A 72,089-nucleotide genomic window follows, 5' to 3' on the forward strand; every position below is an offset into this window, starting at 1 on the left:
TCTCACGAACTGAGGTTCAATCCCTGTCACAAACTGAGGTTCAATCCTTGTCACTGATTGAGATTCAATTCCTTTCAGTGACTGAGGGTCAATCCCTGTCACTGAATGAATCTCAATCCCTGTCACTAACTGAGATTCAAACCCAGTCACTGACTGAGATTCAGTCCCTGTCAGTGAATGAGAATCAAACCCTGTAACTGACTGAGGCTCAATCCCTGTTATTGATTATGCTCAAACCCTGTCACTGACTGAGATTCAAACCTGTCACTGACTGAGTTACAATCCCTGTCACAGGCTGAGATTCAATCCCTCTCACTAACTGAGTTTCAATCCCTGTCACAAACTGAGGTTCAATCTTGTCACTGACTGCGGCTCACTCCCTGTCACTGACTGAAATTCAATTCCTGTCACTGACTGAGATTCAATTCCTGTCACTGACTGAGGCTCAATCCCTGTCACTAACTGAGGTTCAATGCCTGTCACAAACTGAGGTTCAATCCTTGTCACTGACTGAGATTCAATTCCTGTCACTGACTGTTATTCAATTCCTGTCACAGACTGAGGTTCAATCCCTGTCACTGACTGAGTTTGAATCCCTATCACTGAATGAGATTCAACCCCTGTTACTGATTGAGGGTCAATCCCTGTCACTGACTTAGATTCTATTCCTGTCACTGACTGCGGTTCAATCTCTGTCACTGACTGAGGTTCAATCCCTGTCACAGACTGAGGTTCAATCCTTGTCACTGACTGAGGCTCACTCCCTGTCACTGACTGAGATTCAATTCCTGTCACTGACTGAGATTCAATTCCAGTCACTGACTGAGATTCACTCCCTGTCACTGAATGAGATTCAATCCCTGTCACTGACTGAGATACAATATTTGTCACTGACTGAGGTTCAATCTCTGTCACGGACTAATTTTCAATTCCTGTCACTGATTGAGATTCAATCCCTGTCACTGACTGAGATTCAATCACTGTACTGGTTGTGTCTCAATCCCTGTCACTGATTGAGGCTCAATCCCTGTCACTGACTGAGGTTCAATCCCTGTCACAGACTGAGATTCAATCCCTGTCACTGACTGAGGCTCAATCCCTGTCACTGACTGAGGTTCATTCTCTATCACTGACTATGATTCAGTCACTGTCGCTGACTGAGATTCAATCCCTGTCACTGACTGAGGCTCAATTCCTGTCACTGACTGCGGTTCAATCCCTGTCACTGACTGAGGGTCAATCCTTGTCACAGACTGTGGGTCAATCCCTGTCAATAACTGAGATTCAAACGTAGTCAGTGACTGAGGTTCAGTCCCTGTCACTGACAGAGATTCAAACCTGTCACTGATGGAGATTCAATTCCTGTCACTGACTGAGGGTCAATCCCTGTCACTGACTGAGATTCAATCCCTGTCACTGACTGAATCTCAATCCCTGTCACTGACTGAGATTCAATTCCTTCACTGACTGAGGGTCAATCCCTGTCACTGAATAAATCTCAATCCATGTCACTGACTGAGATTCAATCCCTGTCACTGATTGAGATTCAATCCCTGTCTCTGACTGAGATTCAATCCCTGTCAATAACTGAGATTCAAACCCAGTCACTGACTGAGATTCAGTCCCTGTCACTGACTGAGATTCAAACACAGTCACTGACTGAGATTCAAACCCTGTCACTGACTGAGGCTCAATCCCTGTTATTGATTAGGCTCAAACCCTGTCACTGACTGAGATTCAAACCTGTCACTGAATGAGGTTCAGTCCCAGTCACAGACTGAGATTCAATCCCTCTCACGAACTGAGGTTCAATCCCTGTCACAAACTGAGGTTCAATCCTTGTCACTGATTGAGATTCAATTCCTTTCAGTGACTGAGATTCAATCCCTGTCAATGAATAAATCTCATTCCATGTCACTGACTGAGATTCAATCCCTGTCACTGATTGAGATTCAATCCCTGTCTCTGACTGAGATTCAATCCCTGTCAATAACTGAGATTCAAACCCAGTCACTGACTGAGATTCAGTCCCTGTCACTGACTGAGATTCAAACACAGTCACTGACTGAGATTCAAACCCTGTCACTGACTGAGGCTCAATCCCTGTTATTGATTAGGCTCAAACCATGTCACTGACTGAGATTCAAACCTGTCACTGAATGAGGTTCAATCCCAGTCACAGACTGAGATTCAATCCCTCTCACGAACTGAGGTTCAATCCCTGTCACAAACTGAGGTTCAATCCTTGTCACTGATTGAGATTCAATTCCTTTCAGTGACTGAGGGTCAATCCCTGTCACTGAATGAATCTCAATCCCTGTCACTAACTGAGATTCAAACCCAGTCACTGACTGAGATTCAGTCCCTGTCACTGAATGAGAATCAAACCCTGTCACTGACTGAGATTGAATCCCTGTCACTGACTGAATCTCTATCCCTGTCACTGACTAAGATTCAATTTCCGTCACTGATTGAGATTCAATGGCTGTCACTGATTGAGATTCAATCCCTGTCACTGACTGAGATTCAATTCCTGTCAATAACTGAGATTCAAACGTAGTCAGTGACTGAGGTTCAGTCCCTGTCACTGACAGAGATTCAAACCTGTCACTGATTGAGATTCAATTCCTGTCACTGACTGAGGGTCAATCCCTGTCACTGACTGAGATTCAATCCCTGTCACTGACTGAATCTCAATCCCTGTCACTGACTGAGATTCAATTCCTTCACTGACTGAGGGTCAATCCCTGTCACTGAATGAATCTCAATCCCTGTCACTGACTGAGATTCAATCCCTGTCACTGATTGAGATTCAATCCCTGTCTCTGACTGAGATTCAATCCCTGTCAATAACTGAGATTCAGTCCCTGTCACTGACTGAGATTCAAACACAGTCACTGACTGAGATTCAAACCCTGTCACTGACTGAGGCTCAATCACTGTTATTGATTAGGCTCAAACCCTGTCACTGACTGAGATTCAAACCTGTCACTGAATGAGTTTCAATCCCAGTCACAGACTGAGATTCAATCCCTCTCACGAACTGAGGTTCAATCCCTGTCACAAACTGAGGTTCAATGCTTGTCACTGATTGAGAATCAATTCCTTTCAGTGACTGAGGGTCAATCCCTGTCACTGAATGAATCTCAATCCCTGTCACTAACTGAGATTCAAACCCAGTCACTGACTGAGATTCAGTCCCTGTCAGTGAATGAGAATCAAACCCTGTCACTGACTGAGGCTCAATCCCTGTTATTGATTATGCTCAAACCCTGTCACTGACTGAGATTCAAACCTGTCACTGACTGAGTTACAATCCCTGTCACAGGCTGAGATTCAATCCCTCTCACTAACTGAGTTTCAATCCCTGTCACAAACTGAGGTTCAATCTTGTCACTGACTGCGGCTCACTCCCTGTCACTGACTGAAATTCAATTCCTGTCACTGACTGAGATTCAATTCCTGTCACTGACTGAGGCTCAATCCCTGTCACTGATTGAGATTCAATCCCTGTCTCTGACTGAGATTCAATCCCTGTCAATAACTGAGATTCAAACCCAGTCACTGACTGAGATTCAGTCCCTGTCACTGACTGAGATTCAAACACAGTCACTGACTGAGATTCAAACCCTGTCACTGACTGAGGCTCAATCCCTGTTATTGATTAGGCTCAAACCATGTCACTGACTGAGATTCAAACCTGTCACTGAATGAGGTTCAATCCCAGTCACAGACTGAGATTCAATCCCTCTCACGAACTGAGGTTCAATCCCTGTCACAAACTGAGGTTCAATCCTTGTCACTGATTGAGATTCAATTCCTTTCAGTGACTGAGGGTCAATCCCTGTCACTGAATGAATCTCAATCCCTGTCACTAACTGAGATTCAAACCCAGTCACTGACTGAGATTCAGTCCCTGTCACTGAATGAGAATCAAACCCTGTCACTGACTGAGATTGAATCCCTGTCACTGACTGAATCTCTATCCCTGTCACTGACTAAGATTCAATTTCCGTCACTGATTGAGATTCAATGGCTGTCACTGATTGAGATTCAATCCCTGTCACTGACTGAGATTCAATTCCTGTCAATAACTGAGATTCAAACGTAGTCAGTGACTGAGGTTCAGTCCCTGTCACTGACAGAGATTCAAACCTGTCACTGATTGAGATTCAATTCCTGTCACTGACTGAGGGTCAATCCCTGTCACTGACTGAGATTCAATCCCTGTCACTGACTGAATCTCAATCCCTGTCACTGACTGAGATTCAATTCCTTCACTGACTGAGGGTCAATCCCTGTCACTGAATGAATCTCAATCCCTGTCACTGACTGAGATTCAATCCCTGTCACTGATTGAGATTCAATCCCTGTCTCTGACTGAGATTCAATCCCTGTCAATAACTGAGATTCAGTCCCTGTCACTGACTGAGATTCAAACACAGTCACTGACTGAGATTCAAACCCTGTCACTGACTGAGGCTCAATCACTGTTATTGATTAGGCTCAAACCCTGTCACTGACTGAGATTCAAACCTGTCACTGAATGAGTTTCAATCCCAGTCACAGACTGAGATTCAATCCCTCTCACGAACTGAGGTTCAATCCCTGTCACAAACTGAGGTTCAATGCTTGTCACTGATTGAGAATCAATTCCTTTCAGTGACTGAGGGTCAATCCCTGTCACTGAATGAATCTCAATCCCTGTCACTAACTGAGATTCAAACCCAGTCACTGACTGAGATTCAGTCCCTGTCAGTGAATGAGAATCAAACCCTGTCACTGACTGAGGCTCAATCCCTGTTATTGATTATGCTCAAACCCTGTCACTGACTGAGATTCAAACCTGTCACTGACTGAGTTACAATCCCTGTCACAGGCTGAGATTCAATCCCTCTCACTAACTGAGTTTCAATCCCTGTCACAAACTGAGGTTCAATCTTGTCACTGACTGCGGCTCACTCCCTGTCACTGACTGAAATTCAATTCCTGTCACTGACTGAGATTCAATTCCTGTCACTGACTGAGGCTCAATCCCTGTCACTAACTGAGGTTCAATGCCTGTCACAAACTGAGGTTCAATCCTTGTCACTGACTGAGATTCAATTCCTGTCACTGACTGTTATTCAATTCCTGTCACAAACTGAGGTTCAATCCTTGTCACTGACTGAGATTCAATTCCTGTCACTGACTGTTATTCAATCCCTGTCACTGACTGAGGTTCAATCCCTGTCACTGATTGAGATTCAATCCCTGTCTCTGACTGAGATTCAATTCCAGTCAATAACTGAGATTCAAACGTAGTCACTGACTGAGATTCAGTCCCTGTCAATGACAGAGATTCAAACCCTGTCACTGACTGAGATTCAAACCTGTCACTGATTTAGATTCAATCCCTGTCACTGACTGAGGCTCAAAACCTGTCACTGACTGAGATTCAATCCCTGTCACTGACTGGGGTTCAATCCCTGTCACTAACTGAGGTTCAATCCCTGTCACAATCTGAGGTTCAATCCTTGTCACTGACTGCGGATCACTCCCTGTCACTGTCTGCGATTCAATTCCTCTCACTGACTGAGATTCAATCGCTGTCACGGGTGAGATTCAATTCCAGTCACTGACTGAGATTGAATCCCTGTCACTGACTGAATCTCTATCCCTGTCACTGACTAAGATTCAATTTCTGTCACTGATTGAGATTCAATGGCTGTCACTGATTGAGATTCAATCCCTGTCACTGACTGAGATTCAATCCCTGTCACTGACGGAGGTTCAATCCCTGTCACTTACTGAGGCTCGATACCTGTGACTGACTGAGATTCAATCCCTGTCACTGACGGAGGTTCAATCCCTGTCACTTACTGAGGCTCAATACCTGTCACAGACTCAGATTCAATTCCTGTCACTGACGGAGGTTCAATCCCTGTCACTTACTGAGGTTCAATCCCTGTCACTGACTGAATTTCAATCCCTGTTACTGATGGAGGTTCAATCCCTGTCACTTACTGAGGCTCAATACCTGTCACTGACTGAGATTCAATCCCTGTCACTGACGGACGTTCAATCCCTGTCACTGATGGAGGTTCAATCCCTGTCACTTACTGAGGCTCAATACCTGTCACTGACTGAGATTCAATCCCTGTCACTGACGGAGGTTCAATCCCTGTCACTGACTGAGGCTCAATACCTGTCACTAACTGAGATTCAATCCCTGTCACTGACTAAGTTTCAATTCCTGTCACAGACTGAGGTTCAATCACTGTCACTGACTGAGGTTCAATGCCTGTCACTGGCTGAGATTCACTTCCTGTAACTGACTCAGGTTCAGTCCCTGTCACTGACGGAGGATCAATAACTGTCACTGACAGAGCATCAATCCCTGTCACTGACTGATGTTCAATTCCTGTCACTGACTGAGACTCAATCCCTGTCACTGACTGAGGTTCAATCCCTGTCACTGACTGAGATTCAATCCCTGCCACAGACTGAGATTCAATCCCTGTCACTGTCTGAGATCCAATCCCTGTCACAGACTGAGATTCACTCCCTGTCACTGATTGAGGTTCAAAGCCTGTCCTTGGCTGAGATACACTTCCTGTCACTGACTGAGGTTCAATCCCTGTCACTGACTGAGACTCAATCCCTGTCACTGACTGAGATTCAATCCCTGTCACTAACTGAGATTCAATTCCTGTCACTTACTGAGGTTCAATCCCTGTCACTGACTGAGGCTCAATCCCTGTCACTGTCTGAGGGTCAATGTCAGTCACTGACTGAGATTGAATCCCTGTCACTGACTGAGATTCAATCCCTGTCACCAACTGAGATTCAATCCCTGTCACTGACTGAGATTCAATACCTGACACTGTCTGAGGGTCAATCCCCAGTCACTGACTGAGATTCAATTGCTGTCACTAACTGAAAATCAATCCCTGTCACCGAGTGATTCTCAATCCCTGTCACTGACTGAGATTCAATCCCTGTCACTGACTGAGGGTCAATCCCTGTCACAGACTGAGATTCAATCCCTGTCACTGTCTGAGATTCAATCCCTGTCACAGACTGAGATTCACTCCCTGTCACTGATTGAGGTTTAATGCCTGTCACTGGCTGAGATTCACTTCCTGTAACTGACTGAGGTTCAATCCCTGTCACTGACGGAGGATCAATACCTGTCACTGACTGAGGGACAATCCCTGTCACTGACTGAGGCTCAATCACTGTCACTGACAGAGATTCAATCTCTGTCAGTGACTGAGGTTCAATTCCTGTCACTGACTGAGATCAATGCCTGTCACTGACTGAGTTTCAATCCCCAGTCACTGACTGAGATTCAATCCCTGTCACTGTCTGTGGGTCAATGTCAGTCACTGACTGAGATTGAATCACTGTCACGAACTGAGATTCAATCCCTGTCACTAACTGAGATTCAGTCACTTTCACTAACTGAGATTCAATCCCTGTCACTGTCTGAGGGTCAATCCCAGTCACTGACTGAGATTCATTTGCTGACACTCACTGAAAATCAATCCCTGTCACCGACTGAGGCAAATTCCCTGTCACTCACAGAGGATCAATCCCTGTCACTGACTGAGGGTCAATCCCTGTCACTGACTGAGGCTAAAACCCTGTCACAGACTGAGATTCAATCCCTGTCACTGACTGAGGGTGAATACCGGTCACTGACAGAGGTTCAATCCTTGCCACTGATGGAGGTCAATCCCTGTCACTGACTGAGATTCAATCCCTGTCACAAACTGAGATTCAATCCCTGTCACTAACTGAGATTCAATCCCTGTCACTGACTGAGGCTCAATCCCTGTCACTGACTGAGAATCAATCCCTGTCACTGACTGCGATTCAATCCCTGTCACAGACTGAGATACAATCTCTGTTACTTATTGAGGTTCAATCCCTGTCACTGGCTGAGAGTCACTTCCTGTCACTGACTGAGGTTCAATCCGTGTCACTGACTGAGGTTCAATCCCTGTCACTTACTGAGGCACAATCCCTGCACTGACTGAGGCTCAATCCCCGTCAGTGACTGAGATTCAATCCCTGTCACTGTCTGAGGGTCAATGCAAGTCACCGACTGAGATTCAATCCCTGTCACTGACTGAGGTTCAATCCCTGTCACAGACTGAGATTCAATTCCTGTCACTGACTGAGGGTCAATAGCGGTCACTGACTGAGGTTCAATCCTTGCCACTGATGGAGATCAATCCCTGTCTCTGACTGAGATTCAATCCCTGTCACTAACTGAGATTCAATCCCTGTCACTAACTGAGATTCAATCCCTGTCACTGACTGAGGCTCAATCCCTGTCACTGACTGAGATTCAATCCCTGTCACTGACTGAGGGTCAATTCCTGTCACTGATTGAGTTGCAGTCCCTGTCACTGACTGAGATTCAATACCTGTCTCTGACTGAGGCTCAATCCCTGTCACTGACTGAGATTCAATCACTGTCACTGACGGAGGGTCAATTCCTGTCACTGATTGAGTTGCAGTCCCTGTCACTGACTGAGATTCAATACCTGTTACTGACTGAGGCTCAATCCCTGTTACTGATTGAGGCTCAATTCCTGTCACTGACTGAGATTGAATGCCTGTCACTGATGGAGACTCAATCCCAGTCACTGACTGAGGATCGATCCCGGTCACTGACTGAGTCTCAATCCCTGTCACTGACTGAGGTTCAATCCCTGTCACTGACTGAGGGTCAATCCCTGTCACTAACTGAGATTCAATCCCTGTCACTGACTGAGGCTCAATCCCTGTCACTGACTGAGATTCAATCCCTGTCACTGACTGCGATTCAATCCCTGTCACTGACTGAGGCTCAATCCCTGTCACTGACTGAGGGTCAAAGTCAGTCACTGACTGAGATTGAATCCCTGTCACTGACTGAGATTCAATCCCTGTCACTGTCTGAGATTCAATACCTGACACTGTCTGAGGGTCAATTCCCAGTCACTGACTGAGATTCAATCCCAGTCACTGACTGAGATTTTGTGCCTGTCAATGACTGAGGTTCAATCCCTGTCACTGACTGAGCTTCAATCCCTGTCACTGACTGAGATTCAATCACTGTCACTGAATGAGGTTCAATCCCTTCACTGGCTGAGATTCAATCCCTGTCACTGACTAAGGTTCAATCCCTGTCACTGACTGAGCGTCAATCCCTGTCACTGACTGAGGTTCAATCCCTGTTACTTACTGAGGCTCAATCCCTGTCACTGACTGAGGCTCAATCCCTGTCACTGTCTGAGGGTCAATGTCAGTCACTGACTGAGATTGAATCCCTGTCACTGACTGAGATTCAATCCCTGTCACTGTCTGAGATTCAATACCTGACAATGTCTGAGGGTCAATTCCCAGTCACTGACTGAGATTCAATCCCAGTCACTGACTGAGATTTTGTGCCTGTCAATGACTGAGGTTCAATCCCTGTCACTGACTGAGCTTCAATCCCAGTCCCTGACTGAGATTCAATCACTGTCACTGAATGAGGTTCAATCCCTGTCACTGGCTGAGATTCAATCCCTGTCACTGACTGAGATTTTGTGCCTGTCAATGACTGAGGTTCAATCCCTGTCACTGACTGAGCCTCAATCCCTGTCACTGACTGAGATTTAATCACTGTCACAGACTGAAATTCAAACCCTGTCACTGTCTGAGATTCAATCCCTGTCACTGACTAAGGTTCAATCCCTGTCACTGATTGAGATTCAATTCCTGTCACTATCTGAGTTTCAATCCCTGTCACTGTCAGAGATTCAATCCCTGTCACTGACGGAGGTTCAATCCCTGTCACTGACGGTGATTCAATTCCTGTCACTGACGGAGGTTCAATCCCTGTCACTTACTGAGGCTCAATACCTGTCACTGACTGAGATTCAATCCCTGTCACTGACGGAGGTTCAATCCCTGTCACTTACTGAGGCACAATACCTGTCACAGCCTCAGATTCAATCCCTGTCACTGACGGAGGTTCAATCCCTGTCACTGACTGAGATTCAATCCCTGTCACTGACGGAGGTTCAATCCCTGTCACTTACTGAGGCTCAATACCTGTGACTGACTGAGATTCAATCCCTGTCACTGACGAAGGTTCAATCCCTGTCACTTACTGAGGCGCAATAACTGTCACAGACTCAGATTCAATCCCTGTCACTGACGGAGGTTCAATCCCTGTCACTTACTGAGGTTCAATCCCTGTCACTGACTGAGGTTCAAACCCTGTTACTGATGGAGGTTCAATCCCTGTCACTTACTGAGGCTCAATACCTGTCACTGACTGAGATTCAATCCCTGTCACTGACGGAGGTTCAATCCCTGTCACTGATGGAGGTTCAATCCCTGTCACTTACTGAGGTACAATACCTGTCACTGACTGAGATTCAATCCCTGTCACTGACGGAGGTTCAATCCCTGTCACTGACTGAGGCTCAATACCTGTCACTAACTGAGATTCAATCCCTGTCACTGACTAAGTTTCAATTCCTGTCACAGACTGAGGTTCAATCACTGTCACTGACTGAGGTTCAATGACTGTCACTGGCTGAGATTCACTTCCTGTAACTGACTCAGGTTCAATCCCTGTCACTGACGGAGGATCAATAACTGTCACTGACAGAGCATCAATCCCTGTCACTGACTGATGTTCAATTCCTGTCACTGACTGAGACTCAATCCCTGTCACTGACTGAGGTTCAATCCCTGTCACTGACTGAGATTCAATCCCTGTCACAGACTGAGATTCAATCCCTGTCACTGTCTGAGATTCAATCCCTGTCACAGACTGAGATTCACTCCCTGTCACTGATTGAGGTTCAATGCCTGTCATTGGCTGAGATACACTTCCTGTCACTGACTGAGGTTCAATCCCTGTCACTGACTGAGTCTCAATCCCTGTCACTGACTGAGGTTCAATCACTGTCACTGACTGAGATTCAATCCCTGTCACTAACTGAGATTCAATCCCTGTCACTGACTGCGATTCAATCCCTGTCACAGACTGAGATACAATCTCTGTCACTGTCTGAGTGTCAATGCCAGTCACTGACTGAGATTGAATCCCTGTCACTAACTGAGATTCAATCCCTCTCACTAACGGAGATTTAAACCCTGTCACTGTCTGAGATTCAATCCCTGTCACAGACTTAGATTCAATCCCTGTTACTTATTGAGGTTCAATCCCTGTCACTGGCTGAGATTCACTTCCTGTCACTGACTGAGGTTCAATCAGTGTCACTGACTGAGGTTCAATCCCTATCACTTACTGAGGCACAATCCCTGTCACTGAGTGAGGCACAATCCCTGTCACTGACTGAGGCTCAATCCCTGTCAGTGACTGAGATTCAATCCCTGTCACTGTCTGAGGGTCAATGCCAGTCACTGACTGAGATTCAATCCCTGTCACTGACTGAGGTTCAATCCCTGTCACTGGCAGAGATTCAATTCCTGTCACTTTCTGAGGCTCAATACATCTCTCTGACTGAGGCTCAATCCCTGTCACTGACTGAGATTCAATCACTGTCACTGACTGAGGGTCAATTCCTATCGCTGATTGAGTTGCAGTCCCTGTCACTGACTGAGATTCAATACCTGTTACTGACTGAGGCTCAATCCCTGTTTCTGATTGAGTCTCAATCCCTGTCACTGACTGAGATTGAATCCCTGTCACTGATGGAGACTCAATCCCAGTCACTGACTGAGGATCGATCCCGGTCACTGACTGAGTCTCAATCCCTGTCATTGACTGAGGTTCAATCCCTGTCACTGACTGAGGGTCAATCCCTGTCACTAACTGAGATTCAATCCCTGTCACTGACTGAGGCTCAATCCCTGTCACTGACTGAGATTCAATCCCTGTCACTGACTGCGATTCAATCCATGTCACAGACTGAAATTCAATCCCTGTCACTGTCTGAGGGTCAATGCCAGTCACTGACTGAGATTGAATCCCTGTCACTAACTGAGATTCAATCCCTGTCACAGACTAAGATTGAATCCCTGTCACAGACTGAGGTTCAATCCCTGTCTCTGACTGAGATTCAATCCCTGTCACTGACTGAGATTTTGTGCCTGTCAATGACTGAGCTTCAATCCCTGTCACTGACTGAGATTCAATCACTGTCACTGACTGAGATTGAATCCCACTCACTGACTGACATTCAATCCCTGTCACCAACTGAGATTCAATCCCTGTCACTGACTGAGATTCAATACCTGACACTGTCTGAGGCTCAATCCCTGTCACTGACTGAGAATCAATCCCTGTCACTGACTGCGATTCAATCCCTGTCACAGACTGAGATACAATCTCTGTTACTTATTGAGGTTCAATCCCTGTCACTGGCTGAGATTCACTTCCTGTCACTGACTGAGGTTCAATCCGTGTCACTGACTGAGCGTCAATCCCTGTCACTGACTGAGGTTCAAACCCTGTTACTTACTGAGGCTCAATCCCTGTCACTGACTGAGGCGCAATCCCTGTCACTGTCTGAGGGTCAATGTCAGTCACTGACTGAGATTGAATCCCTCTCACTGACTGAGATTCAATCCCTGTCACCAACTGAGATTCAATCCCTGTCACTGACTGAGATTCAATACCTGACACTGTCTGAGGGTCAATCCCCAGTCACTGACTGAGATTCAATCCCTGTCACTGACTGAGATTTTGTGCCTGTCAATGACTGAGGTTCAATCCCTGTCACTGACTGAGATTCAATCACTGTCACTGAATGAGGTTCAATCCCTGTCACTGGCTGAGATTCAACCCCTGTCACTGACTGAGATTTTGTGCCTGTCAATGACTGAGGTTCAATCCCTGTCACTGACTGAGCTTCAATCCCTGTCACTGACTGAGATTTAATCACTGTCACAGACTGAAATTCAAACCCTGTCACTGTCTGAAATTCAAACCCTGTCACTGACTTCGGTTCTATCCCTGTCACTGACGGAGGTTCAATCCCTGTCACTGATTGAGATTCAATTCCTGTCACTATCTGAGTTTCAATCCCTGTCACTGTCAGAGATTCAATCCCTGTCACTGACGGAGGTTCAATCCCTGTCACTGAAGGTGATTCAATTCCTGTCACTGACGGAGGTTCAATCCCTGTCACTTACTGAGGCTCAATACCTGTCACTGACTGAGATTCAATCCCTGTCACTGACGGAGATTCAATCCCTGTCACTTACTGAGGCACAATACCTGTCACAGACTCAGATTCAATCCCTGTCACTGACGGAGGTTCAATCCCTGTCACTGACTGAGATTCAATCCCTGTCACTGACGGAGGTTCAATCCCTGTCACTGACTGAGATTCAATCCCTGTCACTGACGGAGGATCAATCCCTGTCACTTACTGAGGCTCAATACCTGTCACAGACTCAGATTCAATCCCTGTCACTGACGGAGGTTCAATCCCTGTCACTTACTGAGGTTCAATCCCTGTCACTGACTGAGGTTCAATCCCTGTTACTGATGGAGGTTCAATCCCTGTCACTTACTGAGGCTCAATACCTGTCACTGACTGAGATTCAATCCCTGTCACTGACGGAGGTTCAATCCCTGTCACTGATGGAGGTTCAATCCCTGTCACTTCCTGAGGCTCAATACCTGTCACTGACTGAGATTCAATCCCTGTCACTGACGGAGGTTCAATCCCTGTCACTGACTGAGGCTCAATACCTGCCATTAACTGAGATTCAATCCCTGTCACTGACTAAGTTTCAGTTCCTGTCACAGACTGAGTCTCAATCACTATCACTGACTGAGGTTCAATGCCTGTCACTGGCTGAGATTCACTTCCTGTAACTGACTCAGGTTCAATCCCTGTCACTGACGGAGGATCAATAAATGTCACTGACAGAGCATCAATCCCTGTCACTGACTGATGTTCAATTCCTGTCACTGACTGAGACTCAATCCCTGTCACTGACTGAGGTTCAATCCCTGTCACTGACTGAGATTCAATCCCTGTCACAGACTTAGATTCAATCCCTGTCACAGACTGAGATTCACTCCCTGTCACTGATTGAGGTTCAATGCCTGTCATTGGCTGAGATACACTTCCTGTCACTGACTGAGGTTCAATCCCTGTCACTGACTGAGTCTCAATCCCTGTCACTGACTGAGTCTCAATCCCTGTCACTGACTGAGGTTCAATCCCTGTCACTGACTGAGATTCAATCCCTGTCACTCTCTGTTGTTCCGTCCCTGTCACTGACAGAGATTCAATCCCTGTCACTGACTGCGATTCAATCCCTGTCACTGACTGCGATTCAATCCCTGTCACAGACTGAGATACAATCTCTGTCACTGTCTGAGTGTCAATGCCAGTCACTGACTGAGATTGAATCCCTTTCACTAACTGTGATTCAATCCCACTCACTAACGGAGATTTAAACCCTGTCACTGTCTGAGATTCAATCCCTGTCACAGACTTAGATTCAATCCCTGTTAATTATTGAGGTTCAATCCCTGTCACTGGCTGAGATTCACTTCCTGTCACTGACTGAGGTTCAATCCGTGTCACTGACTGAGGTTCAATCCCTGTCACTTACTGAGGCACAATCCCTGTCACTGACTGAGGCTCAATCCCTGTCAGTGACTGAGGTTCAATCCGTGTCACTGACTGAGGTTCAATCCCTGTCACTTACTGAGGCACAATCCCTGCACTGACTGAGGCTCAATCCCTGTCAGTGACTGAGATTCAATCCCTGTCACTGTCTGAGGGTCAATGCCAGTCACCGACTGAGATTCAATCCCTGTCACTGACTGAGGTTCAATCCCTGTCACAGACTGAGATTCAATTCCTGTCACTGACTGAGGGTCAATACCGGTCACTGACTGAGGTTCAATCCTTGCCACTGATGGAGGTCAATCCCTGTCACTGACTGAGATTCAATCCCTGTCACTAACTGAGATTCAATCCCTGTCACTAACTGAGATTCAATCCCTGTCACTGACTGAGGCTCAATCCCTGTCACTGACTGAGATTCAATCCCTGTCACTGACTGAGGGTCAATTCCTGTCACTGATTGAGTTGCAGTCCCTGTCACTGACTGAGATTCAATACCTGTCTCTGACTGAGGCTCAATCCCTGTCACTGACTGAGATTCAATCACTGTCACTGACTGAGGGTCAATTCCTGTCACTGATTGAGTTGCAGTCCCTGTCACTGACTGAGATTCAATACCTGTTACTGACTGAGGCTGAATCCCTGTTACTGATTGAGGCTCAATTCCTGTCACTGACTGAGATTGAATCCCTGTCACTGATGGAGACTCAATCCCAGTCACTGACTGAGGATCGATCCCGGTCACTGACTGAGTCTCAATCCCTGTCACTGACTGAGGTTCAATCCCTGTCACTGACTGAGGGTCAATCCCTGTCACTAACTGAGATTCAATCCCTGTCACTGACTGAGGCTCAATCCCTGTCACTGACTGAGATTCAATCCCTGTCACTGACTGCGATTCAATCCATGTCACAGACTGAGATACAATCCCTGTCACTGTCTGAGGGTCAATTCCAGTCACTGACTGAGGCTCAATCCCTGTCACCGACTGTGAATCATTCCCTGTCACTGACTGAAGTTCGGTCCATGTCACAGACTGAGATTCAATCCCTGTCACTGACTGAGGGTCAATCTCTGTCACTGACTGAGGTTCAATCCCTGTCAATGACTGAGGTTCAATCCCTGTCACTGACTGAGATTCAATCCCTGTCAATTTCTAAGGGTCAATCCCTGTCACTGACTGAGATTCAATCCCTGGCACTGACTGAGATTCAATTCCTGTCACTGCCTGAGATTCAATCACTGTCACTGACTGAGGTTCAATCCCTGTCACAGACTGAGATTCAATCACTGTCACTGACTGAGGTTCAATCCCTGTCACTGGCTGAGATTCAATCCCTGTCACTGACTGAGGTTCAATCCCTGTCACTGACTGAGGTTCAATCCCTGTCACTGACGGAGGATCAATCCCTGTCACTGACTGAGGGTCAATCCTTGTCACTGACTTAGGTTCAATCCCTGTTTCTTACTGAGGCTCAATCCCAGTCACTGTCTGAGGGTCAATTCCTGTCACTGATGGAGGTTAAATCCCTGTCACAGACTGAGATTCAATCCCTGTCACTGTCTGAGGTTCAATCCCTGTCACTGACTAAGGTTCAATCCCTGTCACTTTCTGAGATTCAATTCCTGTCACTCTCTGAGGTTCAATCCCTGTCACTGACGGAGATTCAATCCCATTTAAATAACTGAAATTCAATCCCTGTCACTGAGTGAGATTCAATCCCTGTCACTGTCTGCGGGTCAATCCCAGTCACTGCTGAGATTAAATCCATGTCACTAACTGAGATTCAATCCCTGTCACTGACTGAAGCTCAATCCCAGTCACTGACTGAGGCTCAATCCCTGTCACCGACTGTGAATCATTCCCTGTCACTGACTGAAGTTCAGTCCATGTCACAGACTGAGATTCAATCCCTGTCACTGACTGAGGGTCAATCTCTGTCACTGACTGAGGTTCAATTCCTGTCACTGACTGAGGCTCAATCCCTGTCAATGACTGAGGTTCAATCCCTGTCACTGACTGAGATTCAATCCCTGTGAATGTCTTAGGGTCTATCCCTGTCACTGACTGAGATTCAATCCCTGTCACTGATGGAGGTTAAATCCCTGTCACAGACTGAGATTCAATCCCTGTCACTGTCTGTGGTTCAATCCCTGTCACTGACGGAGGTTAAATCCCTGTCACAGACTGAGATTCAATCACTGTCACTGACTGAGATTCAATCACTGTCACTGACTGAGGTTCAATCCCTGTCACTGACTGAGATTCAATCCCTGTCACTGACTGAGGTTCAATCCCTGTCACTGACTGAGTTTGAATCCCTGTCACTGACAGAGGCTCAATCCCTGTCACTGACTGAAATTCAATCCCTGTCACTGATGGAGGTTAAATCCCTGTCACAGACTGAGATTCAATCCCTGTCACTGTCTGTGGTTCAATCCCTGTCACTGACGGAGGTTAAATCCCTGTCACAGACTGAGATTCAATCACTGTCACTGACTGAGATTCAATCACTGTCACTGACTGAGGTTCAATCCCTGTCACTGACTGAGATTCAATCCCTGTCACTAACTGATGTTCAACCCCTGTCACTGACTGAGATTGAATTCCAGTCACTTACTGAGATTCATTCCTTGTCACTGTCTGAGATTCAATCCCTGTCACTGAGTGAGGTTCAATTGCTGTCAAAGACTCATGTTCAATGTCTGTCACTGACTGATGCTTAATCCCTGTCACTGACTGAATTTCAATCCCTCTCATTGACTGAGATTCAATGCCTGTCACTGACTGCAATTCTATGCCTGTCAATGACTGAGATTCCATTCCTATCACTGTCTGAGTGTCAATCCCTGTAACTGATTGAGATTCAATCCCTGTCTGTGACTGAGGTTCAATCCCTGTCATTGACTGAAATTCAATCCCTGTCACTGACTGAGGTTCAATCCCTGTCACTGACTGAGTTTCAATCCCTGTCACTGACAGAGGCTCAATCCCTGTCACTGACTGAGATACAATCCCTGTCACTGTCTGAGATTCAATCCCTGCCACTTACTGAGATTCAATCCCTGCCACTGACGGAGGTTCCATCCCTGTCACTGACGGAGGATCAATCCCTGTCACTGTATGAGGGTCAATCCCTATCACTGATTGAGATTCAATCGCGGTCACTGACTGAGATTCAATCCCTGTCATTGACTGAGATTGAATCCCTGTCACTGACTGAGATTCAATCCCTGTCACTGACTGAGGATCGATCCCGGTCACTGATTGAGGCTCAATCACTGTCACTGACTGCGTTTCAATCCCTGTCACAGACTGTGATTGAATCCCTGTCACAGACTGAGGTTCAATCCCTGTCACTGAGTGAGATTCAATCCCTGTCAGTGACTGAGGTTCAATCCCTGTCATTGATGACATTCAATCCCTGTCACTGACTGCGATTCAATCCCAGCCACTGACTGAGTTTCAATCCCTGTCACTGACTGAGTTTCAATCCCTGTCACTGACTGAGATTCAATCCCTGTCACTGACGGAGGTTCAATCCCTGTCACTGATGGAGGTTCAATCCCTGTCACTTACTGAGGCTCAATACCTGTCACTGACTGAGATTCAATCCCTGTCACTGACGGAGGTTCAATCCCTGTCACTGACTGAGGCTCAATACCTGTCACTAACTGAGATTCAATCCCTGTCACTGACTAAGTTTCAATTCCTGTCACAGACTGAGGTTCAATCACTGTCACTGACTGAGGTTCAATGACTGTCACTGGCTGAGATTCACTTCCTGTAACTGACTCAGGTTCAATCCCTGTCACTGACGGAGGATCAATAACTGTCACTGACAGAGCATCAATCCCTGTCACTGACTGATGTTCAATTCCTGTCACTGACTGAGACTCAATCCCTGTCACTGACTGAGGTTCAATCCCTGTCACTGACTGAGATTCAATCCCTGTCACAGACTGAGATTCAATCCCTGTCACTGTCTGAGATTCAATCCCTGTCACAGACTGAGATTCACTCCCTGTCACTGATTGAGGTTCAATGCCTGTCATTGGCTGAGATACACTTCCTGTCACTGACTGAGGTTCAATCCCTGTCACTGACTGAGTCTCAATCCCTGTCACTGACTGAGGTTCAATCACTGTCACTGACTGAGATTCAATCCCTGTCACTAACTGAGATTCAATCCCTGTCACTGACTGCGATTCAATCCCTGTCACAGACTGAGATACAATCTCTGTCACTGTCTGAGTGTCAATGCCAGTCACTGACTGAGATTGAATCCCTGTCACTAACTGAGATTCAATCCCTCTCACTAACGGAGATTTAAACCCTGTCACTGTCTGAGATTCAATCCCTGTCACAGACTTAGATTCAATCCCTGTTACTTATTGAGGTTCAATCCCTGTCACTGGCTGAGATTCACTTCCTGTCACTGACTGAGGTTCAATCAGTGTCACTGACTGAGGCTCAATCCCTGTCACTGGCAGAGATTCAATTCCTGTCACTTTCTGAGGCTCAATACATGTCTCTGACTGAGGCTCAATCCCTGTCACTGACTGAGGCACAATCCCTGTCACTGACTGAGGCTCAATCCCTGTCAGTGACTGAGATTCAATCCCTGTCACTGTCTGAGGGTCAATGCCAGTCACTGACTGAGATTCAATCCCTGTCACTGACTGAGGTTCAATCCCTGTCACTGGCAGAGATTCAATTCCTGTCACTTTCTGAGGCTCAATACATGTCTCTGACTGAGGCTCAATCCCTGTCACTGACTGAGATTCAATCACTGTCACTGACTGAGGGTCAATTCCTATCACTGATTGAGTTGCAGTCCCTGTCACTGACTGAGATTCAATACCTGTTACTGACTGAGGCTCAATCCCTGTTTCTGATTGAGGCTCAATCCCTGTCACTGACTGAGATTGAATCCCTGTCACTGATGGAGACTCAATCCCAGTCACTGACTGAGGATCGATCCCGGTCACTGACTGAGTCTCAATCCCTGTCACTGACTGAGGTTCAATCCCTGTCACTGACTGAGGGTCAATCCCTGTCACTAACTGAGATTCAATCCCTGTCACTGACTGAGGCTCAATCCCTGTCACTGACTGAGATTGAATCCCTGTCACTAACTGAGATTCAATCCCTGTCACAGACTAAGATTGAATCCCTGTCACAGACTGAGATTCAATCCCTGTCACTGACTGAGATTTTGTGCCTGTCAATGACTGAGCTTCAATCCCTGTCACTGACTGAGATTCAATCACTGTCACTGAATGAGGTTCAATCCCTGTCACTGGCTGAGATTCAATCCCTGTCACTGACTAAGGTTCAATCCCTGTCACTGACTGAGCGTCAATCCCTGTCACTGACTGAGGTTCAATCCCTGTTACTTACTGAGGCTCAATCCCTGTCACTGACTGAGGCTCAATCCCTGTCACTGTCTGAGGGTCAATGTCAGTCACTGACTGAGATTGAATCCCACTCACTGACTGACATTCAATCCCTGTCACCAACTGAGATTCAATCCCTGTCACTGACTGAGATTCAATACCTGACACTGTCTGAGGCTCAATCCCTGTCACTGACTGAGAATCAATCCCTGTCACTGACTGCGATTCAATCCCTGTCACAGACTGAGATACAATCTCTGTTACTTATTGAGGTTCAATCCCTGTCACTGGCTGAGATTCACTTCCTGTCACTGACTGAGGTTCAATCCGTGTCACTGACTGAGCGTCAATCCCTGTCACTGACTGAGGTTCAATCCCTGTTACTTACTGAGGCTCAATCCCTGTCACTGTCTGAGGGTCAATGTCAGTCACTGACTGAGATTGAATCCCTCTCACTGACTGAGATTCAATCCCTGTCACCAACTGAGATTCAATCCCTGTCACTGACTGAGATTCAATACCTGACACTGTCTGAGGGTCAATCCCCAGTCACTGACTGAGATTCAATCCCTGTCACTGACTGAGATTTTGTGCCTGTCAATGACTGAGGTTCAATCCCTGTCACTGACTGAGCTTCAATCCCTGTCACTGACTGAGATTTAATCACTGTCACAGACTGAAATTCAAACCCTGTCACTGTCTGAAATTCAAACCCTGTCACTGACTTCGGTTCTATCCCTGTCACTGACGGAGGTTCAATCCCTGTCACTGATTGAGATTCAATTCCTGTCACTATCTGAGTTTCAATCCCTGTCACTGTCAGAGATTCAATCCCTGTCACTGACGGAGGTTCAATCCCTGTCACTGAAGGTGATTCAATTCCTGTCACTGACGGAGGTTCAATCCCTGTCACTTACTGAGGCTCAATACCTGTCACTGACTGAGATTCAATCCCTGTCACTGACGGAGGTTCAATCCCTGTCACTTACTGAGGCACAATACCTGTCACAGACTCAGATTCAATCCCTGTCACTGACGGAGGTTCAATCCCTGTCACTGACTGAGATTCAATCCCTGTCACTGACGGAGGTTCAATCCCTGTCACTGACTGAGATTCAATCCCTGTCACTGACGGAGGTTCAATCCCTGTCACTTACTGAGGCTCAATACCTGTCACAGACTCAGATTCAATCCCTGTCACTGACGGAGGTTCAATCCCTGTCACTTACTGAGGTTCAATCCCTGTCACTGATGGAGGTTCAATCCCTGTCACTTACTGAGGCTCAATACCTGTCATTAACTGAGATTCAATCCCTGTCACTGACTAAGTTTCAATTCCTGTCACAGACTGAGTCTCAATCACTGTCACTGACTGAGGTTCAATGCCTGTCACTGGCTGAGATTCACTTCCTGTAACTGACTCAGGTTCAATCCCTGTCACTGACGGAGGATCAATAAATGTCACTGACAGAGCATCAATCCCTGTCACTGACTGATGTTCAATTCCTGTCACTGACTGAGACTCAATCCCTGTCACTGACTGAGGTTCAATCCCTGTCACTGACTGAGATTCAATCCCTGTCACAGACTTAGATTCAATCCCTGTCACAGACTGAGATTCACTCCCTGTCACTGATTGAGGTTCAATGCCTGTCATTGGCTGAGATACACTTCCTGTCACTGACTGAGGTTCAATCCCTGTCACTGACTGAGTCTCAATCCCTGTCACTGACTGAGTCTCAATCCCTGTCACTGACTGAGGTTCAATCCCTGTCACTGACTGAGATTCAATCCCTGTCACTCTCTGTTGTTCCGTCCCTGTCACTGACAGAGATTCAAACCCTGTCACTGACTGCGATTCAATCCCTGTCACTGACTGCGATTCAATCCCTGTCACAGACTGAGATACAATCTCTGTCACTGTCTGAGTGTCAATGCCAGTCACTGACTGAGATTGAATCCCTGTCACTAACTGTGATTCAATCCCTCTCACTAACGGAGATTTAAACCCTGTCACTGTCTGAGATTCAATCCCTGTCACAGACTTAGATTCAATCCCTGTTAATTATTGAGGTTCAATCCCTGTCACTGGCTGAGATTCACTTCCTGTCACTGACTGAGGTTCAATCCGTGTCACTGACTGAGGTTCAATCCCTGTCACTTACTGAGGCACAATCCCTGTCACTGACTGAGGCTCAATCCCTGTCAGTGACTGAGGTTCAATCCGTGTCACTGACTGAGGTTCAATCCCTGTCACTTACTGAGGCACAATCCCTGCACTGACTGAGGCTCAATCCCTGTCAGTGACTGAGATTCAATCCCTGTCACTGTCTGAGGGTCAATGCCAGTCACCGACTGAGATTCAATCCCTGTCACTGACTGAGGTTCAATCCCTGTCACAGACTGAGATTCAATTCCTGTCACTGACTGAGGGTCAATACCGGTCACTGACTGAGGTTCAATCCTTGCCACTGATGGAGGTCAATCCCTGTCACTGACTGAGATTCAATCCCTGTCACTAACTGAGATTCAATCCCTGTCACTAACTGAGATTCAATCCCTGTCACTGACTGAGGCTCAATCCCTGTCACTGACTGAGATTCAATCCCTGTCACTGACTGAGGGTCAATTCCTGTCACTGATTGAGTTGCAGTCCCTGTCACTGACTGAGATTCAATACCTGTCTCTGACTGAGGCTCAATCCCTGTCACTGACTGAGATTCAATCACTGTCACTGACTGAGGGTCAATTCCTGTCACTGATTGAGTTGCAGTCCCTGTCACTGACTGAGATTCAATACCTGTTACTGACTGAGGCTGAATCCCTGTTACTGATTGAGGCTCAATTCCTGTCACTGACTGAGATTGAATCCCTGTCACTGATGGAGACTCAATCCCAGTCACTGACTGAGGATCGATCCCGGTCACTGACTGAGTCTCAATCCCTGTCACTGACTGAGGTTCAATCCCTGTCACTGACTGAGGGTCAATCCCTGTCACTAACTGAGATTCAATCCCTGTCACTGACTGAGGCTCAATCCCTGTCACTGACTGAGATTCAATCCCTGTCACTGACTGCGATTCAATCCATGTCACAGACTGAGATACAATCCCTGTCACTGTCTGAGGGTCAATTCCAGTCACTGACTGAGGCTCAATCCCTGTCACCGACTGTGAATCATTCCCTGTCACTGACTGAAGTTCGGTCCATGTCACAGACTGAGATTCAATCCCTGTCACTGACTGAGGGTCAATCTCTGTCACTGACTGAGGTTCAATCCCTGTCAATGACTGAGGTTCAATCCCTGTCACTGACTGAGATTCAATCCCTGTCAATTTCTAAGGGTCAATCCCTGTCACTGACTGAGATTCAATCCCTGGCACTGACTGAGATTCAATTCCTGTCACTGCCTGAGATTCAATCACTGTCACTGACTGAGGTTCAATCCCTGTCACAGACTGAGATTCAATCACTGTCACTGACTGAGGTTCAATCCCTGTCACTGGCTGAGATTCAATCCCTGTCACTGACTGAGGTTCAATCCCTGTCACTGACTGAGGTTCAATCCCTGTCACTGACGGAGGATCAATCCCTGTCACTGACTGAGGGTCAATCCTTGTCAGTGACTTAGGTTCAATCCCTGTTTCTTACTGAGGCTCAATCCCAGTCACTGTCTGAGGGTCAATTCCTGTCACTGATGGAGGTTAAATCCCTGTCACAGACTGAGATTCAATCCCTGTCACTGTCTGAGGTTCAATCCCTGTCACTGACTAAGGTTCAATCCCTGTCACTGTCTGAGATTCAATTCCTGTCACTCTCTGAGGTTCAATCCCTGTCACTGACGGAGATTCAATCCCATTTAAATAACTGAAATTCAATCCCTGTCACTGAGTGAGATTCAATCCCTGTCACTGTCTGCGGGTCAATCCCAGTCACTGCTGAGATTAAATCCATGTCACTAACTGAGATTCAATCCCTGTCACTGACTGAAGCTCAATCCCAGTCATTGACTGAGGCTCAATCCCTGTCACCGACTGTGAATCATTCCCTGTCACTGACTGAAGTTCAGTCCATGTCACAGACTGAGATTCAATCCCTGTCACTGACTGAGGGTCAATCTCTGTCACTGACTGAGGTTCAATTCCTGTCACTGACTGAGGCTCAATCCCTGTCAATGACTGAGGTTCAATCCCTGTCACTGACTGAGATTCAATCCCTGTGAATGTCTTAGGGTCTATCCCTGTCACTGACTGAGATTCAATCCCTGTCACTGATGGAGGTTAAATCCCTGTCACAGACTGAGATTCAATCCCTGTCACTGTCTGTGGTTCAATCCCTGTCACTGACGGAGGTTAAATCCCTGTCACAGACTGAGATTCAATCACTGTCACTGACTGAGATTCAATCACTGTCACTGACTGAGGTTCAATCCCTGTCACTGACTGAGATTCAATCCCTGTCACTGACTGAGGTTCAATCCCTGTCACTGACTGAGTTTGAATCCCTGTCACTGACAGAGGCTCAATCCCTGTCACTGACTGAAATTCAATCCCTGTCACTAACTGATGTTCAACCCCTGTCACTGACTGAGATTGAATTCCAGTCACTTACTGAGATTCATTCCTTGTCACTGTCTGAGATTCAATCCCTGTCACTGAGTGAGGTTCAATTGCTGTCAAAGACTCATGTTCAATCGCTGTCACTGACTGATGCTTAATCCCTGTCACTGACTGAATTTCAATCCCTCTCATTGACTGAGATTCAATGCCTGTAACTGACTGCAATTCTATGCCTGTCAATGACTGAGATTCCATTCCTATCACTGTCTGAGTGTCAATCCCTGTAACTGATTGAGATTCAATCCCTGTCTGTGACTGAGGTTCAATCCCTGTCATTGACTGAAATTCAATCCCTGTCACTGACTGAGGTTCAATCCCTGTCACTGACTGAGTTTCAATCCCTGTCACTGACAGAGGCTCAATCCCTGTCACTGACTGAGATACAATCCCTGTCACTGTCTGAGATTCAATCCCTGCCACTTACTGAGATTCAATCCCTGCCACTGACTGAGGTTCAATCCCTGTCACTGACGGAGGATCAATCCGTGTCACTTACCAAGGCTCAATACCTGTCACTGACTGAGGATCAATCCCTGTCACTGTATGAGGGTCAATCCCTATCACTGATTGAGATTCAATCGCTGTCACTGACTGAGATTCAATCCCTGTCATTGACTGAGATTGAATCCCTGTCACTGACTGAGATTCAATCCCTGTCACTGACTGAGGATCGATCCCGGTCACTGATTGAGGCTCAATCACTGTCACTGACTGCGTTTCAATCCCTGTCACAGACTGTGATTGAATCCCTGTCACAGACTGAGGTTCAATCCCTGTCACTGAGTGAGATTCAATCCCTGTCAGTGACTGAGGTTCAATCCCTGTCATTGATGACATTCAATCCCTGTCACTGACTGCGATTCAATCCCAGCCACTGACTGAGTTTCAATCCCTGTCACTGACTGAGATTCAATCCCTGTCACTAACTGAGATTCAAACCTTGTCACTGACGGAGGTTCAATCCATGTCACTGACTGAGATTCAATTCGAGGCACTTACTGAGATACAATTCTTGTCACTGACTGAGATTCAATCCCTGTCATTGACTGAGATTGAATCCCTGTCACTGACTGAGATTCAATCCCTGTCACTGACTGAGGATCGATCCCGGTCACTGATTGAGACTCAATCCCTGTCACTGACTGCGATTCAATCCCTGTCACAGACTGTGATTGAATCCCTGTCACAGACTGAGGTTCAATCCCTGTCACAGACTGAGATTCAATCCCAGCCACTGACTGAGTTTCAATCCCTGTCACTGACTGAGATTCAATCCCTGTCACTAACTGAGATTCAAACCTTGTCACTGACGGAGGTTCAATCCATGTCACTGAGTGAGATTCAATTCCAGTCACTTACTGAGATACAATTCTTGTCACTGACTGAGATTCAATCCCTGCAACATACTGAGATTCAATCCCTGTCACTTACTGAGATTCAATTCCTGTCATTGAATGAGATTCAATCCCAATCACTGACTGAGATTCAATTCCATTCACTGACTGAGGTTCAATCCCTGTCACTAACTGAGATTCAATCCCTGTCACTGACTGAGATTCAATCCCTGTCACTGACTGAGATTCAATCACTGTCATTGACTGATGTTCAATCCCTGTCACTGGCTGAGATTCAATCCCAGTCAATGACTGAGGTTCAATCCCTGTCACTGACGGAGGTTCAATCCCTGTCACTGATTGAGGGTCAATCCCTGTCACTGACGGAGGTTCAATCTGTGTCACTTACTGAGGCTCAATCCCTGTCACTGACTGAGGCTCAATCCCTGTCACTGACTGAGATTCAATCCCTGTCACTGTCTGAGGGTCAATGCCAGTCACTGACTGAGATTGAATCCCTGTCACGAACTGAGATTCAATCCCTGTCACTGTCTGAGGATCAATCCCTGTCAAAGACTGAGATTCAAACCCTGCCACTGACTGAGGGTCAATCCCGGTCACTGACGAAGGTTCAATCCCTGTCACTGACTAAAGTTCAATCCCTGTCACAGATTGAGATTCAATCCCTGTCACAGTCTGAGATTCAATCCCTGTCACTGACTGAGATCCAATCCCTGTCACTGTCTGAGATTCTCTCCCTGACACTGACTGAGGTTCAATCCCTGTCACTGACGGAGGGTCAATCCCTGTCACTGACTGAGATTCAATCCCTGTCACTAACTGAGATTGAATCCCTGTCACTGACTGAGATTCAATCCCTGTCACTAAGTGAGATTCAATCCCAGTCACTGACTGAGATTAAATCCCTGTCACTAACTGAGATTCAAACCCTGTCACTGAATGAGGCTCAATCCCTGCCACTGACTAAGAATCAATCCCTGTCAATGACTGAATTTCAATCCCTGTCACAGACTGTGATTGAATCCCTGTCACAGACTGAGGTTCAATCCCTGTCACTGAGTGAGATTCAATCCCTGTCAGTGACTGAGGTTCAATCCCTGTCATTGATGACATTCAATCCCTGTCACTGACTGCGATTCAATCCCAGCCACTGACTGAGTTTCAATCCCTGTCACTGACTGAGTTTCAATCCCTGTCACTGACTGAGATTCAATCCCTGTCACTGACGGAGGTTCAATCCCTGTCACTGATGGAGGTTCAATCCCTGTCACTTACTGAGGCTCAATACCTGTCACTGACTGAGATTCAATCCCTGTCACTGACGGAGGTTCAATCCCTGTCACTGACTGAGGCTCAATACCTGTCACTGACTGAGGTTCAATCACTGTCACTGACTGAGATTCAATCCCTGTCACTAACTGAGATTCAATCCCTGTCACTGACTGCGATTCAATCCCTGTCACAGACTGAGATACAATCTCTGTCACTGTCTGAGTGTCAATGCCAGTCACTGACTGAGATTGAATCCCTGTCACTAACTGAGATTCAATCCCTCTCACTAACGGAGATTTAAACCCTGTCACTGTCTGAGATTCAATCCCTGTCACAGACTTAGATTCAATCCCTGTTACTTATTGAGGTTCAATCCCTGTCACTGGCTGAGATTCACTTCCTGTCACTGACTGAGGTTCAATCAGTGTCACTGACTGAGGTTCAATCCCTGTCACTTACTGAGGCACAATCCCTGTCACTGACTGAGGCACAATCCCTGTCACTGACTGAGGCTCAATCCCTGTCAGTGACTGAGATTCAATCCCTGTCACTGTCTGAGGGTCAATGCCAGTCACTGACTGAGATTCAATCCCTGTCACTGACTGAGGTTCAATCCCTGTCACTGGCAGAGATTCAATTCCTGTCACTTTCTGAGGCTCAATACATGTCTCTGACTGAGGCTCAATCCCTGTCACTGACTGAGATTCAATCACTGTCACTGACTGAGGGTCAATTCCTATCACTGATTGAGTTGCAGTCCCTGTCACTGACTGAGATTCAATACCTGTTACTGACTGAGGCTCAATCCCTGTTTCTGATTGAGGCTCAATCCCTGTCACTGACTGAGATTGAATGTCTGTCACTGATGGAGACTCAATCCCAGTCACTGACTGAGGATCGATCCCGGTCACTGACTGAGTCTCAATCCCTGTCACTGACTGAGGTTCAATCCCTGTCACTGACTGAGGGTCAATCCCTGTCACTAACTGAGATTCAATCCCTGTCACTGACTGAGGCTCAATCCCTGTCACTGACTGAGATTCAATCCCTGTCACTGACTGCGATTCAATCCATGTCACAGACTGAGATTCAATCCCTGTCACTGTCTGAGGGTCAATGCCAGTCACTGACTGAGATTGAATCCCTGTCACTAACTGAGATTCAATCCCTGTCACAGACTAAGATTGAATCCTTGTCACAGACTGAGGTTCAATCCCTGTCTCTGACTGAGATTCAATCCCTGTCACTGACTGAGATTTTGTGCCTGACAATGACTGAGCTTCAATCCCTGTCACTGACTGAGATTCAATCACTGTCACTGAATGAGGTTCAATCCCTGTCACTGGCTGAGATTCAATCCCTGTCACTGACTAAGGTTCAATCCCTGTCACTGACTGAGCGTCAATCCCTGTCACTGACTGAGGTTCAATCCCTGTTACTTACTGAGGCTCAATCCCTGTCACTGACTGAGGCTCAATCCCTGTCACTGTCTGAGGGTCAATGTCAGTCACTGACTGAGATTGAATCCCACTCACTGACTGACATTCAATCCCTGTCACCAACTGAGATTCAATCCCTGTCACTGACTGAGATTCAATACCTGACACTGTCTGAGGCTCAATCCCTGTCACTGACTGAGAATCAATCCCTGTCACTGACTGCGATTCAATCCCTGTCACAGACTGAGATACAATCTCTGTTACTTATTGAGGTTCAATCCCTGTCACTGGCTGAGATTCACTTCCTGTCACTGACTGAGGTTCAATCCGTGTCACTGACTGAGCGTCAATCCCTGTCACTGACTGAGGTTCAATCCCTGTTACTTACTGAGGCTCAATCCCTGTCACTGACTGAGGCTCAATCCCTGTCACTGTCTGAGGGTCAATGTCAGTCACTGACTGAGATTGAATCCCTCTCACTGACTGAGATTCAATCCCTGTCACCAACTGAGATTCAATCCCTGTCACTGACTGAGATTCAATACCTGACACTGTCTGAGGGTCAATCCCCAGTCACTGACTGAGATTCAATCCCTGTCACTGACTGAGATTTTGTGCCTGTCAATGACTGAGGTTCAATCCCTGTCACTGACTGAGATTCAATCACTGTCACTGAATGAGGTTCAATCCCTGTCACTGGCTGAGATTCAACCCCTGTCACTGACTGAGATTTTGTGCCTGTCAATGACTGAGGTTCAATCCCTGTCACTGACTGAGCTTCAATCCCTGTCACTGACTGAGATTTAATCACTGTCACAGACTGAAATTCAAACCCTGTCACTGTCTGAAATTCAAACCCTGTCACTGACTTCGGTTCTATCCCTGTCACTGACGGAGGTTCAATCCCTGTCACTGATTGAGATTCAATTCCTGTCACTATCTGAGTTTCAATCCCTGTCACTGTCAGAGATTCAATCCCTGTCACTGACGGAGGTTCAATCCCTGTCACTGAAGGTGATTCAATTCCTGTCACTGACGGAGGTTCAATCCCTGTCACTTACTGAGGCTCAATACCTGTCACTGACTGAGATTCAATCTCTGTCACTGACGGAGGTTCAATCCCTGTTACTTACTGAGGCACAATACCTGTCACAGACTCAGATTCAATCCCTGTCACTGACGGAGGTTCAATCCCTGTCACTGACTGAGATTCAATCCCTGTCACTGACGGAGGTTCAATCCCTGTCACTGACTGAGATTCAATCCCTGTCACTGACGGAGGTTCAATCCCTGTCACTTACTGAGGCTCAATACCTGTCACAGACTCAGATTCAATCCCTGTCACTGACGGAGGTTCAATCCCTGTCACTTACTGAGGTTCAATCCCTGTCACTGACTGAGGTTCAATCCCTGTTGCTGATGGAGGTTCAATCCCTGTCACTTACTGAGGCTCAATACCTGTCACTGACTGAGATTCAATCCCTGTCACTGACGGAGGTTCAATCCCTGTCACTGATGGAGGTTCAATCCCTGTCACTTACTGAGGCTCAATACCTGTCACTGACTGAGATTCAATCCCTGTCACTGACGGAGGTTCAATCCCTGTCACTGACTGAGGCTCAATACCTGTCATTAACTGAGATTCAATCCCTGTCACTGACTAAGTTTCAATTCCTGTCACAGACTGAGTCTCAATCACTGTCACTGACTGAGGTTCAATGCCTGTCACTGGCTGAGATTCACTTCCTGTAACTGACTCAGGTTCAATCCCTGTCACTGACGGAGGATCAATAAATGTCACTGACAGAGCATCAATCCCTGTCACTGACTGATGTTCAATTCCTGTCACTGACTGAGACTCAATCCCTGTCACTGACTGAGGTTCAATCCCTGTCACTGACTGAGATTCAATCCCTGTCACAGACTTAGATTCAATCCCTGTCACAGACTGAGATTCACTCCCTGTCACTGATTGAGGTTCAATGCCTGTCATTGGCTGAGATACACTTCCTGTCACTGACTGAGGTTCAATCCCTGTCACTGACTGAGTCTCAATCCCTGTCACTGACTGAGTCTCAATCCCTGTCACTGACTGAGGTTCAATCCCTGTCACTGACTGAGATTCAATCCCTGTCACTGACTGAGATTCAATCCCTGTCACTGACTGAGGGTCAATTCCTGTCACTGATTGAGTTGCAGTCCCTGTCACTGACTGAGATTCAATACCTGTCTCTGACTGAGGCTCAATCCCTGTCACTGACTGAGATTCAATCACTGTCACTGACTGAGGGTCAATTCCTGTCACTGATTGAGTTGCAGTCCCTGTCACTGACTGAGATTCAATACCTGTTACTGACTGAGGCTGAATCCCTGTTACTGATTGAGGCTCAATTCCTGTCACTGACTGAGATTGAATCCCTGTCACTGATGGAGACTCAATCCCAGTCACTGACTGAGGATCGATCCCGGTCACTGACTGAGTCTCAATCCCTGTCACTGACTGAGGTTCAATCCCTGTCACTGACTGAGGGTCAATCCCTGTCACTAACTGAGATTCAATCCCTGTCACTGACTGAGGCTCAATCCCTGTCACTGACTGAGATTCAATCCCTGTCACTGACTGCGATTCAATCCATGTCACAGACTGAGATACAATCCCTGTCACTGTCTGAGGGTCAATTCCAGTCACTGACTGAGGCTCAATCCCTGTCACCGACTGTGAATCATTCCCTGTCACTGACTGAAGTTCGGTCCATGTCACAGACTGAGATTCAATCCCTGTCACTGACTGAGGGTCAATCTCTGTCACTGACTGAGGTTCAATCCCTGTCAATGACTGAGGTTCAATCCCTGTCACTGACTGAGATTCAATCCCTGTCAATTTCTAAGGGTCAATCCCTGTCACTGACTGAGATTCAATCCCTGGCACTGACTGAGATTCAATTCCTGTCACTGCCTGAGATTCAATCACTGTCACTGACTGAGGTTCAATCCCTGTCACAGACTGAGATTCAATCACTGTCACTGACTGAGGTTCAATCCCTGTCACTGGCTGAGATTCAATCCCTGTCACTGACTGAGGTTCAATCCCTGTCACTGACTGAGGTTCAATCCCTGTCACTGACGGAGGATCAATCCCTGTCACTGACTGAGGGTCAATCCTTGTCACTGACTTAGGTTCAATCCCTGTTTCTTACTGAGGCTCAATCCCAGTCACTGTCTGAGGGTCAATTCCTGTCACTGATGGAGGTTAAATCCCTGTCACAGACTGAGATTCAATCCCTGTCACTGTCTGAGGTTCAATCCCTGTCACTGACTAAGGTTCAATCCCTGTCACTGTCTGAGATTCAATTCCTGTCACTCTCTGAGGTTCAATCCCTGTCACTGACGGAGATTCAATCCCATTTAAATAACTGAAATTCAATCCCTGTCACTGAGTGAGATTCAATCCCTGTCACTGTCTGCGGGTCAATCCCAGTCACTGCTGAGATTAAATCCATGTCACTAACTGAGATTCAATCCCTGTCACTGACTGAAGCTCAATCCCAGTCACTGACTGAGGCTCAATCCCTGTCACCGACTGTGAATCATTCCCTGTCACTGACTGAAGTTCAGTCCATGTCACAGACTGAGATTCAATCCCTGTCACTGACTGAGGGTCAATCTCTGTCACTGACTGAGGTTCAATTCCTGTCACTGACTGAGGCTCAATCCCTGTCAATGACTGAGGTTCAATCCCTGTCACTGACTGAGATTCAATCCCTGTGAATGTCTTAGGGTCTATCCCTGTCACTGCCTGAGATTCAATCACTGTCACTGACTGAGGTTCAATCCCTGTCACAGACTGAGATTCAATCACTGTCACTGACTGAGGTTCAATCCCTGTCACTGGCTGAGATTCAATCCCTGTCACTGACTGAGGTTCAATCCCTGTCACTGACTGAGGTTCAATCCCTGTCACTGACGGAGGATCAATCCCTGTCACTGACTGAGGGTCAATCCTTGTCACTGACTTAGGTTCAATCCCTGTTTCTTACTGAGGCTCAATCCCAGTCACTGTCTGAGGGTCAATTCCTGTCACTGATGGAGGTTAAATCCCTGTCACAGACTGAGATTCAATCCCTGTCACTGTCTGAGGTTCAATCCCTGTCACTGACTAAGGTTCAATCCCTGTCACTGTCTGAGATTCAATTCCTGTCACTCTCTGAGGTTCAATCCCTGTCACTGACGGAGATTCAATCCCATTTAAATAACTGAAATTCAATCCCTGTCACTGACTGCGATTCAATCCCTGTCACTGACTGCGATTCCATCCCTGTCACAGACTGAGATACAATCTCTGTCACTGTCTGAGTGTCAATGCCAGTCACTGACTGAGATTGAATCCCTGTCACTAACTGTGATTCAATCCCTCTCACTAACGGAGATTTAAACCCTGTCACTGTCTGAGATTCAATCCCTGTCACAGACTTAGATTCAATCCCTGTTAATTATTGAGGTTCAATCCCTGTCACTGGCTGAGATTCACTTCCTGTCACTGACTGAGGTTCAATCCGTGTCACTGACTGAGGTTCAATCCCTGTCACTTACTGAGGCACAATCCCTGTCACTGACTGAGGCTCAATCCCTGTCAGTGACTGAGGTTCAATCCGTGTCACTGACTGAGGTTCAATCCCTGTCACTTACTGAGGCACAATCCCTGCACTGACTGAGGCTCAATCCCTGTCAGTGACTGAGATTCAATCCCTGTCACTGTCTGAGGGTCAATGCCAGTCACCGACTGAGATTCAATCCCTGTCACTGACTGAGGTTCAATCCCTGTCACAGACTGAGATTCAATTCCTGTCACTGACTGAGGGTCAATACCGGTCACTGACTGAGGTTCAATCCTTGCCACTGATGGAGGTCAATCCCTGTCACTGACTGAGATTCAATCCCTGTCACTAACTGAGATTCAATCCCTGTCACTAACTGAGATTCAATCCCTGTCACTGACTGAGGCTCAATCCCTGTCACTGACTGAGATTCAATCCCTGTCACTGACTGAGGGTCAATTCCTGTCACTGATTGAGTTGCAGTCCCTGTCACTGACTGAGATTCAATACCTGTCTCTGACTGAGGCTCAATCCCTGTCACTGACTGAGATTCAATCACTGTCACTGACTGAGGGTCAATTCCTGTCACTGATTGAGTTGCAGTCCCTGTCACTGACTGAGATTCAATACCTGTTACTGACTGAGGCTGAATCCCTGTTACTGATTGAGGCTCAATTCCTGTCACTGACTGAGATTGAATCCCTGTCACTGATGGAGACTCAATCCCAGTCACTGACTGAGGATCGATCCCGGTCACTGACTGAGTCTCAATCCCTGTCACTGACTGAGGTTCAATCCCTGTCACTGACTGAGGGTCAATCCCTGTCACTAACTGAGATTCAATCCCTGTCACTGACTGAGGCTCAATCCCTGTCACTGACTGAGATTCAATCCCTGTCACTGACTGCGATTCAATCCATGTCACAGACTGAGATACAATCCCTGTCACTGTCTGAGGGTCAATTCCAGTCACTGACTGAGGCTCAATCCCTGTCACCGACTGTGAATCATTCCCTGTCACTGACTGAAGTTCGGTCCATGTCACAGACTGAGATTCAATCCCTGTCACTGACTGAGGGTCAATCTCTGTCACTGACTGAGGTTCAATCCCTGTCAATGACTGAGGTTCAATCCCTGTCACTGACTGAGATTCAATCCCTGTCAATTTCTAAGGGTCAATCCCTGTCACTGACTGAGATTCAATCCCTGGCACTGACTGAGATTCAATTCCTGTCACTGCCTGAGATTCAATCACTGTCACTGACTGAGGTTCAATCCCTGTCACAGACTGAGATTCAATCACTGTCACTGACTGAGGTTCAATCCCTGTCACTGGCTGAGATTCAATCCCTGTCACTGACTGAGGTTCAATCCCTGTCACTGACTGAGGTTCAATCCCTGTCACTGACGGAGGATCAATCCCTGTCACTGACTGAGGGTCAATCCTTGTCACTGACTTAGGTTCAATCCCTGTTTCTTACTGAGGCTCAATCCCAGTCACTGTCTGAGGGTCAATTCCTGTCACTGATGGAGGTTAAATCCCTGTCACAGACTGAGATTCAATCCCTGTCACTGTCTGAGGTTCAATCCCTGTCACTGACTAAGGTTCAATCCCTGTCACTGTCTGAGATTCAATTCCTGTCACTCTCTGAGGTTCAATCCCTGTCACTGACGGAGATTCAATCCCATTTAAATAACTGAAATTCAATCCCTGTCACTGACTGCGATTCAATCCCTGTCACTGACTGCGATTCCATCCCTGTCACAGACTGAGATACAATCTCTGTCACTGTCTGAGTGTCAATGCCAGTCACTGACTGAGATTGAATCCCTGTCACTAACTGTGATTCAATCCCTCTCACTAACGGAGATTTAAACCCTGTCACTGTCTGAGATTCAATCCCTGTCACAGACTTAGATTCAATCCCTGTTAATTATTGAGGTTCAATCCCTGTCACTGGCTGAGATTCACTTCCTGTCACTGACTGAGGTTCAATCCGTGTCACTGACTGAGGTTCAATCCCTGTCACTTACTGAGGCACAATCCCTGTCACTGACTGAGGCTCAATCCCTGTCAGTGACTGAGGTTCAATCCGTGTCACTGACTGAGGTTCAATCCCTGTCACTTACTGAGGCACAATCCCTGCACTGACTGAGGCTCAATCCCTGTCAGTGACTGAGATTCAATCCCTGTCACTGTCTGAGGGTCAATGCCAGTCACCGACTGAGATTCAATCCCTGTCACTGACTGAGGTTCAATCCCTGTCACAGACTGAGATTCAATTCCTGTCACTGACTGAGGGTCAATACCGGTCACTGACTGAGGTTCAATCCTTGCCACTGATGGAGGTCAATCCCTGTCACTGACTGAGATTCAATCCCTGTCACTAACTGAGATTCAATCCCTGTCACTAACTGAGATTCAATCCCTGTCACTGACTGAGGCTCAATCCCTGTCACTGACTGAGATTCAATCCCTGTCACTGACTGAGGGTCAATTCCTGTCACTGATTGAGTTGCAGTCCCTGTCACTGACTGAGATTCAATACCTGTCTCTGACTGAGGCTCAATCCCTGTCACTGACTGAGATTCAATCACTGTCACTGACTGAGGGTCAATTCCTGTCACTGATTGAGTTGCAGTCCCTGTCACTGACTGAGATTCAATACCTGTTACTGACTGAGGCTGAATCCCTGTTACTGATTGAGGCTCAATTCCTGTCACTGACTGAGATTGAATCCCTGTCACTGATGGAGACTCAATCCCAGTCACTGACTGAGGATCGATCCCGGTCACTGACTGAGTCTCAATCCCTGTCACTGACTGAGGTTCAATCCCTGTCACTGACTGAGGGTCAATCCCTGTCACTAACTGAGATTCAATCCCTGTCACTGACTGAGGCTCAATCCCTGTCACTGACTGAGATTCAATCCCTGTCACTGACTGCGATTCAATCCATGTCACAGACTGAGATACAATCCCTGTCACTGTCTGAGGGTCAATTCCAGTCACTGACTGAGGCTCAATCCCTGTCACCGACTGTGAATCATTCCCTGTCACTGACTGAAGTTCGGTCCATGTCACAGACTGAGATTCAATCCCTGTCACTGACTGAGGGTCAATCTCTGTCACTGACTGAGGTTCAATCCCTGTCAATGACTGAGGTTCAATCCCTGTCACTGACTGAGATTCAATCCCTGTCAATTTCTAAGGGTCAATCCCTGTCACTGACTGAGATTCAATCCCTGGCACTGACTGAGATTCAATTCCTGTCACTGCCTGAGATTCAATCACTGTCACTGACTGAGGTTCAATCCCTGTCACAGACTGAGATTCAATCACTGTCACTGACTGAGGTTCAATCCCTGTCACTGGCTGAGATTCAATCCCTGTCACTGACTGAGGTTCAATCCCTGTCACTGACTGAGGTTCAATCCCTGTCACTGACGGAGGATCAATCCCTGTCACTGACTGAGGGTCAATCCTTGTCACTGACTTAGGTTCAATCCCTGTTTCTTACTGAGGCTCAATCCCAGTCACTGTCTGAGGGTCAATTCCTGTCACTGATGGAGGTTAAATCCCTGTCACAGACTGAGATTCAATCCCTGTCACTGTCTGAGGTTCAATCCCTGTCACTGACTAAGGTTCAATCCCTGTCACTGTCTGAGATTCAATTCCTGTCACTCTCTGAGGTTCAATCCCTGTCACTGACGGAGATTCAATCCCATTTAAATAACTGAAATTCAATCCCTGTCACTGAGTGAGATTCAATCCCTGTCACTGTCTGCGGGTCAATCCCAGTCACTGCTGAGATTAAATCCATGTCACTAACTGAGATTCAATCCCTGTCACTGACTGAAGCTCAATCCTAGTCACTGACTGAGGCTCAATCCCTGTCACCGACTGTGAATCATTCCCTGTCACTGACTGAAGTTCAGTCCATGTCACAGACTGAGATTCAATCCCTGTCACTGACTGAGGGTCAATCTCTGTCACTGACTGAGGTTCAATTCCTGTCACTGACTGAGGCTCAATCCCTGTCAATGACTGAGGTTCAATCCCTGTCACTAACTGAGATTCAATCCCTGTGAATGTCTTAGGGTCTATCCCTGTCACTGACTGAGATTCAATCCCTGTCACTGATGGAGGTTAAATCCCTGTCACAGACTGAGATTCAATCCCTGTCACTGTCTGTGGTTCAATCCCTGTCACTGACGGAGGTTAAATCCCTGTCACTGACTGAGATTCAATCACTGTCACTGACTGAGGTTCAATCCCTGTCACTGACTGAGATTCAATCCCTGTCACTGACTGAGGTTCAATCCCTGTCACTGACTGAGTTTGAATCCCTGTCACTGACAGAGGCTCAATCCCTGTCACTGACTGAAATTCAATCCCTGTCACTAACTGAGGTTCAATCCGTGTCACTGACTGAGGGTCAATACCGGTCACTGACTGAGGTTCAATCCTTGCCACTGATGGAGGTCAATCCCTGTCACTGACTGAGATTCAATCCCTGTCACTAACTGAGATTCAATCCCTGTCACTAACTGAGATTCAATCCCTGTCACTGACTGAGGCTCAATCCCTGTCACTGACTGAGATTCAATCCCTGTCACTGACTGAGGGTCAATTCCTGTCACTGATTGAGTTGCAGTCCCTGTCACTGACTGAGATTCAATACCTGTCTCTGACTGAGGCTCAATCCCTGTCACTGACTGAGATTCAATCACTGTCACTGACTGAGGGTCAATTCCTGTCACTGATTGAGTTGCAGTCCCTGTCACTGACTGAGATTCAATACCTGTTACTGACTGAGGCTGAATCCCTGTTACTGATTGAGGCTCAATTCCTGTCACTGACTGAGATTGAATCCCTGTCACTGATGGAGACTCAATCCCAGTCACTGACTGAGGATCGATCCCGGTCACTGACTGAGTCTCAATCCCTGTCACTGACTGAGGTTCAATCCCTGTCACTGACTGAGGGTCAATCCCTGTCACTAACTGAGATTCAATCCCTGTCACTGACTGAGGCTCAATCCCTGTCACTGACTGAGATTCAATCCCTGTCACTGACTGCGATTCAATCCATGTCACAGACTGAGATACAATCCCTGTCACTGTCTGAGGGTCAATTCCAGTCACTGACTGAGGCTCAATCCCTGTCACCGACTGTGAATCATTCCCTGTCACTGACTGAAGTTCGGTCCATGTCACAGACTGAGATTCAATCCCTGTCACTGACTGAGGGTCAATCTCTGTCACTGACTGAGGTTCAATCCCTGTCAATGACTGAGGTTCAATCCCTGTCACTGACTGAGATTCAATCCCTGTCAATTTCTAAGGGTCAATCCCTGTCACTGACTGAGATTCAATCCCTGGCACTGACTGAGATTCAATTCCTGTCACTGCCTGAGATTCAATCACTGTCACTGACTGAGGTTCAATCCCTGTCACAGACTGAGATTCAATCACTGTCACTGACTGAGGTTCAATCCCTGTCACTGGCTGAGATTCAATCCCTGTCACTGACTGAGGTTCAATCCCTGTCACTGACTGAGGTTCAATCCCTGTCACTGACGGAGGATCAATCCCTGTCACTGACTGAGGGTCAATCCTTGTCACTGACTTAGGTTCAATCCCTGTTTCTTACTGAGGCTCAATCCCAGTCACTGTCTGAGGGTCAATTCCTGTCACTGATGGAGGTTAAATCCCTGTCACAGACTGAGATTCAATCCCTGTCACTGTCTGAGGTTCAATCCCTGTCACTGACTAAGGTTCAATCCCTGTCACTGTCTGAGATTCAATTCCTGTCACTCTCTGAGGTTCAATCCCTGTCACTGACGGAGATTCAATCCCATTTAAATAACTGAAATTCAATCCCTGTCACTGAGTGAGATTCAATCCCTGTCACTGTCTGCGGGTCAATCCCAGTCACTGCTGAGATTAAATCCATGTCACTAACTGAGATTCAATCCCTGTCACTGACTGAAGCTCAATCCCAGTCACTGACTGAGGCTCAATCCCTGTCACCGACTGTGAATCATTCCCTGTCACTGACTGAAGTTCAGTCCATGTCACAGACTGAGATTCAATCCCTGTCACTGACTGAGGGTCAATCTCTGTCACTGACTGAGGTTCAATTCCTGTCACTGACTGAGGCTCAATCCCTGTCAATGACTGAGGTTCAATCCCTGTCACTGACTGAGATTCAATCCCTGTGAATGTCTTAGGGTCTATCCCTGTCACTGCCTGAGATTCAATCACTGTCACTGACTGAGGTTCAATCCCTGTCACAGACTGAGATTCAATCACTGTCACTGACTGAGGTTCAATCCCTGTCACTGGCTGAGATTCAATCCCTGTCACTGACTGAGGTTCAATCCCTGTCACTGACTGAGGTTCAATCCCTGTCACTGACGGAGGATCAATCCCTGTCACTGACTGAGGGTCAATCCTTGTCACTGACTTAGGTTCAATCCCTGTTTCTTACTGAGGCTCAATCCCAGTCACTGTCTGAGGGTCAATTCCTGTCACTGATGGAGGTTAAATCCCTGTCACAGACTGAGATTCAATCCCTGTCACTGTCTGAGGTTCAATCCCTGTCACTGACTAAGGTTCAATCCCTGTCACTGTCTGAGATTCAATTCCTGTCACTCTCTGAGGTTCAATCCCTGTCACTGACGGAGATTCAATCCCATTTAAATAACTGAAATTCAATCCCTGTCACTGACTGCGATTCAATCCCTGTCACTGACTGCGATTCCATCCCTGTCACAGACTGAGATACAATCTCTGTCACTGTCTGAGTGTCAATGCCAGTCACTGACTGAGATTGAATCCCTGTCACTAACTGTGATTCAATCCCTCTCACTAACGGAGATTTAAACCCTGTCACTGTCTGAGATTCAATCCCTGTCACAGACTTAGATTCAATCCCTGTTAATTATTGAGGTTCAATCCCTGTCACTGGCTGAGATTCACTTCCTGTCACTGACTGAGGTTCAATCCGTGTCACTGACTGAGGTTCAATCCCTGTCACTTACTGAGGCACAATCCCTGTCACTGACTGAGGCTCAATCCCTGTCAGTGACTGAGGTTCAATCCGTGTCACTGACTGAGGTTCAATCCCTGTCACTTACTGAGGCACAATCCCTGCACTGACTGAGGCTCAATCCCTGTCAGTGACTGAGATTCAATCCCTGTCACTGTCTGAGGGTCAATGCCAGTCACCGACTGAGATTCAATCCCTGTCACTGACTGAGGTTCAATCCCTGTCACAGACTGAGATTCAATTCCTGTCACTGACTGAGGGTCAATACCGGTCACTGACTGAGGTTCAATCCTTGCCACTGATGGAGGTCAATCCCTGTCACTGACTGAGATTCAATCCCTGTCACTAACTGAGATTCAATCCCTGTCACTAACTGAGATTCAATCCCTGTCACTGACTGAGGCTCAATCCCTGTCACTGACTGAGATTCAATCCCTGTCACTGACTGAGGGTCAATTCCTGTCACTGATTGAGTTGCAGTCCCTGTCACTGACTGAGATTCAATACTTGTCTCTGACTGAGGCTCAATCCCTGTCACTGACTGAGATTCAATCACTGTCACTGACTGAGGGTCAATTCCTGTCACTGATTGAGTTGCAGTCCCTGTCACTGACTGAGATTCAATACCTGTTACTGACTGAGGCTGAATCCCTGTTACTGATTGAGGCTCAATTCCTGTCACTGACTGAGATTGAATCCCTGTCACTGATGGAGACTCAATCCCAGTCACTGACTGAGGATCGATCCCGGTCACTGACTGAGTCTCAATCCCTGTCACTGACTGAGGTTCAATCCCTGTCACTGACTGAGGGTCAATCCCTGTCACTAACTGAGATTCAATCCCTGTCACTGACTGAGGCTCAATCCCTGTCACTGACTGAGATTCAATCCCTGTCACTGACTGCGATTCAATCCATGTCACAGACTGAGATACAATCCCTGTCACTGTCTGAGGGTCAATTCCAGTCACTGACTGAGGCTCAATCCCTGTCACCGACTGTGAATCATTCCCTGTCACTGACTGAAGTTCGGTCCATGTCACAGACTGAGATTCAATCCCTGTCACTGACTGAGGGTCAATCTCTGTCACTGACTGAGGTTCAATCCCTGTCAATGACTGAGGTTCAATCCCTGTCACTGACTGAGATTCAATCCCTGTCAATTTCTAAGGGTCAATCCCTGTCACTGACTGAGATTCAATCCCTGGCACTGACTGAGATTCAATTCCTGTCACTGCCTGAGATTCAATCACTGTCACTGACTGAGGTTCAATCCCTGTCACAGACTGAGATTCAATCACTGTCACTGACTGAGGTTCAATCCCTGTCACTGGCTGAGATTCAATCCCTGTCACTGACTGAGGTTCAATCCCTGTCACTGACTGAGGTTCAATCCCTGTCACTGACGGAGGATCAATCCCTGTCACTGACTGAGGGTCAATCCTTGTCACTGACTTAGGTTCAATCCCTGTTTCTTACTGAGGCTCAATCCCAGTCACTGTCTGAGGGTCAATTCCTGTCACTGATGGAGGTTAAATCCCTGTCACAGACTGAGATTCAATCCCTGTCACTGTCTGAGGTTCAATCCCTGTCACTGACTAAGGTTCAATCCCTGTCACTGTCTGAGATTCAATTCCTGTCACTCTCTGAGGTTCAATCCCTGTCACTGACGGAGATTCAATCCCATTTAAATAACTGAAATTCAATCCCTGTCACTGACTGCGATTCAATCCCTGTCACTGACTGCGATTCCATCCCTGTCACAGACTGAGATACAATCTCTGTCACTGTCTGAGTGTCAATGCCAGTCACTGACTGAGATTGAATCCCTGTCACTAACTGTGATTCAATCCCTCTCACTAACGGAGATTTAAACCCTGTCACTGTCTGAGATTCAATCCCTGTCACAGACTTAGATTCAATCCCTGTTAATTATTGAGGTTCAATCCCTGTCACTGGCTGAGATTCACTTCCTGTCACTGACTGAGGTTCAATCCGTGTCACTGACTGAGGTTCAATCCCTGTCACTTACTGAGGCACAATCCCTGTCACTGACTGAGGCTCAATCCCTGTCAGTGACTGAGGTTCAATCCGTGTCACTGACTGAGGTTCAATCCCTGTCACTTACTGAGGCACAATCCCTGCACTGACTGAGGCTCAATCCCTGTCAGTGACTGAGATTCAATCCCTGTCACTGTCTGAGGGTCAATGCCAGTCACCGACTGAGATTCAATCCCTGTCACTGACTGAGGTTCAATCCCTGTCACAGACTGAGATTCAATTCCTGTCACTGACTGAGGGTCAATACCGGTCACTGACTGAGGTTCAATCCTTGCCACTGATGGAGGTCAATCCCTGTCACTGACTGAGATTCAATCCCTGTCACTAACTGAGATTCAATCCCTGTCACTAACTGAGATTCAATCCCTGTCACTGACTGAGGGTCAATTCCTGTCACTGATTGAGTTGCAGTCCCTGTCACTGACTGAGATTCAATCCCTGTCACTGACTGAGGCTCAATCCCTGTCACTGACTGAGATTCAATCCCTGTCACTGACTGAGGGTCAATTCCTGTCACTGATTGAGTTGCAGTCCCTGTCACTGACTGAGATTCAATACCTGTCTCTGACTGAGGCTCAATCCCTGTCACTGACTGAGATTCAATCACTGTCACTGACTGAGGGTCAATTCCTGTCACTGATTGAGTTGCAGTCCCTGTCACTGACTGAGATTCAATACCTGTTACTGACTGAGGCTGAATCCCTGTTACTGATTGAGGCTCAATTCCTGTCACTGACTGAGATTGAATCCCTGTCACTGATGGAGACTCAATCCCAGTCACTGACTGAGGATCGATCCCGGTCACTGACTGAGTCTCAATCCCTGTCACTGACTGAGGTTCAATCCCTGTCACTGACTGAGGGTCAATCCCTGTCACTAACTGAGATTCAATCCCTGTCACTGACTGAGGCTCAATCCCTGTCACTGACTGAGATTCAATCCCTGTCACTGACTGAGATTCAATCCATGTCACAGACTGAGATACAATCCCTGTCACTGTCTGAGGGTCAATTCCAGTCACTGACTGAGGCTCAATCCCTGTCACCGACTGTGAATCATTCCCTGTCACTGACTGAAGTTCGGTCCATGTCACAGACTGAGATTCAATCCCTGTCACTGACTGAGGGTCAATCTCTGTCACTGACTGAGGTTCAATCCCTGTCAATGACTGAGGTTCAATCCCTGTCACTGACTGAGATTCAATCCCTGTCAATTTCTAAGGGTCAATCCCTGTCACTGACTGAGATTCAATCCCTGGCACTGACTGAGATTCAATTCCTGTCACTGCCTGAGATTCAATCACTGTCACTGACTGAGGTTCAATCCCTGTCACAGACTGAGATTCAATCACTGTCACTGACTGAGGTTCAATCCCTGTCACTGGCTGAGATTCAATCCCTGTCACTGACTGAGGTTCAATCCCTGTCACTGACTGAGGTTCAATCCCTGTCACTGACGGAGGATCAATCCCTGTCACTGACTGAGGGTCAATCCTTGTCACTGACTTAGGTTCAATCCCTGTTTCTTACTGAGGCTCAATCCCAGTCACTGTCTGAGGGTCAATTCCTGTCACTGATGGAGGTTAAATCCCTGTCACAGACTGAGATTCAATCCCTGTCACTGTCTGAGGTTCAATCCCTGTCACTGACTAAGGTTCAATCCCTGTCACTGTCTGAGATTCAATTCCTGTCACTCTCTGAGGTTCAATCCCTGTCACTGACGGAGATTCAATCCCATTTAAATAACTGAAATTCAATCCCTGTCACTGAGTGAGATTCAATCCCTGTCACTGTCTGCGGGTCAATCCCAGTCACTGCTGAGATTAAATCCATGTCATTAACTGAGATTCAATCCCTGTCACTGACTGAAGCTCAATCCTAGTCACTGACTGAGGCTCAATCCCTGTCACCGACTGTGAATCATTCCCTGTCACTGACTGAAGTTCAGTCCATGTCACAGACTGAGATTCAATCCCTGTCACTGACTGAGGGTCACTCTCTGTCACTGACTGAGGTTCAATTCCTGTCACTGACTGAGGCTCAATCCCTGTCAATGACTGAGGTTCAATCCCTGTCACTAACTGAGATTCAATCCCTGTGAATGTCTTAGGGTCTATCCCTGTCACTGACTGAGATTCAATCCCTGTCACTGATGGAGGTTAAATCCCTGTCACAGACTGAGATTCAATCCCTGTCACTGTCTGTGGTTCAATCCCTGTCACTGACGGAGGTTAAATCCCTGTCACTGACTGAGATTCAATCACTGTCACTGACTGAGGTTCAATCCCTGTCACTGACTGAGATTCAATCCCTGTCACTGACTGAGGTTCAATCCCTGTCACTGACTGAGTTTGAATCCCTGTCACTGACAGAGGCTCAATCCCTGTCACTGACTGAAATTCAATCCCTGTCACTAACTGATGTTCAACCCCTGTCACTGACTGAGATTGAATTCCAGTCACTTACTGAGATTCATTCCTTGTCACTGTCTGAGATTCAATCCCTGTCACTGAGTGAGGTTCAATTGCTGTCAAAGACTCATGTTCAATCGCTGTCACTGACTGATGCTTAATCCCTGTCACTGACTGAATTTCAATCCCTCTCATTGACTGAGATTCAATGCCTGTCACTGACTGCAATTCTATGCCTGTCAATGACTGAGATTCCATTCCTATCACTGTCTGAGTGTCAATCCCTGTAACTGATTGAGATTCAATCCCTGTCTGTGACTGAGGTTCAATCCCTGTCATTGACTGAAATTCAATCCCTGTCACTGACTGAGGTTCAATCCCTGTCACTGACTGAGTTTCAATCCCTGTCACTGACAGAGGCTCAATCCCTGTCACTGACTGAGATACAATCCCTGTCACTGTCTGAGATTCAATCCCTGCCACTTACTGAGATTCAATCCCTGCCACTGACTGAGGTTCCATCCCTGTCACTGACGGAGGATCAATCCGTGTCACTTACCAAGGCTCAATACCTGTCACTGACTGAGATTCAATCCCTGTCACTGTATGAGGGTCAATCCCTATCACTGATTGAGATTCAATCGCTGTCACTGACTGAGATTCAATCCCTGTCATTGACTGAGATTGAATCCCTGTCACTGACTGAGATTCAATCCCTGTCACTGACTGAGGATCGATCCCGGTCACTGATTGAGGCTCAATCACTGTCACTGACTGCGTTTCAATCCCTGTCACAGACTGTGATTGAATCCCTGTCACAGACTGAGGTTCAATCCCTGTCACTGAGTGAGATTCAATCCCTGTCAGTGACTGAGGTTCAATCCCTGTCATTGATGACATTCAATCCCTGTCACTGACTGCGATTCAATCCCAGCCACTGACTGAGTTTCAATCCCTGTCACTGACTGAGATTCAATCCCTGTCACTAACTGAGATTCAAACCTTGTCACTGACGGAGGTTCAATCCATGTCACTGACTGAGATTCAATTCGAGGCACTTACTGAGATACAATTCTTGTCACTGACTGAGATTCAATCCCTGTCATTGACTGAGATTGAATCCCTGTCACTGACTGAGATTCAATCCCTGTCACTGACTGAGGATCGATCCCGGTCACTGATTGAGGCTCAATCCCTGTCACTGACTGCGATTCAATCCCTGTCACAGACTGTGATTGAATCCCTGTCACAGACTGAGGTTCAATCCCTGTCACAGACTGAGATTCAATCCCAGCCACTGACTGAGTTTCAATCCCTGTCACTGACTGAGATTCAATCCCTGTCACTAACTGAGATTCAAACCTTGTCACTGACGGAGGTTCAATCCATGTCACTGACTGAGATTCAATTCCAGTCACTTACTGAGATACAATTCTTGTCACTGACTGAGATTCAATCCCTGCAACATACTGAGATTCAATCCCTGTCACTTACTGAGATTCAATTCCTGTCATTGAATGAGATTCAATCCCTATCACTGACTGAGATTCAATTCCATTCACTGACTGAGGTTCAATCCCTGTCACTAACTGAGATTCAATCCCTGTCACTGACTGAGATTCAATCCCTGTCACTGACTGAGATTCAATCACTGTCATTGACTGATGTTCAATCCCTGTCACTGGCTGAGATTCAATCCCAGTCAATGACTGAGGTTCAATCCCTGTCACTGACGGAGGTTCAATCCCTGTCACTGATTGAGGGTCAATCCCTGTCACTGACGGAGGTTCAATCTGTGTCACTTACTGAGGCTCAATCCCTGTCACTGACTGAGGCTCAATCCCTGTCACTGACTGAGATTCAATCCCTGTCACTGTCTGAGGGTCAATGCCAGTCACTGACTGAGATTGAATCCCTGTCACGAACTGAGATTCAATCCCTGTCACTGTCTGAGGATCAATCCCTGTCAAAGACTGAGATTCAAACCCTGCCACTGACTGAGGGTCAATCCCGGTCACTGACGAAGGTTCAATCCCTGTCACTGACTAAAGTTCAATCCCTGTCACAGATTGAGATTCAATCCTTGTCACAGTCTGAGATTCAATCCCTGTCACTGACTGAGATCCAATCCCTGTCACTGTCTGAGATTCTCTCCCTGACACTGACTGAGGTTCAATCCCTGTCACTGATGGAGGGTCAATCCCTGTCACTGACTGAGATTCAATCCCTGTCACTAACTGAGATTGAATCCCTGTCACTGACTGAGATTCAATCCCTGTCACTAAGTGAGATTCAATCCCAGTCACTGACTGAGATTAAATCCCTGTCACTAACTGAGATTCAAACCCTGTCACTGAATGAGGCTCAATCCCTGCCACTGACTAAGAATCAATCCCTGTCAATGACTGAATTTCAATCCCTGTCACAGACTGAGATTCAATCCCTGTCAGTGTCTGAGGTTCAATCCCTGTCACTGACTAAGGTTCAATCCCTGTCACTGTCTGAGATTCAATTCCTGTCACTCTCTGAGGTTCAATCCCTGTCACTGACTGAGATTCAATACCATTTAACTAACTGAAAATCAATCCCTGTCACTGAGTCAGATTCAACCCCTGTCACTGTCTGCGGGTCAATCCCAGTCACTGACTGAGATTAAATCCATGTCACTAACTGAGATTCAATCCCTGTCACTGACTGAAGCTCAATCCCAGTCACTGACTGAGGCTGAATCCCTGTCACCGACTGTGAATCATTCCCAGTCACTGACTGAAGTTCAGTCCATGTCACAGACTGAGGTTCAATCTATGTCACTGACTGAGGTTCAATTCCTGTAACTGACTGAGACTCAATCCCTGTCAATGACTGAGGTTCAATCCCTGTCACTGACTGAGATTCAATCCCTGTCAATTTCTAAGGGTCAATCCCTGTCACTGACTGAGATTCAATCCCTGGCACTGACTGAGATTCAATTCCTGTCACTGCCTGAGATTCAATCCCTGTCACTGACTGAGGTTCAATCCCTGTCACAGACTGAGATTCAATCACTGTCACTGACTGAGGTTCAATCCCTGTCACTGGCTGAGATTCAATCCCTGTCACTGACTGATATTCAATCCCTGTCACTGACGGAGGATCAATCCCTGTCACTGACTGAGGGTCAATCCCTGTCACTGACTTAGGTTCAATCCCTGTTTATTACTGAGGCTTATTCTCTGTCACAGACTGAGGCTCAATCCCAGTCACTCTCTGAGGGTCAATTCCTGTCACTGATGGAGGTTAGAACACTGTCACAGACTGAGATTCAATCCCTGTCACTGTCTGAGGTTCAATCCCTGTCACTGACTAAGGTTCAATCCCTGTCACTGTCTCAGATTCAATTCCTGTCACTCTCTGTGGTTCAATCCCTGTCACTGACGGAGATTCAATCCCATTTAACTAACTGAAATTCAATCCCTGTCACTGAGTGAGATTCAATCCCTGTCACTGTCTGCGGGTAAATCCCTGTCACAGACTGAGATTCAATCACTGTCACTGACTGATGTTCAATCCCTGTCACTGGCTGAGATTCAATCCCTGTCACTGACTGAGGTTCAATCCCTGTCACTGACTGAAGCTCAATCCCAGTCACTGACTGAGGCTCAATCCCTGTCACCGACTGAAGTTCAGTCCATGTCACAGACTGAGATTCAATCCCTGTCACTGACTGAGGGTCAATCTCTGTCACTGACTGAATTTCAATCCCTCTCATTGACTGAGATTCAATGCCTGTCACTGACTGCAATTCTATGCCTGTCAATGACTGAGATTCCATTCCTATCACTGTCTGAGTGTCAATCCCTGTAACTGATTGAGATTCAATCCCTGTCTGTGACTGAGGTTCAATCCCTGTCATTGAATGAAATTCAATCCCTGTCACTGACTGAGGTTCAATCCCTGTCACTGACTGAGGTTCAATCCCTGTCACTGACTGAGTTTCAATCCCTGTCACTGACAGAGGTTCAATCCCTGTCACTGACTGAGTTTCAATCCCTGTCACTGACAGAGGCTCAATCCCTGCCACTTACTGAGATTCAATTCCTGCCACTGACTGAGGTTCAATCCCTGTCACTGACGGAGGATCAATCCGTGTCACTTACAGAGGCTCAATACCTGTCACTGACTGAGGATGAATCCCTGTCACTGTATGAGGGTCAATCCCTGTCACTGATTGAGATTCAATCGCTGTCACTGACTGAGATTCAATCCCTGTCACTGACTGAGGATCGATCCCGGACACTGATTGAGGCTCAATCCCTGACACTGACTGCGATTCAATCCCTGTCACAGACTGAGATTGAATCCCTGTCACAGACTGAGGTTCAATCCCTGTCACTGAGTGAGATTCAATCCCTGTCAGTGACTGAGGTTCAATCCCTGTCATTGACTGACATTCAATCCCTGTCACTGACTGCGATTCAATCCCAGCCACTGACTGAGTTTCAATCCCTGCAACTGACTGAGGTTCAATCCCTGTCACTGACTGAGGTTCAATCCCTGTCACTGACAGAGGCTCAATCCCTGACACTGACTGAGATTCAATCCCTGTCACTAATTGAGATTCAATCCTTGTCACTGACAGAGGTTCAATCCCTGTCACTGACTGAGATTCAATTCCAGTCACTTACTGAGATACAATTCTTGTCACTGACTGAGATTCAATCCCTGCAACATACTGAGATTAAATCCCTGTCACTGACTGAGATTCAATTCCTGTTATTGAATGAGATTCAATCCCTGTCACTGACTGAGGTTCAATCCCTCTCACTGACTGAGATTCAATTCCATTCACTGACTGAGGTTCAATCCCTGTCACTAACTGAGATTCAATCCCTGTCACTGACTGAGATTCAATCCCTGTCACTGACTGAGATTCAATCACTGTCACTGACTGATGTTCCATCCCTGTCACTGGCTGAGATTCAATCCCAGTCAATGACTGAGGTTCAATCCCTGTCACTGACGGAGGTTCAATCCCTGTCACTGACGGAGATTCAATCCCATTTAACTAACTGAAATTCAATCCCTGTCACTGACTGACATTCAATCCCTGTCACTGTCTGCGGGTCAATCCCTGTCACAGACTGAGATTCAATCACTGTCACTGACTGATGTTCAATCCCTGTCACTGGCTGAGATTCAATCCCTGTCACTGACTGAGGTTCAATCCCTGTCACTGACTGAAGCTCAATCCCAGTCACTGACTGAGGCTCAATCCCTGTCACCGACTGAAGTTCAGTCCATGTCACAGACTGAGATTCAATCCCTGTCACTGACTGAGGGTCAATCTCTGTCACTGACTGAATTTCAATCCCTCTCATTGACTGAGATTCAATGCCTGTCACTGACTGCAATTCTATGCCTGTCAATGACTGAGTTTCCATTCCTATCACTGTCTGAGTGTCAATCCCTGTAACTGATTGAGATTCAATCCATGTCTGTGACTGAGGTTCAATCCCTGTCATTGACTGACATTCAATCCCTGTCACTGTCTGCGGGTCAATCCCTGTCACAGACTGAGATTCAATCACTGTCACTGACTGATGTTCAATCCCTGTCACTGGCTGAGATTCAATCCCTGTCACTGACTGAGGTTCAATCCCTGTCACTGACTGAGTTTCAATCCCTGTCACTGACAGAGGCTCAATCCCTGTCACGGATGAGATACAATCCCTGTCAGTGACTGAGGTTCAATCCCTGTCATTGACTGACATTCAATCCCTATCGCTGACTGCGATTCAATCCCAGCCACTGACTGAGTTTCAATCCCTGCAACTGACTGAGGTTCAATCCCTGTCACTGACTGAGGTTCAATCCCTGTCACTGACAGAGGCTCAATCCCTGACACTGACTGAGTTTCAATCCCTGTCACTGACTGAAATTCAATCCCTGTCACTGACTGAGGTTCAATCCCTGTCACTGACTGAGTTTCAATCCCTGTCACTGACTGAGGTTCAATCCCTGTCACTGACAGAGGCTCAATCCCTGTCACTGACTGAGATTCAATTCCAGTCACTTACTGAGATACAATTCTTGTCACTGACTGAGATTCAATCCCTGCAACATACTGAGATTAAATCCCTGTCACTGACTGAGATTCAATTCCTGTCATTGAATGAGATTCAATCCCTGTCACTGACTGAGGTTCAATCCCTCTCACTGACTGAGATTCAATTCCATTCACTGACTGAGGTTCAATCCCTGTCACTAACTGAGATTCAATCCCTGTCACTGACTGAGATTCAATCCCTGTCACTGACTGAGATTCAATCACTGTCACTGACTGATGTTCCATCCCTGTCACTGGCTGAGATTCAATCCCAGTCAATGACTGAGGTTCAATCCCTGTCACTGACAGAGGTTCAATCCCTGTCACTGACGGAGATTCAATCCCATTTAACTAACTGAAGTTCAATCCCTGTCACTGAGTGACATTCAATCCCTGTCACTGTCTGCGGGTCAATCCCTGTCACAGACTGAGATTCAATCACTGTCACTGACTGATGTTCAATCCCTGTCACTGGCTGAGATTCAATCCCTGTCACTGACTGAGGTTCAATCCCTGTCACTGACTGAAGCTCAATCCCAGTCACTGACTGAGGCTCAATCCCTGTCACCGACTGTGAATCATTCCCTGTCACTGACTGAAGTTCAGTCCATGTCACAGACTGAGATTCAATCCCTGTCACTGACTGAGGGTCAATCTCTGTCACTGACTGAATTTCAATCCCTCTCATTGACTGAGATTCAATGCCTGTCACTGACTGCAATTCTATGCCTGTCAATGACTGAGTTTCCATTCCTATCACTGTCTGAGTGTCAATCCCTGTAACTGATTGAGATTCAATCCCTGTCTGTGACTGAGGTTCAATCCCTGTCATTGACTGACATTCAATCCCTGTCACTGACTGCGATTCAATCCCAGCCACTGACTGAGTTTCAATCCCTGTCACTGACTGAAATTCAATCCCTGTCACTGACTGAGGTTCAATCCCTGTCACTGACTGAGTTTCAATCCCTGTCACTGACAGAGGCTCAATCCCTGTCACTGACTCAGATACAATCCCTGTCACTGTCTGAGATTCAATACCTGCCACTTACTGAGATTCAATCCCTGCCACTGACTGAGGTTCCATCCCTGTCACTGACGGAGGATCAATCCGTGTCACTTACAGAGGCTCAATACCTGTCACTGACTCAGGATCAATCCCTGTCACTGTATGAGGGTCAATCCCTATCACTGACTGAGATTCAATCCCTGTCATTGACTGCGATTCAATCCCTGTCACAGACTGCGATTCAATCCCAGCCACTGACTGAGTTTCAATCCCAGTAACTGACTGAGGTTCAATCCCTGTCACTGACTGAGGTTCAATCCCTGTCACTGACAGAGGCTCAATCCCTGTCACTGACTGAGATTCAATCCCTGTCACTCACTGAGATTCAATCCTTGTCACTGACGGAGGTTCAATCCATGTCACTGTCTGAGATTCAATTCCAGTCACTTACTGAGATACAATTCTTGTCAATGACTGAGATTCAATCCCTGCAACATACTGAGATTCAATCCCTGTCACTTACTGAGATTCAATTCCTGTCATTGAATGAGATTCAATCCCTGCCACTGACTGAGGTTCAATCCCTCTCACTGACTGAGATCCAATTCCATTCACTGACTGAGGTTCAATCCCTGTCACTAACTGAGATTCAATCCCTGTCACTGACTGAGATTCAATCCCTGTCACTGACTGAGATTCAATCACTGTCACTGACTGATGTTCAATCCCTGTCACTGGCTGAGATTCAATCCCAGTCAATGACTGAGGTTCAATCCCTGTCACTGACGGAGGTTCAATCCGTGTCACTTACTGAGGCTCAATCCCTGTCACTGACTGAGGCTCAATCCCTGTCACTAACTGAGATTCAATCCCTGTCACTGTCTGAGGATCAATCCCTGTCAAAGACTGAGATTCAAACCCTGCCACTGACTGAGGGTCAATCCCGGTCACTGACGAAGGTTCAATCCCTGTCACTGACTAAGGTTCAATCCCTGTCACAGATTGAGATTCAATCCCTGTCACAGTCTGAGATTCAATCCCTGTCACTGACTGAGGTTCAATCCCTGTCACTGATGGAGGGTCAATCCCTGTCACTGACTGAGATTCAATCCCTGTCACTAACTGAGATTCAATCCCTGTCACTGACTGAGATTCAATCCCTGTCACTAAGTGAGATTCAATCCCAGTCACTGACTGAGATTAAATCCCTGTCACTAACTGAGATTCAAACCCTGTCACTGAATGAGGCTCAATCCCTGTCACTGACTAAGGATCAATCCCTGTCACTGACTGAAGTTCAATCCCTGTCACAGACTGTGATTCAATTCCTGTCACTGACTTAGATTCAATCCCTGTCACTGACTGAAGTTCAATCCGTGTCACAGACTGAGGTTCAATCCCTGTCACTGACTAAGGTTCAATCCCTGTCACTGTCTGAGATTCAATTCCAGTCACTCTCTGAGGTTCAATCCCTGTCACTGACGGAGATTCAATCCCATTTAACTAACTGAAATTCAATCCCTGTCACTGAGTCAGATTCAACCCCTGTCACTGTCTGCGGGTCAATCCCAGTCACTGACTGAGATTAAATCCATGTCACTAACTGAGATTCAATCCCTGTCACTGACTGAAGCTCAATCCCAGTCACTGACTGAGGCTGAATCCCTGTCACCGACTGTGAATCATTCCCTGTCACTGACTGAAGTTCAGTCCATGTCACAGACTGAGATTCAATCTCTGTCACTGACTGAGGTTCAATTCCTGTAACTGACTGAGGCTCAATCCCTGTCAATGACTGAGGTTCAATCCCAGTCACTAACTGAGATTCAATCCCTGTCAATTTCTAAGGGTCAATCCCTGTCACTGACTGAGATTCAATCCCTGGCACTGACTGAGATTCAATTCCTGTCACTGCCTGAGATTCAATCCCTGTCACTGACTGAGATTAAATCCCTGTCACTAACTGAGATTCAATCACTGTCACTGACTGAGGTTCAATCCCTGTCACTGGCTGAGATTCAATCCCTGTCACTGACTGAGATTCAATCACTGTCACTGACGGAGGATCAATCCCTGTCACTGACTGAGGGTCAATCGCTGTCACTGACTTAGGTTCAATCCCTGTTTCTTCCTGAGGCTTAATCTCTGTCACAGACTGAGGCTCAATCCCAGTCACTGACTGAGGCTCAATTCCTGTCACTGATGGAGGTTAAATCCCTGTCACAGACTGAGATTCAATCCCTGTCACTTTCTGAGGTTCAATCCCTGTCACTGACTAAGGTTCAATCCCTGTCACTGTCTGAGATTCAATTCCTGTCTCTCTCTGAGGTTCAATCCCTGACACTGAGTGAGATTCAATCCCTGTCACTGTCTGCGGGTCGATCCCTGTCACTGACTGAGATTCAATCCCTCGCACTGACTGAGATTCAATTCCTGTCACTGCCTGAGATTCAATCCCTGTCACTGACTGAGGTTCAATCCCTGTCACAGACTGAGATTCAATCACTGTCACTGACTGAGGTTCAATCCCTGTCACTGGCTGAGATTCAATCCCTGTCACTGACTGAAGTTCAATCCCTGTCACTGACTGAAGCTTAATCCCAGTCACTGACTGAGGCTCAATCCCTGTCACCGACTGTGAATCATTCCCTGTCACTGACTGAAGTTCAGTCCATGTCACAGACTGAGATTCAATCCCTGTCACTGACTGAGGGTCAATCTCTGTCACTGACTGAATTTCAATCCCTCTCATTGACTGAGATTCAATGCCTGTCACTGACTGCAATTCTATGCCTGTCAATGACTGAGATTCCATTCCTATCACTGTCTGAGTGTCAATCCCTGTAACTGATTGAGATTCAATCCCTGTCTGTGACTGAGGTTCAATCCCTGTCATTGAATGAAATTCAATCCCTGTCACTGACTGAGGTTCAATCCCTGTCACTGACTGAGGTTCAATCCCTGTCACTGACTGAGGTTCAATCCCTGTCACTGACTGAGTTTCAATCCCTGTCACTGACAGAGGCTCATTCCCTGTCACTGACTGAGATACAATCCCTGTCACTGTCTGAGATTCAATCCCTGCCACTTACTGAGATTCAATTCCTGCCACTGACTGAGGTTCAATCCCTGTCACTGACGGAGGATCAATCCGTGTCACTTACAGAGGCTCAATACCTGTCACTGACTGAGGATGAATCCCTGTCACTGTATGAGGGTCAATCCCTGTCACTGATTGAGATTCAATCGCTGTCACTGACTGAGGATCGATCCCGGACACTGATTGAGGCTCAATCCCTGACACTGACTGCGATTCAATCCCTGTCACAGACTGAGATTGAATCCCTGTCACAGACTGAGGTTCAATCCCTGTCACTGAGTGAGATTCAATCCCTGTCAGTGACTGAGGTTCAATCCCTGTCATTGACTGACATTCAATCCCTGTCACTGACTGCGATTCAATCCCAGCCACTGACTGAGTTTCAATCCCTGCAACTGACTGAGGTTCAATCCCTGTCACTGACTGAGGTTCAATCCCTGTCACTGACAGAGGCTCAATCCCTGACACTGACTGAGATTCAATCCCTGTCACTAATTGAGGTTCAATCCTTGTCACTGACAGAGGTTCAATCCCTGTCACTGACTGAGATTCAATTCCAGTCACTTACTGAGATACAATTCTTGTCACTGACTGAGATTCAATCCCTGCAACATACTGAGATTAAATCCCTGTCACTGACTGAGATTCAATTCCTGTTATTGAATGAGATTCAATCCCTGTCACTGACTGAGGTTCAATCCCTGTCACTGACGGAGATTCAATCCCATTTAACTAACTGAAATTCAATCCCTGTCACTGACTGACATTCAATCCCTGTCACTGTCTGCGGGTCAATCCCTGTCACAGACTGAGATTCAATCACTGTCACTGACTGATGTTCAATCCCTGTCACTGGCTGAGATTCAATCCCTGTCACTGACTGAGGTTCAATCCCTGTCACTGACTGAAGCTCAATCCCAGTCACTGACTGAGGCTCAATCCCTGTCACCGACTGTGAATCATTCCCTGTCACTGACTGAAGTTCAGTCCATGTCACAGACTGAGATTCAATCCCTGTCACTGACTGAGGGTCAATCTCTGTCACTGACTGAATTTCAATCCCTCTCATTGACTGAGATTCAATGCCTGTCACTGACTGCAATTCTATGCCTGTCAATGACTGAGTTTCCATTCCTATCACTGTCTGAGTGTCAATCCCTGTAACTGATTGAGATTCAATCCCTGTCTGTGACTGAGGTTCAATCCCTGTCATTGACTGACATTCAATCCCTGTCACTGACTGCGATTCAATCCCAGCCACTGACTGAGTTTCAATCCCTGTCACTGACTGAAATTCAATCCCTGTCACTGACTGAGGTTCAATCCCTGTCACTGACTGAGTTTCAATCCCTGTCACTGACAGAGGCTCAATCCCTGTCACGGATGAGATACAATCCCTGTCAGTGACTGAGGTTCAATCCCTGTCATTGACTGACATTCAATCCCTGTCACTGACTGCGATTCAATCCCAGCCACTGACTGAGTTTCAATCCCTGCAACTGACTGAGGTTCAATCCCTGTCACTGACTGAGGTTCAATCCCTGTCACTGACAGAGGCTCAATCCCTGACACTGACTGAGTTTCAATCCCTGTCACTGACTGAAATTCAATCCCTGTCACTGACTGAGGTTCAATCCCTGTCACTGACTGAGTTTCAATCCCTGTCACTGACTGAGGTTCAATCCCTGTCACTGACAGAGGCTCAATCCCTGTCACTGACTGAGATTCAATTCCAGTCACTTACTGAGATACAATTCTTGTCACTGACTGAGATTCAATCCCTGCAACATACTGAGATTAAATCCCTGTCACTGACTGAGATTCAATTCCTGTCATTGAATGAGATTCAATCCCTGTCACTGACTGAGGTTCAATCCCTCTCACTGACTGAGATTCAATTCCATTCACTGACTGAGGTTCAATCCCTGTCACTAACTGAGATTCAATCCCTGTCACTGACTGAGATTCAATCCCTGTCACTGACTGAGATTCAATCACTGTCACTGACTGATGTTCCATCCCTGTCACTGGCTGAGATTCAATCCCAGTCAATGACTGAGGTTCAATCCCTGTCACTGACAGAGGTTCAATCCCTGTCACTGACGGAGATTCAATCCCATTTAACTAACTGAAGTTCAATCCCTGTCACTGAGTGACATTCAATCCCTGTCACTGTCTGCGGGTCAATCCCTGTCACAGACTGAGATTCAATCACTGTCACTGACTGATGTTCAATCCCTGTCACTGGCTGAGATTCAATCCCTGTCACTGACTGAGGTTCAATCCCTGTCACTGACTGAAGCTCAATCCCAGTCACTGACTGAGGCTCAATCCCTGTCACCGACTGTGAATCATTCCCTTTCACTGACTGAAGTTCAGTCCATGTCACAGACTGAGATTCAATCCCTTTCACTGACTGAGGGTCAATCTCTGTCACTGACTGAATTTCAATCCCTCTCATTGACTGAGATTCAATGCCTGTCACTGACTGCAATTCTATGCCTGTCAATGACAGAGTTTCCATTCCTATCACTGTCTGAGTGTCAATCCCTGTAACTGATTGAGATTCAATCCCTGTCTGTGACTGAGGTTCAATCCCTGTCATTGACTGACATTCAATCCCTGTCACTGACTGCGATTCAATCCCAGCCACTGACTGAGTTTCAATCCCTGTCACTGACTGAGTTTCAATCCCTGTCACTGACAGAGGCTCAATCCCTGTCACTGACTGAGATACAATCCCTGTCACTGTCTGAGATTCAATCCCTGCCACTTACTGAGATTCAATCCCTGCCACTGACTGAGGTTCCATCCCTGTCACTGACGGAGGATCAATCCGTGTCACTTACAGAGGCTCAATACCTGTCACTGACTGAGGATCAATCCCTGTCACTGACTGAGATTGAATCTCTGTCACTGACTGAGATTCAATCCCTGTCACTGACTGAGGATCGATCCCTGTCACTGACTGCGATTCAATCCCTGTCACAGACTGCGATTCAATCCCAGCCACTGACTGAGTTTCAATCCCTGTAACTGACTGTGGTTCAATCCCTGTCACTGACTGAGGTTCAATCCCTGTCACTGACAGAGGCTCAATCCCTGTCACTGACTGAGATTCAATCCCTGTCACTCACTGAGATTCAATCCTTGTCACTGACGGAGGTTCAATCCATGTCACTGACTGAGATTCAATTCCAGTCACTTACTGAGATACAATTCTTGTCACTGACTGAGATTCAATCCCTGCAACATACTGAGATTCAATCCCTGTCACTTACTGAGATTCAATTCCTGTCATTGAATGAGATTCAATCCCTGCCACTGACTGAGTTTCAATCCCTCTCACTGACTGAGATTCAATTCCATTCACTGACTGAGGTTCAATCCCTGTCACTGACGGAGGTTCAATCCGTGTCACTTACTGAGGCTCAATCCCTGTCACTGACTGAGGCTCAATCCCTGTCACTAACTGAGATTCAATCCCTGTCACTGTCTGAGGATCAATCCCTGTCAAAGACTGAGATTCAAACCCTGCCACTGACTGAGGGTCAATCCCGGTCACTGACGAAGGTTCAATCCCTGTCACTGACTAAGGTTCAATCCCTGTCACAGATTGAGATTCAATCCCTGTCACAGTCGGAGATTCAATCCCTGTCACTGACTGAGGTTCAATCCCTGTCACTGATGGAGGGTCAATCCCTGTCACTGACTGAGATTCAATCCCTGTCACTAACTGAGATTCAATCCCTGTCACTGACTGAGATTCAATCCCTGTCACTAAGTGAGATTCAATCCCAGTCACTGACTGAGATTAAATCCCTGTCACTAACTGAGATTCAAACCCTGTCACTGAATGAGGCTCAATCCCTGTCACTGACTAAGGATCAATCCCTGTCACTGACTGAAGTTCAATCCCTGTCACAGACTGTGATTCAATTCCTGTCACTGACTTAGATTCAATCCCTGTCACTGACTGAAGTTCAATCCGTGTCACAGACTGAGGTTCAATCCCTGTCACTGACTAAGGTTCAATCCCTGTCACTGTCTGAGACTCAATTCCTGTCACTCTCTGAGGTTCAATCCCTGTCACTGACGGAGATTCAATCCCATTTAACTAACTGAAATTCAATCCCTGTCACTGAGTCAGATTCAACCCCTGTCACTGTCTGCGGGTCAATCCCAGTCACTGACTGAGATTAAATCCATGTCACTAACTGAGATTCAATCCCTGTCACTGACTGAAGCTCAATCCCAGTCACTGACTGAGGCTGAATCCCTGTCACCGACTGTGAATCATTCCCTGTCACTGACTGAAGTTCAGTCCATGTCACAGACTGAGATTCAATCTCTGTCACTGACTGAGGTTCAATTCCTGTAACTGACTGAGGCTCAATCCCTGTCAATGACTGAGGTTCAATCCCAGTCACTAACTGAGATTCAATCCCTGTCAATTTCTAAGGGTCAATCCCTGTCACTGACTGAGATTCAATCCCTGGCACTGACTGAGATTCAATTCCTGTCACTGCCTGAGATTCAATCCCTGTCACTGACTGAGATTAAATCCCTGTCACTAACTGAGATTCAATCACTGTCACTGACTGAGGTTCAATCCCTGTCACTGGCTGAGATTCAATCCCTGTCACTGACTGAGATTCAATCCCTGTCACTGACGGAGGATCAATCCCTGTCACTGACTGAGGGTCAATCGCTGTCACTGACTTAGGTTCAATCCCTGTTTCTTCCTGAGGCTTAATCTCTGTCACAGACTGAGGCTCAATCCCAGTCACTGACTGAGGCTCAATTCCTGTCACTGATGGAGGTTAAATCCCTGTCACAGACTGAGATTCAATCCCTGTCACTTTCTGAGGTTCAATCCCTGTCACTGACTAAGGTTCAATCCCTGTCACTGTCTGAGATTCAATTCCTGTCTCTCTCTGAGGTTCAATCCCTGACACTGAGTGAGATTCAATCCCTGTCACTGTCTGCGGGTCGATCCCTGTCACTGACTGAGATTCAATCCCTCGCACTGACTGAGATTCAATTCCTGTCACTGCCTGAGATTCAATCCCTGTCACTGACTGAGGTTCAATCCCTGTCACAGACTGAGATTCAATCACTGTCACTGACTGAGGTTCAATCCCTGTCACTGGCTGAGATTCAATCCCTGTCACTGACTGAAGTTCAATCCCTGTCACTGACTGAAGCTTAATCCCAGTCACTGACTGAGGCTCAATCCCTGTCACCGACTGTGAATCATTCCCTGTCACTGACTGAAGTTCAGTCCATGTCACAGACTGAGATTCAATCCCTGTCACTGACTGAGGGTCAATCTCTGTCACTGACTGAATTTCAATCCCTCTCATTGACTGAGATTCAATGCCTGTCACTGACTGCAATTCTATGCCTGTCAATGACTGAGATTCCATTCCTATCACTGTCTGAGTGTCAATCCCTGTAACTGATTGAGATTCAATCCCTGTCTGTGACTGAGGTTCAATCCCTGTCATTGACTGAAATTCAATCCCTGTCACTGACTACGATTCAATCCCAGCCACTGACTGAGTTTCAATCCCTGTCACTGACTGAAATTCAATCCCTGTCACTGACTGAGGTTCAATCCCTGTCACTGACTGAGTTTCAATCCCTGTCACTGACAGAGGCTCATTCCCTGTCACTGACTGAGATACAATCCCTGTCACTGTCTGAGATTCAATCCCTGCCACTTACTGAGATTCAATTCCTGCCACTGACTGAGGTTCAATCCCTGTCACTGACGGAGGATCAATCCGTGTCACTTACAGAGGCTCAATACCTGTCACTGACTGAGGATGAATCCCTGTCACTGTATGAGGGTCAATCCCTATCACTGATTGAGATTCAATCGCTGTCACTGACTGAGATTCAAGCCCTGTCACTGACTGAGGATCGATCCCGGACACTGACTGAGGTTCAATCCCTGACACTGACTGCGATTCAATGCCTGTCACAGACTGAGATTGAATCCCTGTCACAGACTGAGGTTCAATCCCTGTCACTGAGTGAGATTCAATCCCTGTCAGTGACTGAGGTTCAATCCCTGTCATTGACTGACATTCAATCCCTGTCACTGACTGCGATTCAATCCCAGCCACTGACTGAGTTTCAATCCCTGCAACTGACTGAGGTTCAATCCCTGTCACTGACTGAGGTTCAATCCCTGTCACTGACAGAGGCTCAATCCCTGACACTGACTGAGATTCAATCCCTGTCACTAACTGAGATTCAATCCTTGTCACTGACAGAGGTTCAATCCCTGTCACTGACTGAGATTCAATTCCAGTCACTTACTGAGATACAATTCTTGTCACTGACTGAGATTCAATCCCTGCAACATACTGAGATTAAATCCCTGTCACTTACTGAGATTCAATTCCTGTCATTGAATGAGATTCAATCCCTGTCACTGACTGAGGTTCAATCCCTCTCACTGACTGAGATTCAATTCCATTCACTGACTGAGGTTCAATCCCTGTCACTAACTGAGATTCAATCCCTGTCACTGACTGAGATTCAATCCCTGTCACTGACTGAGATTCAATCACTGTCACTGACTGATGTTCCATCCCTGTCACTGGCTGAGATTCAATCCCAGTCAATGACTGAGGTTCAATCCCTGTCACTGACAGAGGTTCAATCCCTGTCACTTACTGAGGCTCAATCCCTGTCACTGACTGAGGCTCAATCCCTGTCACTGACTGAGATTCAATCCCTGTCACTGTCTGAGGGTCAATGCCAGTCACTGACTGAGATTGAATCCCTGTCACGAACTGAGATTCAATCCCTGTCACTGACTGAGATTCAATCCCTGTCACAAAGTGAGATTCAATCCCAGTCACTGACTGAGGGTCAATCCCGGTCACTGACTAAGGTTCAATCCCTGTCACTGACTAAGGTTCAATCCCTGTCACAGATTGAGATTCAATCCCTGTCACAGTCTGAGATTCAGTCCCTGTCACTGACTGATATCCAATCCCTGTCACTGTCTGAGATTCAATCCCTGACACTGACTGAGGTTCAATCCCTGTCACTGATGGAGGGTCAATCCCTGTCCCTGACTGAGATTCAATCCCTGTCACTAACTGAGATTCAATCCCTGTCACTGACTGAGATTCAATCCCTGTCACTAAGTGAGATTCAATCCCAGTCACTGACTGAGATTAAATCCCTGTCACTAACTGAGATTCAAACCCTGTCACTGAATGAGGCTCAATCCCTGTCACTGACTAAGAATCAATCCCTGTCACTGACTGAAGTTCAATCCCTGTCACAGACTGTGATTCAATCCCTGTCACTGACTGAGATTCAATCCCTGTCACTGACTGAAGTTCAATCCCTGTCACAGACTGAGATTCAATCCCTGTCAGTGTCTGAGGTTCAATCCCTGTCACTGACTAAGGTTCAATCCCTGTTACTGTCTGAGATTCAATTCCTGTCACTCTCTGAGGTTCAATCCCTGTCACTGACTGAGATTCAATCCCATTTAACTAACTGAAATTCAATCCCTGTCACTGAGTCAGATTCAACCCCTGTCACTGTTTGCGGGTCAATCCCAGTCACTGACTGAGATTAAATCCATGTCACTAACTGAGATTCAATCCCTGTCACTGACTGAAGCTCAATCCCAGTCACTGACTGAGGCTGAATCCCTGTACCGGACTGTGAATCATTCCCTGTCACTGACTGAAGTTCAGTCCATGTCACAGACTGAGATTCAATCCCTGTCACTGACTGAGGGTCAATCTCTGTCACTGACTGAGGTTCAATTCCTGTAACTGACTGAGGCTCAATCCCTGTCAATGACTGAGGTTCAATCCCTGTCAATTTCTAAGGGTCAATCCCTGTCACTGACTGAGATTCAATCTCTGTCACTGACTGATTTTCAATCCCTGTCACTGACTGAGGTTCAATCCCTGTCACAGACTGAGATTCAATCACTGTCACTGACTGAGGTTCAATCCCTGTCACTGGCTGAGATTCAATCCCTGTCACTGACTGAGGTTCAATCCCTGTCACTGACGGAGTATCAATCCCTGTCACTGACTGAGGGTCAATCTATGTCACTGACTGAGGTTCCATTCCTGTCACTGACTCAGGCTCAATCCCTGTCAATGACTGAGTTTCAATCCCTGTCACTGACTGAGATTCAATCCCTGTGAATGTCTAAGGGTCAATCCCTGTCACTGACTGAGATTCAATCCCTGTCACTGTCTGAGGGTCAATCTCTGTCACTGACTGAGGTTCCATTCCTGTCACTGACTCAGGCTCAATCCCTGTCAATGACTGAGGTTCAATCCCTGTCACTGACTGAGATTCAATCCCTGTGAATGTCTAAGGGTCAATCCCTGTCACTGACTGAGATTCAATCCCTGTCACTGTCTGAGGTTCAATCCCTGTCACTGACGGAGGATCAATACCTGTCACTGACTGAGGTTCAATCCCTGTCACTGATGGAGGTTAAATCCCTGTCACTGACGGAGGATCAATACCTGTCACTGACTGAGGTTCAATCCCTGTCACTGATGGAGGTTAAATCCCTGTCACAGACTGAGATTCAATCCCTGTCACTGACTGAGATTCAATCACTGTCACTGACTGAGGTTCAATTCCTGTCACTGAATGACTTCCAGTCCCTGTCACTGACTGCGGTTCAATCCATGCCACTGACTGAGATTCAATTCCATTCACTGATTGAGACTCAATCCCTGTCACTGACGGAGATTCAATGCCTGTCACTGACTGAGATTCAATCCCTGTCACTGTCTGAGATTCAATCCCTGTCACTGACTGAGATTCAATCCCTGTCACTGTCTGAGGGTCAATCCCAGTCACTGACTGAGACTCAATTGCTGTCACGAACTGAAAATCTATCCCTGTCACCGAGTGAGTCTCAATCCCTGTCACAGACTGAGATTCAATCCCTGTCACTGACTGAGGTTCAATTCCTGTAACTGACTGAGGCTCAATCCCTGTCAATGACTGAGGTTCAATCCCTGTCAATTTCTAAGGGTCAATCCCTGTCACTGACTGAGATTCAATCTCTGTCACTGACTGATTTTCAATCCCTGTCACTGACTGAGATTCAATCCCATTTAACTAACTGAAATTCAATCCCTGTCACTGAGTCAGATTCAACCCCTGTCACTGTTTGCGGGTCAATCCCAGTCACTGACTGAGATTAAATCCATGTCACTAACTGAGATTCAATCCCTGTCACTGACTGAAGCTCAATCCCAGTCACTGACTGAGGCTGAATCCCTGTACCGGACTGTGAATCATTCCCTGTCACTGACTGAAGTTCAGTCCATGTCACAGACTGAGATTCAATCCCTGTCACTGACTGAGGGTCAATCTCTGTCACTGACTGAGGTTCAATTCCAGTAACTGACTGAGGCTCAATCCCTGTCAATGACTGAGGTTCAATCCCTGTCAATTTCTAAGGGTCAATCCCTGTCACTGACTGAGATTCAATCTCTGTCACTGACTGATTTTCAATCCCTGTCACTGACTGAGGTTCAATCCCTGTCACAGACTGAGATTCAATCACTGTCACTGACTGAGGTTCAATCCCTGTCACTGGCTGAGATTCAATCCCTGTCACTGACTGAGGTTCAATCCCTGTCACTGACGGAGTATCAATCCCTGTCACTGACTGAGGGTCAATCTATGTCACTGACTGAGGTTCCATTCCTGTCACTGACTCAGGCTCAATCCCTGTCAATGACTGAGTTTCAATCCCTGTCACTGACTGAGATTCAATCCCTGTGAATGTCTAAGGGTCAATCCCTGTCACTGACTGAGATTCAATCCCTGTCACTGTCTGAGGGTCAATCTCTGTCACTGACTGAGGTTCCATTCCTGTCACTGACTCAGGCTCAATCCCTGTCAATGACTGAGGTTCAATCCCTGTCACTGACTGAGATTCAATCCCTGTGAATGTCTAAGGGTCAATCCCTGTCACTGACTGAGATTCAATCCCTGTCACTGTCTGAGGTTCAATCCCTGTCACTGACGGAGGATCAATACCTGTCACTGACTGAGGTTCAATCCCTGTCACTGATGGAGGTTAAATCCCTGTCACTGACGGAGGATCAATACCTGTCACTGACTGAGGTTCAATCCCTGTCACTGATGGAGGTTAAATCCCTGTCACAGACTGAGATTCAATCCCTGTCACTGACTGAGATTCAATCACTGTCACTGACTGAGGTTCAATTCCTGTCACTGAATGACTTCCAATCCCTGTCACTGACTGCGGTTCAATCCATGCCACTGACTGAGATTCAATTCCATTCACTGATTGAGACTCAATCCCTGTCACTGACGGAGATTCAATGCCTGTCACTGACTGAGATTCAATCCCTGTCACTGTCTGAGATTCAATCCCTGTCACTGACTGAGATTCAATCCCTGTCACTGTCTGAGGGTCAATCCCAGTCACTGACTGAGACTCAATTGCTGTCACGAACTGAAAATCTATCCCTGTCACCGAGTGAGTCTCAATCCCTGTCACAGACTGAGATTCAATCCCTGTCACTGACTGTGGTTCAATTCCTGTAACTGACTGAGGCTCAATCCCTGTCAATGACTGAGGTTCAATCCCTGTCAATTTCTAAGGGTCAATCCCTGTCACTGACTGAGATTCAATCTCTGTCACTGACTGATTTTCAATCCCTGTCACTGACTGAGATTCAATCCCTGTCACTGACTGAGGTTCAATCCCTGTCACAGAATGAGATTCAATCACTGACACTGACTGAGGTTCAATCCCTGTCACTGGCTGAGATTCAATCCCTGTCACTGACTGAGGTTCAATCCCTGTCACTGACGGAGTATCAATCCCTGTCACTGACTGAGGCTTAATCTCTGTCACAGACTGAGGCTCAATCCCAGTCACTGTCTGAGGGTCAATTCCTGTCACTGATGGAGGTTAAATCTCTGTCACAGACTGAGATTCAATCCCTGTCACTGTCTGAGGTTCAATCCCTGTCACTGACTAAGGTTCAATCCCTGTCACTGTCTGAGATTCAATTCCTGTCACTCTCTGAGGTTCAATCCCTGTCACTGACGGTGATTCAATCCCATTTAACTAACTGAAATTCAATCCCTGTCACTGAGTGAGATTCAATCCCTGTCACTGTCTGCGGGTCAATCCCTGTCACTGACTGAGATTCAATCCCCGGCACTGACTGAGATTCAATTCCTGTCACTGCCTGAGATTCAATCCCTGTCACTGACTGAGATTCAATCCCTGTCACTGACTGAGGTTCAATTCCTGTAACTGACTGAGGCTCAATCCCTGTCAATGACTGAGGTTCAATCCCTGTCAATTTCTAAGGGTCAATCCCTGTCACTGACTGAGATTCAATCTCTGTCACTGACTGATTTTCAATCCCTGTCACTGACTGAGATTCAATCCCTGTCACTGACTGAGGTTCAATCCCTGTCACAGAATGAGATTCAATCACTGACACTGACTGAGGTTCAATCCCTGTCACTGGCTGAGATTCAATCCCTGTCACTGACTGAGGTTCAATCCCTGTCACTGACGGAGTATCAATCCCTGTCACTGACTGAGGCTTAATCTCTGTCACAGACTGAGGCTCAATCCCAGTCACTGTCTGAGGGTCAATTCCTGTCACTGATGGAGGTTAAATCCCTGTCACAGACTGAGATTCAATCCCTGTCACTGTCTGAGGTTCAATCCCTGTCACTGACTAAGGTTCAATCCTTGTCACTGTCTGAGATTCAATTCCTGTCACTCTCTGAGGTTCAATCCCTGTCACTGACGGTGATTCAATCCCATTTAACTAACTGAAATTCAATCCCTGTCACTGAGTGAGATTCAATCCCTGTCACTGTCTGCGGGTCAATCCCTGTCACTGACTGAGATTCAATCCCCGGCACTGACTGAGATTCAATTCCTGTCACTGCCTGAGATTCAATCCCTGTCACTGACTGAGGTTCAATCCCTGTCACAGACTGAGATTCAATCACTGTCACTGACTGAGGTTCAATCCCTGTCACTGGCTGAGATTCAATCCCTGTCACTGACTGAGGTTCAATCCCTGTCACTGACTGAAGCTCAATCCCAGTCACTGACTGAGGCTCAATCCCTGTCACCGACTGTGAATCATTCCCTGTCACTGACTGAAATTCAGTCCATGTCACAGACTGAGATCCAATCCCTGTCACTGACTGAGGGTTAATCTCTGTCACTGACTGAGGTTCCATTCCTGTCACTGACTCAGGCTCAATCCCTGTCAATGACTGAGGTTCAATCCCTGTCACTGACTGAGATTCAATCCCTGTGAATGTCTAAGGGTAAATCCCTGTCACTGACTGAGATTCAATCCCTGTCACTGTCTGAGGTTCAATCCCTGTCACTGACGGAGGATCAATACCTGTCACTGACTGAGGTTCAATCCCTGTCACTGATGGAGGTTAAATCCCTGTCACTGACGGAGGATCAATACCTGTCACTGACTGAGGTTCAATCCCTGTCACTGATGGAGGTTAAATCCCTGTCACAGACTGAGATTCAATCACTGTCACTGACTGAGATTCAATCACTGTCACTGACTGAGGTTCAATTCCTGTCACCGAATGAGTTTCAATCCCTGTCACTGACTGCGGTTCAATCCATGCCACTGACTGAGATTCAATTCCATTCACTGATTGAGACTCAATCCCTGTCACTGACGGAGGTTCAATCCCTGTCACTGACTGAGATTCAATCCCTGTCACTGTCTGAGATTCAATCCCTGTCACTGACTGAGAATCAATCCCTGTCACTGTCTGAGGGTCAATCCCAGTCACTGACTGAGACTCAATTGCTGTCACGAACTGAAAATCTATCCCTGTCACCGAGTGTGTCTCAATCCCTGTCACTGACAGAGATTCAATCCCTGTCACTGACTGAGGGTCAATCTCTGTCACTGACTGAGGTTCAATTCCTGTAACTGACTGAGGCTCAATCCCTGTCAATGACTGAGGATCAATCCCTGTCAATTTCTAAGGGTCAATCCCTGTCACTGACAGAGATTCAATCTCGGTCACTGACTGATTTTCAATCCCTGTCACTGACTGAGATTCAATCCCTGTCACTGACTGAGGTTCAATCCCTGTCACAGAATGAGATTCAATCACTGTCACTGACTGAGGTTCAATCCCTGTCACTGGCTGAGATTCAATCCCTGTCACTAACTGAGGTTCAATCCCTGTCACTGACGGAGTATCAATCCCTGTCACTGACTGAGGGTCAATCGCTGTCACTGACTTAGGTTCAATCCCTGTTTCTTACTGAGGCTTAATCTCTGTCACAGACTGAGGCTCAATCCCAGTCACTGTCTGAGGGTCAATTCCTGTCACTGATGGAGGTTAAATCCCTGTCACAGACTGAGATTCAATCCCTGTCACTGTCTGAGTTTCAATCCCTGTCATTGACTAAGGTTCAATCCCTGTCACTGTCTGAGATTCAATTCCTGTCACTCTCTGAGGTTCAATCCCTGTCACTGACGGAGATTCAATCCCATTTAACTAACTGAAATTCAATCCCTGTCACTTAGTGAGATTCAATCCCTGTCACTGTCTGCGGGTTCAATCCCTGTCACAGACTGAGATTCAATCACTGTCACTGACTGAGGTTCAATCCCTGTCACTGGCTGAGATTCAATCCCTGTCACTGACTGAGGTTCAATCCCTGTCACTGACTGAAGCTCAATCCCAGTCACTGACTGAGGCTCAATCCCTGTCACCGACTGTGAATCATTCCCTGTCACTGACTGAAATTCAGTCCATGTCACAGACTGAGATCCAATCCCTGTCACTGGCTGAGATTCAATCCCTGTCACTGACTGAGGTTCAATCCCTGTCACTGACTGAAGCTCAATCCCAGTCACTGACTGAGGCTCAATCCCTGTCACCGACTGTGAATCATTCCCTGTCACTGACTGAAATTCAGTCCATGTCACAGACTGAGATCCAATCCCTGTCAATGACTGAGGTTCAATCCCTGTCACTGACTGAGATTCAATCCCTGTGAATGTCTAAGGGTCAATCCCTGTCACTGACTGAGATTCAATCCCTGTCACTGTCTGAGGTTCAATCCCTGTCACTGACGGTGGATCAATACCTGTCACTGACTGAGGTTCAATCCCTGTCACTGATGGAGGTTAAATCCCTGTCACTGACGGAGGATCAATACCTGTCACTGACTGAGGTTCAATCCCTGTCACTGATGGAGGTTAAATCCCTGTCACAGACTGATATTCAATCACTGTCACTGACTGAGATTCAATCACTGTCACTGACTGAGGTTCAATTCCTGTCACCGAATGAGTTTCAATCCCTGTCACTGACTGCGGTTCAATCCATGCCTCTGACTGAGATTCAATTCCATTCACTGATTGAGACTCAATCCCTGTCACTGACGGAGGTTCAATCCCTGTCACTGACGGAGGTTCAATCCCTGTCACTGACTGAGATTCAATCCCTGTCACTGTCTGAGGGTCAATCCCAGTCACTGACTGAGACTCAATTGCTGTCACGAACTGAAAATCTATCCCTGTCACCGAGTGAGTCTCAATCCCTGTCACTGACAGAGATTCAATCCCTGTCACTGACTGAGGTTCAATCCCAGTCACAATCTGACGTTCAATCCCTGTTACTGACTGAGATTCAATCCCTGTCACTGACTGTGGTTCAATCCCTGTCACTGACTGAGTTTCAATCCCTGTCACTGACAGAGGCTCAATCCCTGTCACTGACTGAAATTCAATCCCTGTCACGAACTGAGGTTCAATCCCTGTCACTGACTGAGATTGAATTCCAATCACTTACTGAGATTCATTCCTTGTCACTGTCTGAGATTCAATCCCTGTCACTGAGTGAGGTTCAATCGCTGTCAATGACTCATGTTCTATCCCTGTCACTGACTGAAATTCAATCCCTGTCACTAAGTGAGGTTCAATCCCTGTCACTGACTGAGAATGAATTCCAGTCACTTACTGAGATTCATTCCTTGTCACTGTCTGAGATTCAATCCCTGTCACTGACTGAGGTTCAATTACTGTCACTGACTGAGGCTCAATCCCTGTCACTGTCTGAGATTCAATCCCTGTCACAGTTTGAGATTCAATCCCTGTCAATAACTGAGAGTCAATCCCTGTCACTGTCTGAGGGTCAATCCCAGTCACTGACTGAGGGTCAATACCTGTCACTGACTGAGTCTCAATCCCTGTCACTGACTGAGATTCAATCCCTGTCACTGTCTGAGGGTCAATGCCAGTCACTGACTGAGGTTTAATCCCTGTCACTGACAGAGGATCAATACCTGTCAGTGACTGAGGGTCAATTCCTGACACAGACTGAGGTTCAATTTCTGTCACTGACTGAGGCTCAATCCCTGTCAATGTCTGAGATTCAAACCCTGTCACAGTTTGAGATTCAATCCCTGTCAATAACTGAGAGTCAATCCCTGTCACTGTCTGAGGGTCAAACCCAGTCACTGACTGAGGGTCAATACCTGTCACTGAAGGAGGCTCAATCCCTGTCACTGACTGAGTCTCAATCGCTGTCACTGACTGAGATTCAATCCCTGTCACTGTCTGAGGGTCAATGCCAGTCACTGACTGAGATTGAATCCCTGTCACTAACGGAGATTAAATCCCTGTCACTGACTGAGGTTCAATCCCTGTCACTGTCTGAGGGTGAATCCCAGTCACTGACTGAGATTCAATCCCCGTCACTGACTAAGGTTCAATCCCTGTCAGTGTCTGAGGGTCAATGTCAGTCACTGACTGAGATTGAATGCCTGTCAATAACGGAGATTAAATCCGTGCCACTGACTGAGGTTCAATCCCTGACACTGTCTGTGGGTCAATCCCAGTCACTGACTGAGATTCAATCCCTGTCACTGACTGAGATTCAATCCCTGTCACTGACTGAGGTTCAATCCCAGTCACAATCTGAGATTCAATCCCTGTCACTGACTGAGATTCAATCACTGTCACTGACTAGAGTTCAATCCCTGTCACTGTCTGAGATTCAATCACTGTCACTGTCTGAGGTTCAATCCCTGTCACTGACGGAGGATCAATACCTGTCACTAACTGAGGGTCAATCCTTGTCACTGACTGACGTTCAATCTCTGTCACAGACTGAGTATCAATCCCTGTCACTGACTGAGGTTCAATCCCTGTCACAGACTGTGATTCAATTCCTGTCACTGACTGAGATTGAATCCCTGTCACTGTCTGAGATTCAATCCCTGACACTGACTAAGGTTCAATCCCTGTCACAGACGGAGGTTCAATCCCTGTCACTGATTGAGATTCAACTCCTGTCACTGTCTGAGGTTCAATCCCTGTCAATGACTGAGGTTCAATCCCTGTCACTGATGGAGGTTCAATCCCTGTCACTGACTGAGATTCAAGCCCTGTCACTGACTGAGGCTCAATCCCTGTCATTGACTGAGAATCAATCCCTGTCACTGACTGAAGTTCAATCCCTGTTAGAGACTGAGATTCAATCCCTGTCACTGACTGAGATTCAATCCCTTTCACTGACTGAGGTTCAAACGCTGTCACAGACTGATTTTCAATCCCTGTTAGAGACTGAGATTCAATCCCTGTCACTGACTGAGATTCAATCCCTGTCACTGACTGAGGGTCAATCCCGGTCACTGACTAAGGTTCAATCCCTGTCACAGATTGAGATCCAATCCCTGTCACTGTCTGAGATTCAATCCCTGTCACTGACTGAGATCCAATCCCTGTCACTGATTGAGATTCAATTCCTGTCACTGACTGAGGTTTAATCCAATTTAACTAACTGAAATTCAATCCCTGTCACTGACTGAGGTTCAAACGCTGTCACAGACTGATTTTCAATCCATGTCACTAACTGAGATTCAATCCCTGTCACTGACTGAGATTCAATCCCTGTCACTGACTGAGGGTCAATCCCGGTCACTGACTAAGGTTCAATCCCTGTCACTGACTGAGGTTCAATCCCGGTCACAGATTGAGATCCAATCCCTGTCACTGTATGAGATTCA

The sequence above is a fragment of the Chiloscyllium plagiosum genome, unplaced genomic scaffold (genome assembly GCF_037043375.1).
Source record: "Chiloscyllium plagiosum isolate Xiang-an unplaced genomic scaffold, Cpla_swu_hap1 HiC_scaffold_44, whole genome shotgun sequence".
Classification (NCBI taxonomy): Eukaryota; Metazoa; Chordata; class Chondrichthyes; order Orectolobiformes; family Hemiscylliidae; genus Chiloscyllium; species Chiloscyllium plagiosum.